The sequence below is a fragment of the Malaclemys terrapin genome, chromosome 1 (genome assembly GCF_027887155.1).
Source record: "Malaclemys terrapin pileata isolate rMalTer1 chromosome 1, rMalTer1.hap1, whole genome shotgun sequence".
Classification (NCBI taxonomy): domain Eukaryota; kingdom Metazoa; phylum Chordata; order Testudines; family Emydidae; genus Malaclemys; species Malaclemys terrapin.
Genome location: NC_071505.1, coordinates 347,465,951 through 347,537,529, shown reverse-complemented (window position 1 = coordinate 347,537,529; position 71,579 = coordinate 347,465,951). Strand labels below are relative to the sequence as shown.

Sequence of the window (71,579 nt, the reverse complement as noted above, 5' to 3'; positions counted from 1 at the left end):
GGATCAGAAGAGGCTAAAATAGGGAAAGAACAAGTTAAAACTTACTTGGACAAATTAGATGTCTTCAAATCACCAGGGCCTGATGAAATGCATCCTAGAATACTCAAAGAGCTGACTGAGGAGATATCTGAGCCATTAGCAATCCTCTCTGAAAAGTCATGGAAGACGGGAGAGATTCCAGAAGACTGGAAAAGGGCAAATCTAGTGCCAATCTATCAAAAGGAGAATAAGGACAACCCAGGAAATTACAGACCAGTCAGCTTAACTTCCGGAAAGATAATGGAGCAAATAAGCAAGCAATCAATTTGCAAACACCTAGAAGATAATAAGGTGATAAATAACAGTCAGCATGGATTTGTCAAGAACAAATTGTGTCAAACCAGCCTGATAGCTTTCTTTGACAGGGTAACAAGCCTTGTGGATGGGGGGAAGCGGTAGATGTGGTATATCTTGATTTTAGTAAAGGTTTTGATACTGTCTTGCATGACCTTCTCATAAACAAACTAGGGAAATGCAACCTAGATGGAGCTACTATAAGGTGGGTGTAAAACTGGTTGGAAAACCATTCCCAAAGAGTAGTTATCAGTGGTTCATAATCATGCTGGTAGGGTATAATGAGAGGGGTCCCACAGGGATCAGTTCTGCGTACGGTTCTTTTCAATATCTTCATCAATGACTTAGATAATGGCATAGAGAGTACACTTATAAGTTTGCGGATGATACCAAGCTGGGAGAGGTTGCAAGTACTTTGGAGGATAGGATTACATTTCAAAATGATCTGGACAAACTGAAGAAATGCTCTGAAATAAATAGGATGAAGTTCAATAAGGACAAATACAAAGTACTTCACTCAGAAAGTAACAATCAGTTGCACAGATACAAAATGGGAAATGACTGCCTAGGAAGGAGTACTGTGGAAAGGGATTTGGTCATGGACCACAAACTAAATATGAGTCAACAGTGTAAGGCTGTTGCAAAAAACCAAAACAAACATCATTCTGGGATGTATTAGCAGGAGTGTTGTAAGCAGGACACAAGAAGAAATTCTTCCACTCTACTCTGCACTGATTAGGCCTCAACTGGAGTATTGTGTCCAGTTCTGAGGGACACATTCCAGGAAGGATGTGTCGCCAAATTGGAGAGAGTCCAGAGAAGAGTGACAAAAATGATTACGTATCAGAGGGGTAGCCGTGTTAGTGCGTCTGACAAAGTGGGTATTCACCCACGAAAGCTCATGCTCCAATACACCTGTTAGTCTATAAGGTGCCACAGGACTCTTTGTTGCTTTTTAAAAATGATTAAAGGTCTAGAAAACATGACCTATGAGGGAAAATTGAAAAAAATGGGTTTGTTTTGTCTGTCAGGGTGGTTAAGCACTGGAATAAATTGCCTAGGGAGGTTATGGAAACTGCTTCATTGGATATTTTTAAGAGCAGGTTAGAAAAACAACTATCAGGAATGGGATAGATAATACTTAGTCCTGCGGGCAGCAGCCAGAGCCCAGCATCTAAAAGTTGCACCTACAGCCTCCAGTTCGACTGGCTGCACTCCCTCCGCCACCAGACGCGTCATATCTTCCAGTCCGTCAGGCTGCTCCCCCCAGACTGAGCCTCCGTCAGCTCCGAGGCTCGCACAGACACTGGCTTCTCCAGTCCAGAGCACCAGCTAGGTCGGGGGGGATGGAGCTGTAGAAGTGGGTGTCCTTGGTATATTGAACACAACAGCTCCTGTTTCCCCTCCCCCCCCCACCCACTCAGCAGCTTCATGTGCACTTTGTACAGGAGAGAGGGCAAACAACCCCCCTGTACTATCGCCCATGAGAGTTCCTCATCGTCCCCGTCATAAAAACAACAAGGAGTCTGGTGGCACCTTAAAGACTAACAGATTTATTTGGGCATAAGCTTCTCCCTTCTCTACATGGGCCAATATATATTTATGTCTGTAGCTGTAATTTTCACTCCATGCATCTGAAGAAGTGGGTTTTTTACCCACGAAAGCTTATGCCCAAATAAATGTTGGTCTTTAAGGTGCCCCTGGACTCCTCGTTGTTTTTGTGGATACAGACTAACACGGCTACCCCGATACTTGCTGTTATCATAAATGTCTCCTATAAACCTCAGGGCCGCCTGTGCTTAATATCCTGCCTGTTTAGTAGCTTTCACCCTATTTTTAAAGCGGCAGAGCAGCAGAAAGGCACCACAGGAGTGTACAGGAGGCTGGAATTAGTCCTACATGGCTTGGAACCTGTCTTTTCCCGAGTCCCATCCCCCCAGCAATCAACAGCTCGTGGGAAGGTTTTGCTTTTGCTTCCCAAGCTGACCCCAGAATGGACAGCCTGGCTTCCTGCTCTGGAAGCTGCTCCCACCTTCCATCTGCCCAAGCCCCAACCCGCTACTTCTTGGATGAAGCATATTTGTTTCGGTGAGGCTTCCTTACCCAGCGGGGGTTGGTTGGTTGCAGGTGGGAGATCATAGAAATGCAGGGTTGAAAGTGTCCTCAAGACGTCATCTGGTTCTGTCCTCTTGTAGACTGAGGCAGGGCCAGGTATACCTAGAGCAGCCCTGACAGGTGATTGTCCTGCCTGGTCTTAAAAACCTCCAGTGACGGGATTCCACAACCTCCCTTGGGAGCCGTTCCAGAGCTTGACCCCCCTGAGAGTTAGAGAGTTTTTCCTACTATCTAACCGAAATCTCTCCCTTGCTGCAGATTAAGCCAATTACTTCTTGTCCTACCATCAGTGGACATGGAGAACAACTGATCCCCATCCTGTTGTGATGAACTTGGAGTATTTCGTAATATGTCTGAGTCCTGTGTGTGTCTCAGTTTCCCCTGTGTGCTGTATTGTTACCCAGTGGGGGTGGGAAAGGACTGTTTGCGCCCAGGGCAGGCTAAGGGCAGGTCTACACTTAAAATGAGGCATCAGCGGAGCTGCACCGATGCAGCTGCCCCACCATAGCGCTTTAATGAAGACGCTCTTAAGCCGATGGGAGAGAGCTCTCCCATCGGTGTAGTTAATCCATCTCCCCGAGAGGCGAGGGCTATGTCAGTGGGCGAAGCTCTCCCACCAACATAGCGCTGTCTTCATGGGGGGTTAGGTCGGTGTAACTGCATCGCTTAAGGCCGTGGATTTTTCATATCCTTGAGTGACATAGTTATATGGAGATAGGTCTGTAGTGTAGACAGGACCTTAGGGACATAGGTATAGGAGTCTCCTAGCTGTCTGGGCCTTAGTCTCCATATCAATGGAGCATTTGAGAAAACAACAGCAAGTCAATCACCAAGCTATTGGTACCAAGCACCCAATGCCTCAGAGGGAGATGGACTTCCCTGCTGAACAACAATCGCCCACCTGTGATCAAAGGACTGGACAGGTGTGAGGTGCGGGGGATAAGAGCTGGCTGCTGGAAGAGGCTGAGGATCTCACCTGGACTCTGACAAGGGCAGTCAGACTGGGAGACCAACAGAGCTTGAACCAAAGGGTTACTACAGCTTGGCTGGGCTCTGAGCTAACCAGAATGAACTGTGCTTTAACCTTCAGTTCTCTCTGCTGCCATAAAGACTACCTATGCCGTGTTCCAGTCAATGAATAAACCCTACTGGTTTGTGAATGCCGCTGCAAACGCTGGGCGAGGAGCACGGATCCCTGACGTGTGGACGAGCCGCCATCAGGGGTCTGCCTCAGTCGGACTCACTGAACAGAGCTCGTGGGGTGAGGCAGGAGAGCTGAAAACCCAGCGGTTCAGTTTAAGGAGATGGTGAAGCCGTGTGGCTCACGCTGGAGGAAGAGGAAGACCCCGAGGGGATCCGGTCACCGACGGGATTCTTCCTAGAGACTGTTCCAAAACCGGGGGAACTGCAGCACTAATCCTGTGGATCCGGGACACCTGTTATAGCCCATGATTTCTGACATTGATGTCTGAGACAAACACTGAACATTCTGAGTAAAGAAATGAGATAAAAATATTGACACGAGTGTGAAAATGTAAATGTAATTTCTCCTGTAAACATGGCCCTTTCAGACGCAGGGGAATAAGAGTGTCTGGGCCAGTTCCTCAGTATCAGCGGAGTTACGCCAGTTTACACAAGCTCCGGCTTGGTGTTTTAGGGGCATCGGAGCATTTTCACCTCTACTCTATAGAATGGCTTGAAAAAAGTACAGCGTCAAGTTTCTCCACCAAAATGTGAACCGTGGGGCAGATAGAACAACTAGGATGTACAAACATGCCCCCGGGAAAGTAGTTCCAGGAGCAAACAGGAGTGCTTAAGTATGCTAATGAGTAACGTACAGGTGTCCTTAATTTGCATGCGTTTGGAAAAAACTGAACATGACCATAAGGTGCTTGAGAGTATATGTCCTTTTCCGGATCTTTGGATGTCCTATTCCTATCTGAGGATTTGCAGAATTCATCTGTCTCGCATAATTTTGTATTTTCCCAGATAAAAAACATTTTGCCTCAGAAGTCCTGCAGTTCTGCTTTTGCCGGCCAGAGGGCGCTGTGGCGCCAGACGAGCAAGCTGCGTTCATGCCGGCTGGTCTAGCGCCACAGCGGCCTCTGGTGGAAAAAGACGGAACTGCAGCACTTCTTAGGCAAATTTTTTTTTCTGTGGGAAAATACAAAATTCTATGCCCGGTGCTGTAGAATTCCCCCAGAGCAGAGTTCATCACAGCACCCAGCCTATAGAGCCAGGTTAGGACAGAGTGGGGCACACAGGGCTGCTGGGGGGTTCCGAATGGCTAGTGGGGTGGAGGACAGACTGGAGCATGGACTCAGGAGCTAGTGGGGTGACTTGAGCCTGGGGATGGGGGCGGGGGGCTGCAGGGACAGGGGCAGACATGCCTGACTGAATGGGAGAGGCTTGGGGGTCAGCCAGGGTCTGCACGGGGGAGGCTCCCCAACTCCCTAACATTCCAGTCCCTCCCCACTTCCCCCCCGCAAAAAAACCCTGTTCCATACTTCCCCCAGCCACACCCAACACCCCTCCAGGTTCATGGCAGGCTCCTTCCCTCTCCCTCAGCTCCTCCATTATCCCCGACTCCCCCAAGCCTTTGCACTGCTTCTGACAGGTGCAGGAAATACAGTTCTGTATCAGAGGGGTAGCCGTGTTAGTCTGTAGCCACAAAAACAATGAGGAGTCTGGTGGCACCTTAAAGACTAACAGATTTATTTGGGCATAAACTTTCATGGGTAAAAAACCCACTTCTTCAGAGTGAAAATTGGAGTGAAAGATGGAGTGAAAATTACAGACACAGGCATAAATATACTGGCACACAAAAGAAGGGAGTTACCTCACAAGTGGAGAACCAGTCCAGTGTTGACGGGGCCAATTCAGTCAGGGTGGATGTGGCCCACTCCCAATAATTGATGAGGAGGCCTTAATACCAAGAGAGGGAAAATTGCTTTTGTAGCGATCCAGCCACTCCCAGTCCCTATTCAAGCCCAAATCGATGGTGTTAAGTTTCCAAATGAATTGTAGCTCAGCAGTTTCTCTTTGAAGTCTGTTTATGAAGTTTTTTTGTTGAAGGATGGCTACTTTTAAATCTGTTATCCAGTGTCCAAGAAGATTGAAGTGTTCTCCCACCGGCTTTTGTATGTTACCATTCCTGATGTCCGATTTGTGTTCTTTATTCTTTTATGTAGAGCCTGTCTGGTTTGGCCAATGTACGTGGCAGAGGGGCATTGCTGGCACATGATGGCATATATCACATTAGTAGATATGCAGGTGAATGAGCCCCTGAGGGTGTGGCTCCTGTGGTTGGGTCCTATGATGGTGTTGTTAGAGTAGATATGGGGACAGAGTAGGCAACGGGGTTTGTTACAGGGATTGGTTCCTGGGTTAGTGTTTCTGTGGTGTGGTGTGTATTTGCTGGTGAGTATTTGCTTCAGGTTGGGGGACTGTCTGTAAGTGAGGACTGGCCTTTCTCCCAAGGTCTGTGAGAGTGAGGGATCGTTTTCCAGGATAGGTTGTAGATCGTTGATGATGTGCTGGAGAGATTTTAGCTGGGGGCTGTATGTGATGGCCAGTGGTGTTCTGTTATTTTCCTTGTTGGGCCTGTCTTGTAGTAGGTGACTTCTGGGTACCCGTCTCGCTCTGTCAATTTGTTTCCTCACTTCCCCAGGTGGCTATTGTAATTTTAAGAATTCTTGATAAAGATCTTGTAGATGTTTGTTTCTGTCTGAGGGATTGGAGCAAATGTGGTTGTATCTTAGGGCTTGGCTGTAGACAATGGATCATGTGATGTGTCCTGTATGGAAGCTGGAGGCATTTAGGTAAGTACAGCGGTCAGTAGGGAAGCGCTGGTCTAAGTCAACATAAAAATGTTGGCATATTATGCAGCCATGCAGGTGCCAATAGCAGATCTGTATTGTAATTTAAATGAATTACACAGTGTTCTCTATTAACAGGCCTCGTAAGGAATCTATTTGTAAAAAAAAAAGTACCAGAATCTTTTTTTTTTTTTTGGTCTGTATTGTTACAGACATACTCGCTGACAGATATGTAGAAATAAATTACCAAAATAATCGTAATTGGCATGATTCTATGGTGTTATTTTGGCAAATAAAATATGCAGACATTTGCAGAATTTTCAAATATTGTGTGCAGAATTTTTAATGTTTTGGTGTAGAATTTTAATGTTTTGGCACAGAATTCCCCCAGAAGTACCAGATGTAAGATCATGTGTCATTTATTCCTTTTTTGGCAGCTATTATTTATTCTCCGCTATTAAGAGACTGGTGTCGTGTATTCCACTCTGACATGGTGTATCAGTGTCATCCATGGAACTGAAGTTAGGAGGTCATATGCTGTGTTCAGTGCTAGATGGAAATCTGTTGATTTCAATTCCAGTTCCAGGGACTGGTGGCTCTCTTAGGCCACCCTGAAGTTCCTCAGGCTTCTGGCAGGAAGCGAGGCTGCTGGAATCTGCTGCGTTTGGGTGGCTGCCGCAGGATCTGATGAGGAGGGCAGGGGAGAGGGCTGGCTTACCCAGACTCCTCTCTTGTTCCCCTGTTGGTGCCACTCTAGCTGTGGCTGTTGGACGAAAGGGAAACTCCAGGGACTGGCTATGTGCCACTGTGATCTACACTGGGTTTGCTTTGAGTACAAGGATGCGTGGGGAATTGTCCTGCTTGTGGAGTGATGTTCTGGATTGGCCATATGGGTTATTAATTATTGCTTCTGTTTGGAATGACTATGCAGCTGGCTAGATGAAAGGTCCTATCAGTGTGTAGTTCTTTGGAACAGCCTTGTGATCCTTTGACGGATTTGCTTGGTTTTCACCCCATACACTATTGGGTTGAGTACCGGGGGCACCAGCAAGTGGACGTTGGCCATTACGACATGGATGTTGGAACCGTGTATCTTCCCAAACCTGTGTACCATGGACAGGCCAATGAATGGCACGTAGAACAGGAAGACGGCACAGACGTGGGAGATGCAGGTGCCCAGCGCTTTGAGCCGGGCCTCTTGGCTCAGACTCAAGGCGGCTGTGAGAATGAAGACGTACGACAGGGAGATCAGCAGGGAGTCCAACCCAATGACAGAGGTAATAACAATCAAACCGTAGATGATATTGACCTTTATATCGGCACAGGCCAGCTTCATCACGTCCTGGTGCAAGCAGTAGGAATGGGAGAGGACTCTGGAGCTGCAGAAGGGCAGCCTTTTAATAAAAATGGGCAAGGGGGCCATCACGGTAGCTCCTCTGATTACGGATAGACTATGCCATATCCCTGACAGGAGGGATTAGACTTTGGGGGTATGGTTGGACATGGTGGCTGGGGCGCAGAGAGACTACTGATCATCCCCCCGCCCCCAGAAGGGGGTGTGGATGGACTATATATTTTTCCTTTTATGAATAAATCTTTAGATTTTAGATTCTAAAGGATTGGCAACAGCGTGATTTGTGGGTAAGATCTGACTTGTATATTGACCTGGGTCTGGGGCTTGGTCCTCTGGGATCGGGAGAACCTTTTTTCTTTTACTGGGGTATTGGTTTTCATAACCATTTGTCCCCATAACGAGTGGCACTGGTGGTGATACTGGGAAACTGGAGTGTCTGAGGGAATTGCTTGTGTGACTTGTGGTTAGCCAGTGGGGTAAAACCAATGTCCTCTCTGTCTGGCTGGATGGTTTGCCGGAGAGGTGGAAAAACCCCAGCCTTGGGCTGTAACTGCCCTGCTGTGAGCAATTTGTCCTGAATTGGCACTCTCCGTTGGGTCCTGCCAGAACCAGCATCGTTACACTCCATCTTAAAATCAGCTGGGTTGTTTGCTCCCCACTGCTCCTGTTGGGCGGCTGTTCCAGAACCTCCCTCCTTGGATGGTCAGAAATCTCCTTCTCCTTTCCAGCCTCAGTTTACCCAGTTTCTCCCTGTTTGTTCTTTTCCCAACACTGGCCTTTCGCTTCAGGAGCTCGTCTCCCTCCCTGGTGTTTACCCCCCACCACCTCCGTATTTATAAAGCAATCAAATCCCTGCTCGGGCATGTGTTGTTTTAGGCTAAACGAGCCCAGTTCTTTAGTCTCCTTGTAAGCCAGGCTCTCCATTGCCCTGACCATCCTAGGAGCCTTTCTTCACACCTGTTCCATTCTGAATTCTTCTTTCTGGAACAGGAGTGATCAGAATTTTACACAGGATGCCAGAGGAGGTCTCACCAGTGTCGGGTATAAGGATATTAACACTTCCCTATCTCGCCTGACACATTCTAGGATCTCATTTGCCTTGTTCACAGCCGCATCACAACGTGGCTCACAGTCATCCTGGGACTGACTAATACACCCAGATCTTTCTCCTCCTCTGTTGTTTCCAACATACCCATGGCTTTATAAAGAGGGGTGAAGTGAGTAGAAGCAGGGTGGTGACCTTACTTCTGTATTTGGCATTGGTGAGACCAATGCTGGAATACTGCATCCAGGTCTGGTGCTCAGATTGAAAAATTGGAGAGGGTGCAGAAAAGAGCCACAAAAATGATTGAAGGGTTGGAGAAAATGCTAGACAGAAACTTCAAGAGCTGAACCTGCTTAGCTTATCCAAAGGGAGACAGAGCTGACTTGATGACAGTGGAGAAGCACCTTCACATGGCAAAATACCAGCTACAAACGGGCTCTTTAATCTAGCAGGGAAAAGTATAACAAGAACAAGTGGCTGGAAACTGAAGCCAGACAAATTAAATTTGGAAATGAGGCACACATTATTAACAGCGAAGGTGCTTAACCAGTGGAACAAACTCCCAAGGGAGGTGGTGGATTCTCCTGCTATCTCCAAACCAAGACTGGATGCCTTCCTGGAAGATATGCTTTAGAGGAACACATGTTTTGCGTTAGTCAAACACAAGTCATTGGGCTCAATACGGGGGTAACTGGGAGAAATTCTGCAGCCTGTGATATACAAGAGGTCAGACTAGATCAGTGGTTTTCAAACTTTTTTTCTGTCAACCGAGTTGAAGAAAATTGTTGATGCCCACGACCCAATGGGGTATGAGGGGTTTGGGGTGTGGGAGGGGCTCAGGGCTGGGGCAGAGGGTTGGGGTGCTGGGGTGAGAGCAGTGGGGGTGAGGGCTGTGGGATGGGATCGGGAATGAGGGGTTAAGAGTGTGGGAGGGAGCTCAGGATGGGGCATGGGATTGAGGTGAGGGAGCGGGTCAGGGCTCTGGGCTGGGGATGCTGGCTCTGGGGTGGGGCCGGGGATGTGGAGTTTGGGGTGCATGAGGGGGCTCTGGGTTTGGGGGTGGCTCAGGGCTGGGGCAGGGGACTGGGGCTCGGAGTTGGGGCAATGGAAGTGTGGAGCTGGTGCTCATGGCGAGGGCAGAGTGCAGAGCTCTATTGCCCCCCCGCCTAGTAGCCGGACCCGCTGCTGGCCACTTCTGGGGCGCAGCGCGGTGTCAGAACAGGAAGGGACTAGCCTGCCTTAGCCGGGAAGCACTGCCGACGGGACTTTTATCAGCCCCATCGTTGGTGCTGACCAGAGACGCTGTGACGCAGTGCCTTACATTCCCTGACCCAGTACTGGTTGCAACCCACAGCTTGAAAACGACTGGACTAGATGACCTAATGGCCCTTCTGGCCTTAAACTCTATAAATCTGTGAATCGTTGTCTTGAGTGGATCGTTATCTTGGATGCAACTGGAAGAAGTTGCTCCTCTGATTGCTTATGTGCAGTCAACAAGAATATACGTTGGCCAAGCACACATTACTAAATGGCAAAATAAATAAATGAATGACTAGTCCTTAAATACACCTACCAATACTAACAGGCACTCACCACATCTCAGTTCCCTTATGAAGACAGGCTCTGAGTATCTTCTTCCGGCACTTTGAGAAGTCTCCTGTGCTCAGCCCTGTAAACCCTGTCTATGCTAAGAGATCAATTCTGCCAGCAGCTGTCAAACCCCATCTCCTACTGAAGTCAAGGGGAGCTAAGGGTGTTCAGCATGTCCGAGGACACCCATCATCTTGCGGGAGACGGGTAGTTTTCTAAACTCAACACGAGTAGAGCTGGCAGAATATGTGTCTCAAAACAATCAAGCTCAGTTTAAGGACATTTCAGCCAGCATTGTCCAAACTCACCAGGGTCTGCCAGTAACGGACGCCGAGAATTCTCCTTGCTTCATCAGATAGGAAAACTCAGTGGGTGCTGCGTACTGCCTGGGTTTGCCTTCTGTCAGGCTTACTGCGTTGGGTTATTTATCAGCTTTCCGAACCGCCCACCAGGGCATGGCTCAATCCGCTGGGAATTTCATTCTGATCCAGTGCATGTTGCAGATAAACATGCTTTGCCTCTCTGCCTCTCCCTCGCTTCCTGAGACCCAGGACACGGGAATTATTGTGGTTACCACTTATATGGCACCTGTCATCCGGAAGGATCCCGAAGTCCATTACAAACCGATTAAAGACGTGTGTAGACTTATGTCTCTGGTCACCAAAATATGGCCTCCTCTCAGGATAGGACCTCAGTTTTTTAATAGCAAATTTCAACGCAATAGTTCTGGACAAGACGTAAAGAGATATTGTGTCTTTCTCCTTTTGCTTCAACGTTTTTATTGAACAAAGAGGTAAAAGAGAAATGAAATACGTAAAACATATAAAGCTGAGTACATTATACAGCTGTATTCATTGGATCATAACATTCTATTCCATTCTAAGCTCTTGTGCCATGTCTATCCTGCAGCATCTGAGCACCTCCCAGCAGTGCATAAGGCGATGTGACTGGCATCTGTCCCTTATTGTGCCTTTTCCATTCCTCGCCCCAGCGGGACATTCTGAGATATATTTTTTTAATGAAACACATAGGCTGGGATTTCCAAAAGTGCTCAAGCGACTTAGGAACAAAAATCCCATTGAAAGGCACTTAGAGCTCAGTCAGACAAATTGGAGAAATGGTCTGATGTAAACAGGATAAAGTTTAACAAAGACAAATGCAAAGTGCTCCATTTAGGAAGGAAAAATCAGTTTCACACATACAGAATGGGAAGAGACTGTCTAGGAAGGAGTACGGCAGAAAGGGATCTAGGGGTTATAGTGGACCACAAGCTAAATATGAGTCAAAAGTGTGATGCTGTTGCAAAAAAAGCAAACACGATTCTGGGATGCATTAACAGGTGTGTTGTGAGCAAGACACGAGAAGTCATTCTTCCGCTCTACTCTGCGCTGGTTAGGCCTCAACTGGAGTATTGTGTCCAGTTCTGGACACCGCATTTCAAGAAATATGTGGAGAAATTGGAGAGGGTCCAGAGAAGAGCAACAAGAATGATTAAAGGTCTTGAGAACATGACCTATGAAGGAAGGCTGAAAGAATTGGGTTTGTTTAGTTTGGAAAAGAGAAGACTGAGAGGGGACATGATAGCAGTTTTCAGGTATCTAAAAGGGTGTCATAAGGAGGAGGGAGAAAACGTGTTCACCTTAGCCTCTAAGGCTAGAACAAGAAGCAATGGGTTTAAACTGCAGCAAGGGAGGTCTAGGTTGGACATTAGGAAAAAGTTCCTAACTGTCAGGGTGGTTAAACACTGGAATAAATTGCCTAGGGAGGTTGTGGAATCTCCATCTCTGGAGATATTTAAGAGTAGGTTAGATAAATGTCTATCGGGATGGTCTAGACAGTATTTGGTCCTGCCATGAGGGCAGGGGACTGGACTCGATGACCTCTCGAGGTCCCTTCCAGTCCTAGAATCTATGAATCTATGAACCTAGGTGCTTTTGAAAATCTTGGTGGATGCGTTAGCCTATCTTCGCCTATGCATTAGTGATAGATGGCCCCTGAAAGAACTGTCTCTCCTGCCTAAATAAGCTGTACTCTTGCAGTATCTGTAGATACATGTATGTGTAGACAGACAGTACTGTACTTGTGTTAGTATATAGGCCTGTTTGTTAGCCTGGGATAGGGTTTGTTAGTATAATGGGAACAGGGGAGGGTCTACAGCTACTTAACAAGTGTCTGAGCCATCCAGATCTCCCCATAGGGCAATCTCTTGTAACCGTGCCTCTGTGGACCACAACCGAGAATGCCAAATTCAGGACAAACTGCTGAGAAGTAGGGCAGATACACCCCAAGACTGATGGCTAATCCCCCATAGGATATACCAAACCAGCAACAAAAATAAACTTCCGTTTCACCACACTGGCTAACAAGAAGTCATAAAAGCAGTTTCCTTAGGCATTCCAGTCCTTGAATTACCACCAAAAACACTAGACTTAGAGATGAGTGGTTCTTTAAAACCAATCTCTTTAAATAAAAGATTCTTCTGTTCTCAAATGACCAGCCACATACCCAGGTCAATATATAACTTAGATCTTTCCCAAAAATCACGCTGATGCCAATTCTTTAGTATCTAAAATCTAAAGGTTTATTCATAAAAAGAAAGAAAGGTGAGAATTAAAATTCGTTAAAGGAATCAAATACACACAGTAATTGCAAAGTTCTTGGTTCAGGCTTGTAGCAGTGATGGAATAAACTGCTGGCTGGATATATCTCTGGTTGCTTCCAAATCATTGGAAGGACCTCAGTCCCTTGGTTAGAAGGCTTCCATTAGTGTAAGTCCATAGTCCAGAGGCTTGAACAGGAAAGAGGGAAAATGGAGGTGTTTCCAGGTCCTTTTATAGCTTCTGCCATGTGCCGGAAAACCCACTGTTTCAAACAAAGCCCCCAGCACAGCTAGTGGAAAATCACAGGTGACAAGATGGGGTTTGGAATCACACCGGCAAGTCACATGTCCATGCATAGTTTTGCTTAGTCACAGCAGGAAAGTCCATTATCTGTAGATAGGCATCTCCCATGGTCCATTGTGAGTTAAGTGTCCTTTTGATGGGATTCTCCATTTGAATAGTCCCTCCAAGATGTGCTGGTTAACTACCTTGTGGGTGTTACCCCAGGAGCAAACATTTGAAATCCAGGTACAGAGCCAATACTCATACCTTCAAACACAAAATATATACATGCACACAGATAGCATAATCATAACCAGCAATTCATAACCGTTTCATAGACATCTTACATGCCACAGTTTGTACAAGAGTTGTTGCAAATATATAACAGTGGTTGCAACAATGATCTACATGGTCATATTTTAATCAGATAACGTCACACCTCTCTATCCAGGTCCCTGTGTTGGTTCCCATCACCACAGTTTTTCAGAATGAATGTGTGCTCTCAGGTTAGGTTCATTCTTTGTGTTATTTGTGTTGTAGCAGTGCCTGGGGGCCCCAGTCACGGACCAGCTGTTGTGCTAGGCGCTGTACAAACACAGAACAAAACGACAGTCCCCATTCCAGAGAGCTTCCAATCTCAGTGTAAGACAAGAGAAGACAGGTGGATACAGAAGACAAAGTGGAGGCAAGTCTCTGAGTGGCTCCTTCGTTATCAATCTTAAGTTATAGATTCATGGATTCTAAGGCCAGAAGGGACCATTGTGATCATCTAGTCTGACCTCCTGTGTAGCACAGGCCAGGGAACTGCCCCAGAATTATTCCCAGAGCAGGTCTTTTAGAAAAACATCGCATCTTGATTTAAAAATGGTCAGTGATGGAGAATCCACCTCAGGATCCGTCTGCGTATCTGTTTGGTCCTCGCCCCGTAGACAATGGGATTCAGCAGGGGCGGCACCAGGAGGTAGACGTCCCCCATGACAACCTGAACCAGCGGAGCGAGGCCTTTCCCAAACCTGTGCACCACGGACAGTCCAATCAGTGGCATGTAGAAGGCCAGGACCACACAGAGGTGGGCCACGCAGGTGCTGAAAGCCTTGACACGCTCCTTCCTCGAGGATAGCTGCAAGACAGCCTTGATGATCATGAAGTAGGACAAGGCAATCAGTAGCGCGTCGAGCCCCATCACCAAGAGGATAGCAGTCAAGCCATAGACGACATTGACTGTGGTGCTGGTGCAGGCCAGGTTCATAACGTCCTGGTGCAAACAATAGGAGTGCGACAGGATGTTGGAGCCGCAGAACGATAGGCGAAGAATGAGCAAGGGCAAAGGGAGGAAGAACATCACACCCCTAGCCACAGCAGCCAGGCCTATCTTCACCATCACCGGACTGGTGAGGATGGTCGCGTGCTGCAGAGGGTGGCATATGGCCATGTACCGATCCCAGGCCATGGCCAGCAGGACGGTGGACTCGACAGCAGACAGGGAGTGGATGAGGAACATCTGGAGCAGGCAGGCGCCGAAGCTGATTTCCCTCCAGTCAAACCACAGGAGGGAGAGCATTCTGGGCACGGTGCAGGTGGACAGCGCCAGGTCGATGGAGGCCAGCATACACAGGAAGATGTACATGGGGGCTATGGAGGCTCAGCTCCATCTTTACAATGAACACCACCGCGCCGTTGCCTACAATGGCCACGAGGTACATGGAGCACAGAGGGAACGCCAGCCAGAAACGGGCAGCTTCCAGCCCGGGCGTGCCGGCCAAGACGAAGGAGGAAGGGCTGAGGTCGGTGTTGTTGGGAGAGGGCATGGTGCGCCGGCTGTGATGCTATTCCATGTTGTCTCCCCCCCCCTGCCAGGGACAGAGAAACAGTATTGTAATGAAGCACGTCTAGTGATACTGCGTCTGAAGGGATTACGGCAAGTAGGTGCCACTAACCCTGGGTGGTGGGTGAACCCCTCCTTCGGGGAGGCTGGCCCGCCAGCCTCGCCCCGTCCGCCCCAGGACCCACCCCCTGCACAGCCAGAGGATCCCCGAAGACCCCCCCACCCATGCGGCTGGAGGAGCCCCGAGGACTCTCCCCTGCGCCCTCCCCAGCTATGCCGGCCGCACCCTCCAATGCTGGCCCCAGTGCCGGGCTGAGCTACCGCCCCCCCCCCATGCCATCCAGGCCACTGGCCCCTGGGCTGGCCTGAGCCCCGGGCTGCCTCTGGCCACGTGTGGGCCTGAGTTCCAGAGTGAGCCCCTGCTGTCTTCAGGGTAGGGGGGAGTGCGGGCGGGGCCTCGGGGTGGAAATGGGTGGGGCTATGGCCTGGGTCGGGGGAGGCTTAGCCTGCCCTGGCCTTTGACACCCGCCGCCCAGTCCTCTAACAATAAATTAGCTTCCCAGTTCTGGTCAGCACGGCTTCCACCCTGAGCCCCGAGCCCCTCCCATCAGGGACCCACCACAGGCGTTACCTCCACTCCACTGTGGCTTCCCTTCCCCAGACACTGCCTGTGCCAATCACCCTCTCTCCCCTCTTGCAGCCCTATAGGCCCAGGTGTAGCCCAGCCCCTTTCAATTGGCTGGATTGGGCTCTGACACAGGGGAACTGGGCCCAGGTCTGATAACAGGGATCAGCTCCCCTGTGACAGGGACAGGCCTGACTCTTGGGTCCTTTGCTCCCTGAGTGAAAAGGAGCAGGGAGGTTGCAGCCCCACCTAATGTAATGGACACCCTAAAGGGGTCGTAGGATGACCAGATGTCCCGATTTTATAGAGACAGTCCTGATTTTTGGTCTTTTTCTTATATAGGCTCCTATTACCCCCCACCCCCTGTCCCAATTGTTCACATTTGCTGTCTGGTCACCCTAAGGGTAGGTAGCCCCATGGAGAGGGCTGCAGGGGAAAAAACACATGCGTTGCCCATTGCAGAATGTTTCAGTTGCTTCTCTGGCTTGGATGCCCTGGGGGACATTCCATTTGCCTCTGTCCTGCACCTCCAGGCACTACAGTCCATGCTGAGATTTTAAGGTGCCAATGTGTAATCTGTAGCACCTGCTCCGAGCAAGACCATTAGGAATGCTGCTTGGCTGCAGGGTAATATTACTTTTACTCCCTGTACCAGTGTGATGAAATGGGAATTTTCTGCAATACTTTTCTGACCCCTATGTGTGCCTCAGTTTGCCCTACATGTTGCATTGTTACCCAGTTGGGGAGGAAAGGGGTAAACAGTGAGGTGACAACATTTGCAAACAAGACAAAATTATTCAAGATAGTTAAATCCAAAGCAGACTGCAAAGAGCTACAAAGGGGAAACTCATAAAACTTGGTGACTGGGCAACAAACTGGCAGATGAAGTTTAATGTTGTTAAGTGCAAAGTAATGCACATTGGAAAACATAATCCCAACTATGCATATAAAATGATGGGGTCTAAATTAACTGCTATCACGCAAGAAAGAGACTGTGGACTCGTGGAGAGTTCTCTGAAAACATCTGCTCAATGTGCAGTGGCAGTCAAAAAAACTAACAGAATGTGAGCAATCATTAGGAAAGGGATAGACAATAAGACAGAAAATATCATATTGCCTCTGTATAAATCCATGTGTGACGGGGCGCGCTCACCACTCCAGCGCCTCCTCGTGGCCAATATGGGAATTAGCTCTGGTAGCCAGTGTGCCCTGCTCCGCCCATCACCTCTTCTGCTCCTGAACCCACATCCCTCCAAGGACCGCGATGTCCTCTTCAGTGACAGCCCTCCGGCCGTGCCACACTAGGTGCTCCCCCCCTCCCGGGGGAACGTCTCTGTAGTCCCTGTCCAGCCACTTCTCTCAGCGGTGACCACAGTCTACTGTTTGGCCCCTTCCCCAGTGGTGAGTGGGGGGACCCAGGCCCGCCCACTATGCCGGGTCCCAGCCTGTAGAAGGCGGCTGCTTGCGGCGACCCCTACGATTCTTCAGCAGGTTTTCCTGGGCCACTTCCCCACGTCCCCAGCACCCTCTTTGCCCTTGCCTCAGGGCCTCGGCCTGCAGAACCTTGCATCCCACCAGGAGCTGCCTTTAGCCTCCCGGGTCTCTGCCTGCCGCACTGCTCTGTCCAGGGTGTTTGCTACCTTTAGCCTGCAAAGCAGCCAGTCCTCCTCCCTCCTCAAGCTTCAGGGAGTCACTGAAGCTGCTCTGCTCTGCAGCTCTTCTTATATGGGCCAGCCCAGCCCTGATTGGCTGCTCCTCGCAGCCCCTCTCTGATTAGCTGCCTCCTATGCAGCCTCCCTAGGGCTCTATTAACCCCTTAGAGCCCAGTGTGGGGCAGGAGCCCCATCACACCATGGAATGCCCACACCTTGAATGGGGTCTAAATTAGCTATTAATACTCAAGGACGAGATCTTGGAGTCATTGTGGATAGTTCTCTGAAAACAGAGGAAAGGGATAGCTAATAAGAGAATATATCATAATGCTACTACAGGGGTCAGCAACCTTTCAGAAGTGCTGTGCCGAGTCATAACTTATTCACTCTAATTTAAGGTTTCACGTGCCAGTCATACATTTTAACCTTTTTAGAGGGTCTTTTTCTATAAGTCTATAATATATAACTAAACTATTGTGGTATGTAAAATAAATAATGTTTTTTAAATGTTTAAGAAGCTTCATTTAAAATTAAATTAAAATGCAGAGCCCTCTGGACCGGTGGCTAGGACCCCTGCAGTGTAAGTGCCACTGAAAATCAGCTCGTGTGCTGCGTTTGGCACGCGTGCCATAGGTTGCCTACCCCTGTGCTACTATATAAATCCATGGTACGCTCACACCTTAAATACTGAATGCAGTTCTGGTCACCCCATCTCAAAAAAGATATATTGGTATTGGAAAAGGTAGAAAAGTGCAACAAAAATGATTAGGGGTATTGAACAGCTTCCATATTAGGAGAGATTAAAAAGGTTTATAAAATCTTGACTGGTGTGGAGAAAGTTAATAAGGGAGTGTTATTTACCCCTTCACATAACACAAGAAACAGGGGTCACTCAATGAAGTTAATAGGCAGCAGGTTTAAAAGAAACATAAGGAAGTGCTTCCTCACAAAATGCACAGTCAACCTGTGGAACTCATTGCCAGAGGCTGTTGTGAAGGCCAAAAGTATAACAGAGTTCAAAAAAGAATTAGATAAGTTCCTGGAGGATAGGTCCATCAGTGGCTATTAGCCAAGAGGATCAGGGATGGAACTCTATGCTTTGCGTGTCCATCCTCTCTATTTGCCAGAAGCTGGGACTGGATGGCAGGGGATGGATCACTTGTTGATTGCCCTCTTCTGTTCATTCCCACTGAAGCATCTGGCTCCAGCCACTGCTGGAAGACAGGATATTGGGCTAGATGGACCATTGATTTGACCCAGTCTGGTCATTTTTATGTTCTTACTAAGGAGGACTGGCTGAAGCCGACCGCACATCAGTGGAGAATCTGAGACGACCCTGGCAAAGCCAGTCACCAGGGCATCTACACCTAGCAACCAACGACCCAGAGGGAGATGGATTTCCCCAGCTCTCAGCAGGGAGGCTGAGCGACAACCCGCAGCTCCAGAACAAAGGGTTGGAGAGGTCTGAAGTGGGGGGATAAGAGGTGGCTGCTGGATGGAACAACGAGATGGAGCTCTTCCCTGGGAATTGACGAACGAGCTCAGATTGAGAGAGAGACAGAACCTGAACATGGAGTTCACTACAGCTCGGTGGGGCTCTGGGGAACCAGAATGGAACTGAACTATACTTTACCCTCTGTGCTAGCTTAAGGACTTCCTAGGCTGTGTTCAGTTGACAAACCCGACTGCTTTAACAACGCTGCTTGCGTGTCACTGCGAATGCGTGGCCATGTGCATTAGTTCCTGAAGAGTGGACAAGTCTCTACCGGGAGCCTAGCTCAGCTGGACTCGCTGAACAGAGCTCACGGTGTGAAGCAGGAGGGCTGGAGCCCCAGAGGTTCAGTCGCGGGAGGTGGTGAGGCCGCGTGGAACCTACCCTGGAGGAAGAGTGAGACCCCTACGGGGTCTGGTGCACCAAGGGGTTCCTCCAAGAGACCATCCCAAAGCTGGGGGCGCAGCACTGATCCTGTGGGGCTGTGACAACCAGTAAGAGGGGTTGCAGAATATTAATACAATATTGTTTAGTAAATCAACAAATGTAATTAGAGAAAACTTGTGCTGAAATTTGTAGCAGAGAGAGAGCGAGAGAGAGAAAGATTATTTTTGGCTCACTCTCCCTTCTGTCGTATTGCTGGGGTTTTATTTCCTGGATCTGTAGTTTCTTGCCTGGGCTTAACGGGCTGCAGCTGTGTGATTGGCAGGTTTCCTCACTACATGCGCTGGGTGAATTACTGTACAAGTCCGTCTCCGCAGGGCCAGGCACAAAAGAGGGACGGACCACTGGCTGAGGTGCTACATGAGCCCTGATATCTCAGCACAGCTGAGACGGCCCTGAGCTGCATCTGGACCCTGGTCTCCCCCAGATTCGGTGGCGTTCCCGTCTGCAGTTTCTGTTCAGGCCCATCTCTAATGAAAGCGGATTGAGCACCGGTGGCTCTCCGGAGCCGATCCCTGGCTGGCTGCCGTCAATTGGAGGCATTCCATTGTCCTCAATGGGCTTTCTTGTGAATGCCAGAGAGGCCTCAGCTCACTTCCAAGCTCCATTGGACATAGGCCTTGAGACAGACACACACCAGTTCCATCTTCTCTCTTAGATATTTTTTAAACACTCTGAAGTTCTGAGCATGCCACGTCCCCGGCTCAGCCTTTCACTTGCCACCATCTTTAGCAACAGGGTCCCACTTTGTATTAATGCTCCTTTTGCAAATACATTACACAGGGTTAATGAATGATTAATGGATGTTTTGATAAATGATTAGCCAATTGTTATAGAGTCTGACGGGTCAATTTGTTGCTTATAACTATGGCTTAAAGCCTTTTATGATACCGTCTACCGATGTGCTTATAATAACCTATAACTCATACTACTTGTGTGTGTAACATGGCAATAGCTATTAATCATTTACTAACCCTTTATAAATGGGAGCTTAATATACGGCTGGCTAAAGATCTTCCTACTTCCTGCTGAACATTTCAATAACCCACTTGCATTAATGATTAGGTAAAAGGAACAAGCCGCCTGAATTATTAATAGCAACTAACAGAATCAGTTTCGCCTTCTAATCATTTTGAAATACAAGTAGCGCATGATCACATTGTGAGACTCCTATTGGACAAGTAGCCCCGGGCTTTTAAAACTTTGGAAGACAGGGTGACCGGTAGAGAAACAGGCGAAATGAGCAGGGGATCTTTCCAGTTCTTTGGACCTAGGGTGACCGATAGAAAGTGTGAAAAATTGAGACAGGGTGTGTGTGTGGGTGGGGGGGTTGTTGTTGGTGGTGGTAATAGGCGCCTATATAAAACAAAGCCCCGAATATTGGGACTGCCCCTATAAAACTGGGACATCTGGTCACCCTATTTGGACCACGTATATGCAGGGCAAGATTTTCAACCGTGACAAGTAATTTTGGGGACCCAAATTGAGACAGGTTAAAAGGGCTTAATTTTCTGATAGTGGGTGCTGAGAACGTTTTAAAAATCAGGTCCCGCTAAGGAATAGCAGATTCAGAATGGGTCCCTGTCTTTCAAAGCAATCAGTTTTATGTTTCTAACTTGAGTCTTCCAGCCAAAAGCCTCAGTAATCAACGACCTCAAGGGGAAAGCACACGCAAGCAGCACAACACCCCGACTTTGGCAAAGCGAGGTTTGATCCATGCAGCCGGATGATCACTGCAAGCAGCACCCCGAATTCTCTTGCAAACAGTGACCCTGACTTTCTAATTATGGAACCAGGCTCACTCTACGCCTCTGACTCACCAGAATGAACCGAGCAAGGAGGATTTCTGCACCGTCCAAGAGAAGTCATGCACAGCTCTCGCTGGCCTGCCTGCAGCACCTAGGACTTGTCAGGGAGGGCGGCGTATCTTATGCCTTCTGGAAAGCCCACTGGGGTCACAGCGTTAGCATTGAGACGTCTCAGATGAGTTCTAAACAGAAACGGGTGCTCGAGGCAACTGCCGGCTAGTCACTTTATATTAACCCTTCTTTGTCCTGACTCCTGGGTCAGCTCTTCGGCTAATATAAACGAGCACAGCTGACCACTGGTCTGGTATCTATATCTCCTGGTCAATTTGTGACTGGGCTGCAGAAACGTCTGCTCTGTCCAGCAGGGAAAGAGTTAATTCCTTGCTCACCCTCCCTCCCTCCCATCCAGAAGCAGGTGGTGGAAGGCTGGTAGATCCCTTAGGGGCTCTTGATTCAGCACCAGGAGGCTAAGGAATTAGGTGCTATTAGCGTTTATAAAGCTGCCTGTTGGTGAGAGAGAGACTGAGAGCCTTGCTAGCAGGACTGGTAACTGAGGAACCTGAGAGCTGGCACCCATATTTAGTAGGGGCCTGCCCGGGCCTGGTTCTGGCCTGCAAGTATCCTTGCTTACCCCTAGTGCCCTCTGCACAAGGGCCAGGCTGCTCCTACACCAAAGGGACTGCTTCCTCCTAGCATCCCCTTGCCAGGAGGTGGGCATCCCACGATGTGAGCCTGAGAGATGCTGGGCAAACCTATCTCCCAGTAAAGTCTGTCTGGGTGTCCTTGACTTTCTTGTAGTATTTAGTTAGTTCCCAGATAAATCAGATTGGCATTGTGAGACCTAAAACGGACTTCATTCCAGGGCCAGGTTCAGAGACCCTTTTACACACTGACTCCCATATTACTCTGTGAGTAGCCCGGTTGATGTCAGTGGGACCATTCATGGAGGAAGGTGCTACCAAGTTTTCTCTTTCACCTTTTCAGGTTCATGGAGGATTTCTCCACACCATTCTTTTCCTGGTTTATTCCAGCCAGAGTGGGCAATGGAGCATGATCTAAGAGCGGCCAGACTCTGAATTGGTCTGATCTCCCCAGTGGGATCGGCAAGTGCTCGGTATCAGGCAGGAGAAGGCCCATTACAAGCAAAACTGCTTCTGACTCACTTTTGGCTTCATCCTGGTTCCATAGAAGTCCATGGCAACTTTCCCACTGACTTGCACAGAACAGGATCAAGTGCTTAATTCCATGACATCCTGTTTACTGGCGTGGCGATGGAGAAGATTGTTCTTCACATTGCAAGGAACGCAAACCCCGTTCTAGTCTCTCCGTGGGGATCACTAAAGGCTGGCTTGGCAGCGTCAGGGAATATTTATACTGCACACTGACACTGTCCAGTTGGATGAGTTTGCTCTTAAAAACGAAGCATTCTCTAGGAAAGCAGCCCACGATGGACGGGGAACGCTGGCTTTCAGAGACGCTGAGCTGTTAGGGTTAATTTAGAACCCAGACGTTTGCAGCCGTTCACGTGATCCCTTCCAGTGTTACTTTACTTTGCAAGGGCCAACCCTGAGTTTCAACTGCCATTGGGCTGCCTTTTCTTTGCCCTTTCTTGGGTTCTTCTGCAGCTCCTCACGCTTCACCAATTTAATGTTGTGCCATCTGCAAAGGTTACCACCTCAGTTCCCGCCCGCCCTTTGCCAGACCATCAATAACGATATGGAACATCAGCCCAGGTACTGAATCTTGGCCCACCCCCGGCTGTCAGCCTGGTGCGATGTTGAAAATTGACCGTTTCTTCCCATTCCTACGTTAGATTCACTGCAACTGAGTCCTTCCTCTTCTCAGCCACTAGGGGCACTACCGGCACCCAGAATCCAAATCAAGAGCCAAGTGGTGAATGCATGATGTACACTGGATTCATAGCTCCCAAGGCCAGAAGGGAGCCTGGTGATCATCTAGTCTGACTGCCTGTCTAGCACAGGCCAGAGACCTGCCCCACAATAACTCCTAATTCCTCATTTCTAGAAAATCATCCTGCCTTGATTTACCAATTGCCTGTGATGGAGAATCCTCTCCGAGCTTTGGTAAATTGTCCCAATGGTTAATTACGCTGACTGTTAAAAACGTACCCCTTTTCTCCAGTCTGAATATTAATACTAATACACCTCTACCCCGATAGAACGCGACCAGATATAACATGAATTCGGATATAATGTGGTAAAGCAGCGGGGAGCCCTGGGGCCTTTAAAGCGCCGCCCGAGCCCCACTGCTTTACCGCGGTATATCCGAATTCGTGTGGAGCCCTGGGCCCTTTAAATCCCTGCCCGGGCAGAGGCTCTGGCCGCTGCGGGGAGTGCCAGACCCCTTAAAGTGCTGCCCGAGCCCGGCTGCCAGAGCTCCGGTGGTGATTTAAAGGACCCAGGGCTCCCCGCAGCGGCCGGAGCTCTGGGCCCTTTAAATCACCATCGGGGAAGCCGGTCCAGTCCGACCCGGTGTACCGGCTTTTGCCGGTTCGCCGTACCAGACTGTACCCAATATAATGCGGTCTCACCTATAAGACGGTGAGATTTTTTGGCTCCCGAGGACCGTGTTCTATCGGGGTAGAGGTGTACTTGCTCTGACCTGGAGGCCAGTACTACCCTAGCATAACCCCAGCTTTTACAAGCATACAGAAAAATGACGTCACCATCTCTCATAACACTTTAAATACGTAAATCTCCTTTAGTGTAGGTACGATGTTGTCAAACACATATCGATTATGTGCAGTGCAGAACAGAACAACATGCGAAACAAGCCAGTGAGGCACATTGAAAGCGACAACAGAGGCAGCAGCACTGCTATGTATAGCACCATAGAGGTGCATGGGGCTTTACAGACACAATTAAAGATCGGGGCCGAACTTTTTGAAGACGCCTAGTGACCTTTGGGTGCTTGACTTGAGACACTTTGAAGGGGCAGATTTTCAGAAAGTGCTTAGCAACCCCTCTCTGAAAATCAGCCCCCTTTGAGTGCCACCAGTTGAGCCCCCAGTAATTGGAGCACCCAGAATCACCAGGCGCTTTTGGAAAGCTTGTTCACAGCCCCTGCTCTAGAGATTGTGGTGCCCTACGCAGCCCCCCAGGTGTCCCAGGCCTATGCAGGGGGTGGGGCGTGTCCCAGGCTTCCGCGGGGGTGGGGGGATGCACCCAAGGGCTTTGGGAGACAGGAGCAGCCAGTGCAGGAAGGCAGCAGGGGTCACACACCCCACACCTCCGCACTCACGGGGTGGCGGAAAGTGGAGCAACCCAGCCCCAGCCTGTTCCGCTCTGCTCAAAGAAGGGTTAATATAAAGTGACTAGCCGGCAGTTGCCTCGAGCACCCGTTTCTGTTTAGAACTCATCTGAGACGTCTCAATGCTAACGCTGTGACCCCAGTGGGCTTTCCAGAAGGCATAAGATACGCCGCCCTCCCTGACAAGTCCTAGGTGCTGCAGGCAGGCCAGCGAGAGCTGTGCATGACTTCTCTTGGACGGTGCAGAAATCCTCCTTGCTCGGTTCATTCTGGTGAGTCAGAGGCGTAGAGTGAGCCTGGTTCCATAATTAGAAAGTCAGGGTCACTGTTTGCAAGAGAATTCGGGGTGCTGCTTGCAGTGATCATCCGGCTGCATGGATCAAACCTCGCTTTGCCAAAGTCGGGGTGTTGTGCTGCTTGCGTGTGCTTTCCCCTTGAGGTCGTTGATTACTGAGGCTTTTGGCTGGAAGACTCAAGTTAGAAACATAAAACTGATTGCTTTGAAAGACAGGGACCCATTCTGAATCTGCTATTCCTTAGCGGGACCTGATTTTTAAAACGTTCTCAGCACCCACTATCAGAAAATTAAGCCCTTTTAACCTGTCTCAATTTGGGTCCCCAAAATTACTTGTCACGGTTGAAAATCTTGCCCTGCATATACGTGGTCCAAATAGGGTGACCAGATGTCCCAGTTTTATAGGGGCAGTCCCAATATTCGGGGCTTTGTTTTATATAGGCGCCTATTACCACCACCAACAACAACCCCCCCACCCACACACACACCCTGTCTCAATTTTTCACACTTTCTATCGGTCACCCTAGGTCCAAAGAACTGGAAAGATCCCCTGCTCATTTCGCCTGTTTCTCTACCGGTCACCCTGTCTTCCAAAGTTTTAAAAGCCCGGGGCTACTTGTCCAATAGGAGTCTCACAATGTGATCATGCGCTACTTGTATTTCAAAATGATTAGAAGGCGAAACTGATTCTGTTAGTTGCTATTAATAATTCAGGCGGCTTGTTCCTTTTACCTAATCATTAATGCAAGTGGGTTATTGAAATGTTCAGCAGGAAGTAGGAAGATCTTTAGCCAGCCGTATATTAAGCTCCCATTTATAAAGGGTTAGTAAATGATTAATAGCTATTGCCATGTTACACACACAAGTAGTATGAGTTATAGGTTATTATAAGCACATCGGTAGACGGTATCATAAAAGGCTTTAAGCCATAGTTATAAGCAACAAATTGACCCGTCAGACTCTATAACAATTGGCTAATCATTTATCAAAACATCCATTAATCATTCATTAACCCTGTGTAATGTATTTGCAAAAGGAGCATTAATACAAAGTGGGACCCTGTTGCTAAAGATGGTGGCAAGTGAAAGGCTGAGCCGGGGACGTGGCATGCTCAGAACTTCAGAGTGTTTAAAAAATATCTAAGAGAGAAGATGGAACTGGTGTGTGTCTGTCTCAAGGCCTATGTCCAATGGAGCTTGGAAGTGAGCTGAGGCCTCTCTGGCATTCACAAGAAAGCCCATTGAGGACAATGGAATGCCTCCAATTGACGGCAGCCAGCCAGGGATCGGCTCCGGAGAGCCACCGGTGCTCAATCCGCTTTCATTAGAGATGGGCCTGAACAGAAACTGCAGACGGGAACGCCACCGAATCTGGGGGAGACCAGGGTCCAGATGCAGCTCAGGGCCGTCTCAGCTGTGCTGAGATATCAGGGCTCATGTAGCACCTCAGCCAGTGGTCCGTCCCTCTTTTGTGCCTGGCCCTGCGGAGACGGACTTGTACAGTAATTCACCCAGCGCATGTAGTGAGGAAACCTGCCAATCACACAGCTGCAGCCCGTTAAGCCCAGGCAAGAAACTACAGATCCAGGAAATAAAACCCCAGCAATACGACAGAAGGGAGAGTGAGCCAAAAATAATCTTTCTCTCTCTCGCTCTCTCTCTGCTACAAATTTCAGCACAAGTTTTCTCTAATTACATTTGTTGATTTACTAAACAATATTGTATTAATATTCTGCAACCCCTCTTACTGGTTGTCACAGCCCCACAGGATCAGTGCTGCGCCCCCAGCTTTGGGATGGTCTCTTGGAGGAACCCCTTGGTGCACCAGACCCCGTAGGGGTCTCACTCTTCCTCCAGGGTAGGTTCCACGCGGCCTCACCACCTCCCGCGACTGAACCTCTGGGGCTCCAGCCCTCCTGCTTCACACCGTGAGCTCTGTTCAGCGAGTCCAGCTGAGCTAGGCTCCCGGTAGAGACTTGTCCACTCTTCAGGAACTAATGCACATGGCCACGCATTCGCAGTGACACGCAAGCAGCGTTGTTAAAGCAGTCGGGTTTGTCAACTGAACACAGCCTAGGAAGTCCTTAAGCTAGCACAGAGGGTAAAGTATAGTTCAGTTCCATTCTGGTTCCCCAGAGCCCCACCGAGCTGTAGTGAACTCCATGTTCAGGTTCTGTCTCTCTCTCAATCTGAGCTCGTTCGTCAATTCCCAGGGAAGAGCTCCATCTCGTTGTTCCATCCAGCAGCCACCTCTTATCCCCCCACTTCAGACCTCTCCAACCCTTTGTTCTGGAGCTGCGGGTTGTCGCTCAGCCTCCCTGCTGAGAGCTGGGGAAATCCATCTCCCTCTGGGTCGTTGGTTGCTAGGTGTAGATGCCCTGGTGACTGGCTTTGCCAGGGTCGTCTCAGATTCTCCACTGATGTGCGGTCGGCTTCAGCCAGTCCTCCTTAGTAAGAACATAAAAATGACCAGACTGGGTCAAATCAATGGTCCATCTAGCCCAATATCCTGTCTTCCAGCAGTGGCTGGAGCCAGATGCTTCAGTGGGAATGAACAGAAGAGGGCAATCAACAAGTGATCCATCCCCTGCCATCCAGTCCCAGCTTCTGGCAAATAGAGAGGATGGACACGCAAAGCATAGAGTTCCATCCCTGATCCTCTTGGCTAATAGCCACTGATGGACCTATCCTCCAGGAACTTATCTAATTCTTTTTTGAACTCTGTTATACTTTTGGCCTTCACAACAGCCTCTGGCAATGAGTTCCACAGGTTGACTGTGCATTTTGTGAGGAAGCACTTCCTTATGTTTCTTTTAAACCTGCTGCCTATTAACTTCATTGAGTGACCCCTGTTTCTTGTGTTATGTGAAGGGGTAAATAACACTCCCTTATTAACTTTCTCCACACCAGTCAAGATTTTATAAACCTTTTTAATCTCTCCTAATATGGAAGCTGTTCAATACCCCTAATCATTTTTGTTGCACTTTTCTACCTTTTCCAATACCAATATATCTTTTTTGAGATGGGGTGACCAGAACTGCATTCAGTATTTAAGGTGTGAGCGTACCATGGATTTATATAGTAGCACAGGGGTAGGCAACCTATGGCACGCGTGCCAAACGCAGCACACGAGCTGATTTTCAGTGGCACTTACACTGCAGGGGTCCTAGCCACCGGTCCAGAGGGCTCTGCATTTTAATTTAATTTTAAATGAAGCTTCTTAAACATTTAAAAAACATTATTTATTTTACATACCACAATAGTTTAGTTATATATTATAGACTTATAGAAAAAGACCCTCTAAAAAGGTTAAAATGTATGACTGGCACGTGAAACCTTAAATTAGAGTGAATAAGTTATGACTCGGCACAGCACTTCTGAAAGGTTGCTGACCCCTGTAGTAGCATTATGATATATTCTCTTATTAGCTATCCCTTTCCTCTGTTTTCAGAGAACTATCCACAATGACTCCAAGATCTCGTCCTTGAGTATTAATAGCTAATTTAGACCCCATTCAAGGTGTGGGCATTCCATGGTGTGATGGGGCTCCTGCCCCACACTGGGCTCTAAGGGGTTAATAGAGCCCTAGGGAGGCTGCATAGGAGGCAGCTAATCAGAGAGGGGCTGCGAGGAGCAGCCAATCAGGGCTGGGCTGGCCCATATAAGAAGAGCTGCAGAGCAGAGCAGCTTCAGTGACTCCCTGAAGCTTGAGGAGGGAGGAGGACTGGCTGCTTTGCAGGCTAAAGGTAGCAAACACCCTGGACAGAGCAGTGCGGCAGGCAGAGACCCGGGAGGCTAAAGGCAGCTCCTGGTGGGATGCAAGGTTCTGCAGGCCGAGGCCCTGAGGCAAGGGCAAAGAGGGTGCTGGGGACGTGGGGAAGTGGCCCAGGAAAACCTGCTGAAGAATCGTAGGGGTCGCCGCAAGCAGCCGCCTTCTACAGGCTGGGACCCGGCATAGTGGGCGGGCCTGGGTCCCCCCACTCACCACTGGGGAAGGGGCCAAACAGTAGACTGTGGTCACCGCTGAGAGAAGTGGCTGGACAGGGACTACAGAGACGTTCCCCCGGGAGGGGGGGAGCACCTAGTGTGGCACGGCCGGAGGGCTGTCACTGAAGAGGACATCGCGGTCCTTGGAGGGATGTGGGTTCAGGAGCAGAAGAGGTGATGGGCGGAGCAGGGCACACTGGCTACCAGAGCTAATTCCCATATTGGCCACGAGGAGGCGCTGGAGTGGTGAGCGCGCCCCGTCACACATGGATTTATACAGAGGCAATATGATATTTTCTGTCTTATTGTCTATCCCTTTCCTAATGATTGCTCACATTCTGTTAGTTTTTTTGACTGCCACTGCACATTGAGCAGATGTTTTCAGAGAACTCTCCACGAGTCCACAGTCTCTTTCTTGCGTGATAGCAGTTAATTTAGACCCCATCATTTTATATGCATAGTTGGGATTATGTTTTCCAATGTGCATTACTTTGCACTTAACAACATTAAACTTCATCTGCCAGTTTGTTGCCCAGTCACCAAGTTTTATGAGTTTCCCCTTTGTAGCTCTTTGCAGTCTGCTTTGGATTTAACTATCTTGAATAATTTTGTCTTGTTTGCAAATGTTGTCACCTCACTGTTTACCCCTTTCCTCCCCAACTGGGTAACAATGCAACATGTAGGGCAAACTGAGGCACACATAGGGGTCAGAAAAGTATTGCAGAAAATTCCCATTTCATCACACTGGTACAGGGAGTAAAAGTAATATTACCCTGCAGCCAAGCAGCATTCCTAATGGTCTTGCTCGGAGCAGGTGCTACAGATTACACATTGGCACCTTAAAATCTCAGCATGGACTGTAGTGCCTGGAGGTGCAGGACAGAGGCAAATGGAATGTCCCCCAGGGCATCCAAGCCAGAGAAGCAACTGAAACATTCTGCAATGGGCAACGCATGTGTTTTTTCCCCTGCAGCCCTCTCCATGGGGCTACCTACCCTTAGGGTGACCAGACAGCAAATGTGAACAATTGGGACAGGGGGTGGGGGGTAATAGGAGCCTATATAAGAAAAAGACCAAAAATCAGGACTGTCTCTATAAAATCGGGACATCTGGTCATCCTACGACCCCTTTAGGGTGTCCATTACATTAGGTGGGGCTGCAACCTCCCTGCTCCTTTTCACTCAGGGAGCAAAGGACCCAAGAGTCAGGCCTGTCCCTGTCACAGGGGAGCTGATCCCTGTTATCAGACCTGGGCCCAGTTCCCCTGTGTCAGAGCCCAATCCAGCCAATTGAAAGGGGCTGGGCTACACCTGGGCCTATAGGGCTGCAAGAGGGGAGAGAGGGTGATTGGCACAGGCAGTGTCTGGGGAAGGGAAGCCACAGTGGAGTGGAGGTAACGCCTGTGGTGGGTCCCTGATGGGAGGGGCTCGGGGCTCAGGGTGGAAGCCGTGCTGACCAGAACTGGGAAGCTAATTTATTGTTAGAGGACTGGGCGGCGGGTGTCAAAGGCCAGGGCAGGCTAAGCCTCCCCCGACCCAGGCCATAGCCCCACCCATTTCCACCCCGAGGCCCCGCCCGCACTCCCCCCTACCCTGAAGACAGCAGGGGCTCACTCTGGAACTCAGGCCCACACGTGGCCAGAGGCAGCCCGGGGCTCAGGCCAGCCCAGGGGCCAGTGGCCTGGATGGCATGGGGGGGGGGCGGTAGCTCAGCCCGGCACTGGGGCCAGCATTGGAGGGTGCGGCCGGCATAGCTGGGGAGGGCGCAGGGGAGAGTCCTCGGGGCTCCTCCAGCCGCATGGGTGGGGGGGTCTTCGGGGATCCTCTGGCTGTGCAGGGGGTGGGTCCTGGGGCGGACGGGGCGAGGCTGGCGGGCCAGCCTCCCCGAAGGAGGGGTTCACCCACCACCCAGGGTTAGTGGCACCTACTTGCCGTAATCCCTTCAGACGCAGTATCACTAGACGTGCTTCATTACAATACTGTTTCTCTGTCCCTGGCAGGGGGGGGGAGACAACATGGAATAGCATCACAGCCGGCGCACCATGCCCTCTCCCAACAACACCGACCTCAGCCCTTCCTCCTTCGTCTTGGCCGGCACGCCCGGGCTGGAAGCTGCCCGTTTCTGGCTGGCGTTCCCTCTGTGCTCCATGTACCTCGTGGCCATTGTAGGCAACGGCGCGGTGGTGTTCATTGTAAAGATGGAGCTGAGCCTCCATAGCCCCCATGTACATCTTCCTGTGTATGCTGGCCTCCATCGACCTGGCGCTGTCCACCTGCACCGTGCCCAGAATGCTCTCCCTCCTGTGGTTTGACTGGAGGGAAATCAGCTTCGGCGCCTGCCTGCTCCAGATGTTCCTCATCCACTCCCTGTCTGCTGTCGAGTCCACCGTCCTGCTGGCCATGGCCTGGGATCGGTACATGGCCATATGCCACCCTCTGCAGCACGCGACCATCCTCACCAGTCCGGTGATGGTGAAGATAGGCCTGGCTGCTGTGGCTAGGGGTGTGATGTTCTTCCTCCCTTTGCCCTTGCTCATTCTTCGCCTATCGTTCTGCGGCTCCAACATCCTGTCGCACTCCTATTGTTTGCACCAGGACGTTATGAACCTGGCCTGCACCAGCACCACAGTCAATGTCGTCTATGGCTTGACTGCTATCCTCTTGGTGATGGGGCTCGACGCGCTACTGATTGCCTTGTCCTACTTCATGATCATCAAGGCTGTCTTGCAGCTATCCTCGAGGAAGGAGCGTGTCAAGGCTTTCAGCACCTGCGTGGCCCACCTCTGTGTGGTCCTGGCCTTCTACATGCCACTGATTGGACTGTCCGTGGTGCACAGGTTTGGGAAAGGCCTCGCTCCGCTGGTTCAGGTTGTCATGGGGGACGTCTACCTCCTGGTGCCGCCCCTGCTGAATCCCATTGTCTACGGGGCGAGGACCAAACAGATACGCAGACGGATCCTGAGGTGGATTCTCCATCACTGACCATTTTTAAATCAAGATGCGATGTTTTTCTAAAAGACCTGCTCTGGGAATAATTCTGGGGCAGTTCCCTGGCCTGTGCTACACAGGAGGTCAGACTAGATGATCACAATGGTCCCTTCTGGCCTTAGAATCCATGAATCTATAACTTAAGATTGATAACGAAGGAGCCACTCAGAGACTTGCCTCCACTTTGTCTTCTGTATCCACCTGTCTTCTCTTGTCTTACACTGAGATTGGAAGCTCTCTGGAATGGGGACTGTCGTTTTGTTCTGTGTTTGTACAGCGCCTAGCACAACAGCTGGTCCGTGACTGGGGCCCCCAGGCACTGCTACAACACAAATAACACAAAGAATGAACCTAACCTGAGAGCACACATTCATTCTGAAAAACTGTGGTGATGGGAACCAACACAGGGACCTGGATAGAGAGGTGTGACGTTATCTGATTAAAATATGACCATGTAGATCATTGTTGCAACCACTGTTATATATTTGCAACAACTCTTGTACAAACTGTGGCATGTAAGATGTCTATGAAACGGTTATGAATTGCTGGTTATGATTATGCTATCTGTGTGCATGTATATATTTTGTGTTTGAAGGTATGAGTATTGGCTCTGTACCTGGATTTCAAATGTTTGCTCCTGGGGTAACACCCACAAGGTAGTTAACCAGCACATCTTGGAGGGACTATTCAAATGGAGAATCCCATCAAAAGGACACTTAACTCACAATGGACCATGGGAGATGCCTATCTACAGATAATGGACTTTCCTGCTGTGACTAAGCAAAACTATGCATGGACATGTGACTTGCCGGTGTGATTCCAAACCCCATCTTGTCACCTGTGATTTTCCACTAGCTGTGCTGGGGGCTTTGTTTGAAACAGTGGGTTTTCCGGCACATGGCAGAAGCTATAAAAGGACCTGGAAACACCTCCATTTTCCCTCTTTCCTGTTCAAGCCTCTGGACTATGGACTTACACTAATGGAAGCCTTCTAACCAAGGGACTGAGGTCCTTCCAATGATTTGGAAGCAACCAGAGATATATCCAGCCAGCAGTTTATTCCATCACTGCTACAAGCCTGAACCAAGAACTTTGCAATTACTGTGTGTATTTGATTCCTTTAACGAATTTTAATTCTCACCTTTCTTTCTTTTTATGAATAAACCTTTAGATTTTAGATACTAAAGAATTGGCATCAGCGTGATTTTTGGGAAAGATCTAAGTTATATATTGACCTGGGTATGTGGCTGGTCATTTGAGAACAGAAGAATCTTTTATTTAAAGAGATTGGTTTTAAAGAACCACTCATCTCTAAGTCTAGTGTTTTTGGTGGTAATTCAAGGACTGGAATGCCTAAGGAAACTGCTTTTATGACTTCTTGTTAGCCAGTGTGGTGAAACGGAAGTTTATTTTTGTTGCTGGTTTGGTATATCCTATGGGGGATTAGCCATCAGTCTTGGGGTGTATCTGCCCTACTTCTCAGCAGTTTGTCCTGAATTTGGCATTCTCGGTTGTGGTCCACAGAGGCACGGTTACAAGAGATTGCCCTATGGGGAGATCTGGATGGCTCAGACACTTGTTAAGTAGCTGTAGACCCTCCCCTGTTCCCATTATACTAACAAACCCTATCCCAGGCTAACAAACAGGCCTATATACTAACACAAGTACAGTACTGTCTGTCTACACATACATGTATCTACAGATACTGCAAGAGTACAGCTTATTTAGGCAGGAGAGACAGTTCTTTCAGGGGCCATCTATCACTAATGCATAGGCGAAGATAGGCTAACGCATCCACCAAGATTTTCAAAAGCACCTAGGTTCATAGATTCATAGATTCTAGGACTGGAAGGGACCTCGAGAGGTCATCGAGTCCAGTCCCCTGCCCTCATGGCAGGACCAAATACTGTCTAGACCATCCCGATAGACATTTATCTAACCTACTCTTAAATATCTCCAGAGATGGAGATTCCACAACCTCCCTAGGCAATTTATTCCAGTGTTTAACCACCCTGACAGTTAGGAACTTTTTCCTAATGTCCAACCTAGACCTCCCTTGCTGCAGTTTAAACCCATTGCTTCTTGTTCTAGCCTTAGAGGCTAAGGTGAACACGTTTTCTCCCTCCTCCTTATGACACCCTTTTAGATACCTGAAAACTGCTATCATGTCCCCTCTCAGTCTTCTCTTTTCCAAACTAAACAAACCCAATTCTTTCAGCCTTCCTTCATAGGTCATGTTCTCAAGACCTTTAATCATTCTTGTTGCTCTTCTCTGGACCCTCTCCAATTTCTCCACATATTTCTTGAAATGCGGTGTCCAGAACTGGACACAATACTCCAGTTGAGGCCTAACCAGCGCAGAGTAGAGCGGAAGAATGACTTCTCGTGTCTTGCTCACAACACACCTGTTAATGCATCCCAGAATCGTGTTTGCTTTTTTTGCAACAGCATCACACTTTTGACTCATATTTAGCTTGTGGTCCACTATAACCCCTAGATCCCTTTCTGCCGTACTCCTTCCTAGACAGTCTCTTCCCATTCTGTATGTGTGAAACTGATTTTTCCTTCCTAAATGGAGCACTTTGCATTTGTCTTTGTTAAACTTTATCCTGTTTACATCAGACCATTTCTCCAATTTGTCTGACTGAGCTCTAAGTGCCTTTCAATGGGATTTTTGTTCCTAAGTCGCTTGAGCACTTTTGGAAATCCCAGCCTATGTGTTTCATTAAAAAAATATATCTCAGAATGTCCCGCTGGGGCGAGGAATGGAAAAGGCACAATAAGGGACAGATGCCAGTCACATCGCCTTATGCACTGCTGGGAGGTGCTCAGATGCTGCAGGATAGACATGGCACAAGAGCTTAGAATGGAATAGAATGTTATGATCCAATGAATACAGCTGTATAATGTACTCAGCTTTATATGTTTTACGTATTTCATTTCTCTTTTACCTCTTTGTTCAATAAAAACGTTGAAGCAAAAGGAGAAAGACACAATATCTCTTTACGTCTTGTCCAGAACTATTGCGTTGAAATTTGCTATTAAAAAACTGAGGTCCTATCCTGAGAGGAGGCCATATTTTGGTGACCAGAGACATAAGTCTACACACGTCTTTAATCGGTTTGTAATGGACTTCGGGATCCTTCCGGATGACAGGTGCCATATAAGTGGTAACCACAATAATTCCCGTGTCCTGGGTCTCAGGAAGCGAGGGAGAGGCAGAGAGGCAAAGCATGTTTATCTGCAACATGCACTGGATCAGAATGAAATTCCCAGCGGATTGAGCCATGCCCTGGTGGGCGGTTCGGAAAGCTGATAAATAACCCAACGCAGTAAGCCTGACAGATGGCAAACCCAGGCAGTACGCAGCACCCACTGAGTTTTCCTATCTGATGAAGCAAGGAGAATTCTCGGCGTCCGTTACTGGCAGACCCTGGTGAGTTTGGACAATGCTGGCTGAAATGTCCTTAAACTGAGCTTGATTGTTTTGAGACACATATTCTGCCAGCTCTACTCGTGTTGAGTTTAGAAAACTACCCGTCTCCCGCAAGATGATGGGTGTCCTCGGACATGCTGAACACCCTTAGCTCCCCTTGACTTCAGTAGGAGATGGGGTTTGACAGCTGCTGGCAGAATTGATCTCTTAGCATAGACAGGGTTTACAGGGCTGAGCACAGGAGACTTCTCAAAGTGCCGGAAGAAGATACTCAGAGCCTGTCTTCATAAGGGAACTGAGATGTGGTGAGTGCCTGTTAGTATTGGTAGGTGTATTTAAGGACTAGTCATTCATTTATTTATTTTGCCATTTAGTAATGTGTGCTTGGCCAACGTATATTCTTGTTGACTGCACATAAGCAATCAGAGGAGCAACTTCTTCCAGTTGCATCCAAGATAACGATCCACTCAAGACAACGATTCACAGATTTATAGAGTTTAAGGCCAGAAGGGCCATTAGGTCATCTAGTCCAGTCGTTTTCAAGCTGTGGGTTGCAACCAGTACTGGGTCAGGGAATGTAAGGCACTGCGTCACAGCGTCTCTGGTCAGCACCAACGATGGGGCTGATAAAAGTCCCGTCGGCAGTGCTTCCCGGCTAAGGCAGGCTAGTCCCTTCCTGTTCTGACACCGCGCTGCGCCCCAGAAGTGGCCAGCAGCGGGTCCGGCTACTAGGCGGGGGGGCAACAGAGCTCTGCACTCTGCCCTCGCCATGAGCACCAGCTCCACACTTCCATTGCCCCAACTCCGAGCCCCAGTCCCCTGCCCCAGCCCTGAGCCACCCCCAAACCCAGAGCCCCCTCATGCACCCCAAACTCCACATCCCCGGCCCCACCCCAGAGCCAGCATCCCCAGCCCAGAGCCCTGACCCGCTCCCTCACCTCAATCCCATGCCCCATCCTGAGCTCCCTCCCACACTCTTAACCCCTCATTCCCGATCCCATCCCACAGCCCTCACCCCCACTGCTCTCACCCCAGCACCCCAACCCTCTGCCCCAGCCCTGAGCCCCTCCCACACCCCAAACCCCTCATACCCCATTGGGTCGTGGGCATCAACAATTTTCTTCAACTCGGTTGACAGAAAAAAAGTTTGAAAACCACTGATCTAGTCTGACCTCTTGTATATCACAGGCTGCAGAATTTCTCCCAGTTACCCCCGTATTGAGCCCAATGACTTGTGTTTGACTAATGCAAAACATGTGTTCCTCTAAAGCATATCTTCCAGGAAGGCATCCAGTCTTGGTTTGGAGATAGCAGGAGAATCCACCACCTCCCTTGGGAGTTTGTTCCACTGGTTAAGCACCTTCGCTGTTAATAATGTGTGCCTCATTTCCAAATTTAATTTGTCTGGCTTCAGTTTCCAGCCACTTGTTCTTGTTATACTTTTCCCTGCTAGATTAAAGAGCCCGTTTGTAGCTGGTATTTTGCCATGTGAAGGTGCTTCTCCACTGTCATCAAGTCAGCTCTGTCTCCCTTTGGATAAGCTAAGCAGGTTCAGCTCTTGAAGTTTCTGTCTAGCATTTTCTCCAACCCTTCAATCATTTTTGTGGCTCTTTTCTGCACCCTCTCCAATTTTTCAATCTGAGCACCAGACCTGGATGCAGTATTCCAGCATTGGTCTCACCAATGCCAAATACAGAAGTAAGGTCACCACCCTGCTTCTACTCACTTCACCCCTCTTTATACAGCCATGGGTAAGTTGGAAACAACAGAGGAGGAGAAAGATCTGGGTGTATTAGTCAGTCCCAGGATGACTGTGAGCCACGTTGTGATGCGGCTGTGAACAAGGCAAATGAGATCCTAGAATGTGTCAGGCGAGATAGGGAAGTGTTAATATCCTTATACCCGACACTGGTGAGACCTCCTCTGGCATCCTGTGTAAAATTCTGATCACTCCTGTTCCAGAAAGAAGAATTCAGACTGGAACAGGTGTGAAGAAAGGCTCCTAGGATGGTCAGGGCAATGGAGAGCCTGGCTTACAAGGAGACTAAAGAACTGGGCTCGTTTAGCCTAAAACAACACATGCCCGAGCAGGGATTTGATTGCTTTATAAATACGGAGGTGGTGGGGGGTAAACACCAGGGAGGGAGACGAGCTCCTGAAGCGAAAGGCCAGTGTTGGGAAAAGAACAAACAGGGAGAAACTGGGTAAACTGAGGCTGGAAAGGAGAAGGAGATTTCTGACCATCCAAGGAGGGAGGTTCTGGAACAGCCGCCCAACAGGAGCAGTGGGGAGCAAACAACCCAGCTGATTTTAAGATGGAGTGTAACGATGCTGGTTCTGGCAGGACCCAACGGAGAGTGCCAATTCAGGACAAATTGCTCACAGCAGGGCAGTTACAGCCCAAGGCTGGGGTTTTTCCACCTCTCCGGCAAACCATCCAGCCAGACAGAGAGGACATTGGTTTTACCCCACTGGCTAACCACAAGTCACACAAGCAATTCCCTCAGACACTCCAGTTTCCCAGTATCACCACCAGTGCCACTCGTTATGGGGACAAATGGTTATGAAAACCAATACCCCAGTAAAAGAAAAAAGGTTCTCCCGATCCCAGAGGACCAAGCCCCAGACCCAGGTCAATATACAAGTCAGATCTTACCCACAAATCACGCTGTTGCCAATCCTTTAGAATCTAAAATCTAAAGATTTATTCATAAAAGGAAAAATATATAGATGAGAGCTAGAATTGGTTAAAGTAATCAATTACATACAGTAATGGCAAAGTTCTTGGTTTAGACTTGTAGCAATGATGGAATAAACTGTAGGTTCAAATTAAGTCTCTGGAATACATCCCCAGCTGGGATGGGTCATTCAGTCCTTTGTGTAGAGCTTCCGTTTGTAGCAAAGTCCCTCCAGAGTAAGAAGCAGGATGGAAGACAAAATGGAGATGAGGCATCAGCCTTTTATAGTCTTTTCCAGGTGTACGAACACCTCTTTGTTCTTACTGTGGAAAATTACAGCAAAATGGCATCTGGAGTCACATGGGCAAGTCCCTGCATACTTTGCTGAGTTACAAGGCGTATCTGCCGTCTCTCAATCGATCAGTAGTATAGCTGATGGTCCTTAATGCACCATCAAGTAGGCTAGGCAGAGCTGACACCAACTTATCTGGGGTGTCACCCAGAAGCATAGCCGAAGTTTGAAATACAGACAGTATAGAGCCAATATTCATAACTTCAACTACAAAAATGATCCACATATACAGATAGTATAACCATAACCAGCAAACCATAACCTTGTCTTAGACTCCTTATTTGACCTCCTTTATACCAGATCTGGTGCCACTACAGGACCTTGGTTGCAACAATGATCTATATGGTCCCAGTTCATGTCAATAACGTCACATGGACAGGTTTATGCACCAGATGATATGCCGGGGTCGCCTGCCATAGCAAGGACTGGGCTCATTGACCCAGAAGGTCCCTTCAGTCTTATGTCTCTATGGGTCACATTCGCCCATTTTGCATCTCACTGGGAGCTCCTGTGGATTTGTTTGTCCACTATAACTCTGTGCTGGGCCCTGGCCGATGGATTTGTCCCTCGGGATATTCAGGAGAAAGCACGACTGAGCGTTAGCGTCTGGAAAAGGAATTGTTCTTGGGTTCCTGTGTAGTGATGTCACAGGAGTTTAATTCCCTGAGTTTCTGGTAATCTCAGCATGCTGAGCTGCCAGCTGCCCCCTCCCCCACCACTAGCCCCAGAGAGGAAGGATGGTTCAGGGGCTGAAGTGGACGAAAAAGCATGGACTCCTGTGTTCAGTTCTGGTGTCTACAGTTCAAGAAGGACGTTGCCCTGCTGGGCTGCCCCTCGCTCTGATCCTGACCCCACTTTCTGCTTGAGCACTGAGAACCACTCTAGCACTGGAGATAGACCTCACACTCTGCATCCACATTTCCATCATCACCAAGCTTGGGGGTAGCAGGATCTAGGGAAGGAGGTTGTTTGGGTCCCATAGTGAACTAGCAGCAGACATTTGGAGCTGGGCTTGGGTCCCTCCCTTGTCTATTAAGAATGTGCATGGCCTTGCTTATCCATTGTTTGCATGTCTCATGCCTGAACAAGGTGAGAGACCCTCTGAGCTGTGCCACAGGAACCCAGTGGCTCTGCGAGCCAGTCACTGTTATGTCCGGCTGTCTACGGCATAACCCTGTTCCTTAAAACCGGCGGCTCTGTAGCCCAGTGCAGAGGGACACAGCGTTTTTAGTATATAGGTCTGTTTGTTAGCCTGGGATAGAATTTTGGGTTTGACCTTTTGATACTCTTATACTAAAACGTGTAAACAAGGGACAAAGACACTGTGACGTTGCTTCTGCCTAGTCAGCTGGATTTGTTAGTACAATGGAACAGATAAGAGCAGTTAAAGTGTTACTCCAGAGCACACTTTAAGATTGCCTCAACCCCTATCTCAAGGCAAAGTCAAGCAACCAGTCAGGAGGGGCAAAGGGGCTTTGGAGAGGAGGTATAAAACACTAAAAGACCAAAGAAATGCCCGTCCCTGGCCAGAGCACAACCTCACTCCTTACCCCTTCTGTGGGTTACAAAAGAGGTGGGACGAAGACCCCAGACCCAAAATGGAACATGACTCTAAGTTGTAAGGGGTGGGACTGTGGGCGTGCATTGGGCCTGCTAAGAAGGAGGAGATGGGGGAAGGGGAACTGAGAATGGGAATAGGGAATGGGGACACAAGCAAGGCTCTCCAGTGTCAGAGCTGGGAAGGGGGTGTGATGTTATTGACATAAACTGGGACCATATAGATCATTGTTGCAACCAAGGTCCTGTAGTGGCACCCAAATCTTGTATAAAGGGGGGGTCAAATGGGGTGTCTAAGACAGGTTATGGTTTACTGGTTATGATTATGCTGACTATATGTGTGTATCAGTTTTGTAAGTGAAGTTATGAATATTGGCTCTATACTGTCTGTATTTCAAACTTATGCTATGCTGCTGGGTGACATCCCAGACAAGCTGGGATTAGCTCTGCCTAGCCTGCTTGATGGCCCATTAAGAATCATCAGTTATACAGTGGACCCATTGAGAGAAGGCAAATATGCCTTCAGACTCAGCAAAGTATGCAGGGACTGGCCCATGTGACTCCAGGCTCCATTTTCCTGTAATTTTCCACAGTAAGAACAAAAAGGTGTTCTTACACCTGGAAAAGACTATATAAGGCTGATGCCTCATCTCCATTTTGTTTTCAATCCTGCTTCATACCTCTGGAGGAACTTTGCTACAAGCTGAAGCTTTGAACAAAGGACTGAATGACCCATCCCAGCGGGGGATGTATTCCAGAGACTTGATTTGAACCTGCAGTTTATTCCATCGCTGCTGCAAGCCTGAACCAAGAACTTTGCCATTACTGTATGTAATTGATTCCATTTAACCAATTCTATCTCTCATCTCTATCTTTTTCCTTTTATGAATAAACCTTTAGATTTTAGATTCTAAAGGATTGGCAACAGCGTGATTTGTGGGTAAGATCTGACTTGTATATTGACCTGGGTCTGGGGCTTGGTCCTTTGGGATCAGGAGAACCTTTTTCTTTTACTGGGGTATTGGTTTTCATAACCATTTGTCCCCATAACGAGTGGCACTGGTGGTAATACTGGGAAACTGGAGTGTCTAAGGAGATTGCTTGTGAGACTTGCGGTTAGCCAGTGGGGTGAGACCGAAGTCCTCTTAGTCTGGCTGTTTTGGTTTGCCTTAGAGGTGGAAAAAAACCCAGCCTTGGGCTGTAACTGCCCTGTTTGAGCAATTTGTCCTGAGTTGGCACTCTCAGTTGGGTTCCGCCAGAACCGCGTTGTCACAGGGGGACACAGGGCAAATGCTCTGCGGCATCCGAACTGGGAAGGGGAACACTGCGGAACAGACTCTGCCGGCATTTGGAGCTGTGGACAAGTTTGCTTGGAACTAACCCCAATAAACATCACATTGTCTGGACTTCGCAATTTGGGTCTTCTGCTTTCTGTCTGCGTGACAAGAACCAGGGGAGGGGGAGAAGGGAAAGCCCTCTAACAAGCGTCTCTATCACTGATGGACTATGTGACCAGAAAAGTCCACTAACTAACCCTCAATGCCTGTGTTTGTGGGTGCGCCGCTTGAGATACAGCCAGCAGTGCCAGCTCCTGGGATTTTATTGGGAGTCTCGCACTATTTTCTTAAAGCACCAACTTCTGGGATCAAGACACTGCGTGGGAATCTCAGCTTTCAGTTTGCCTAAGAAAGTTTTTTTTAAAAAGTGAGTTGCAGAAAAGCTCGAAACCCTGAATCAGGTGCACCCCAAAGGCTCAGACACCAAAGGCACATGAAAACAAACCCCACATTAGTGTATTTTTAAATCTTATTATTTTTAAACCAGTCTCATGATTTTTGGGGCTGTGACTCATACCTGTTGAATGGGGCTGGGCGATACTGCGTGAAATTCCCTGGCCTGTGTTTTGCAGAAGCTCAGTACAGATGATTGCAACGGATCTTCCTGACCCTAATACCTGTGAACGTGGGTATGCAAAGTCTGATGTGCCCCAGATTACTGGACAATGGAAAACGTTTGCCTTGACCCTTCCGGGTCTCAGATTTCTCCTCTATAATAATGCCGATGATTTTCTTGGCAGTGCACAAACCAAAAAGAAATGTGTCCTCTATCCCCAGACGAGCTCTTGCAAGCTATAAACCTATTACACGATGTTCCCATTTGAGTGCCAACAGCTGCCAGGACTGCGGCACTGTACTGGGAAATATTTGCAGACTGTGCAGCCCCTGGAGACACTGAGGGACTGATTCTGATCACACTCAAACCAGTGTAAACCCACTAACATTACTAGAGTCAGGCCAGCAGCAGTTAGATCAGAATGGCACTTGCTGTGTGTAGTGGGGTGGCTGCCCCACTCCCTGAGAGTATGGGCTGCAGCAGGCCAGTGCACCTGCGCAGACAGGCAGCCACTTAGAGAAGGGCTTATTGGGAGCCAATCGGGGCCCAGATTGGAGACAGCCAATCAGGACCTGGCTCACCCCTATAAAAAGGCTGCTCAGGGACAGGAGAGTCAGTCTGTCCCAGGCCTTTGAGAGGAGAAGGTATGTCTCCAGAGCTGGGACACTAGCACCTGGACAGCGCAATGCTGGCCAGCCTAGGGGGAGCAGAAGGGAGCTCTAGCTCGTAGCCTGCCAGGCTGCAGGCCCTGAAGAGAAGGGCCTAGCGGGTGCAAGGGGCCGTAGGGGAAGTGGCCCAGGAAAGTGGACAGAGGAGGGGAGAGAAGGAGGACAGCGAGGCTGCCGCCAGAGGGTCCCTGGGTCGGGCAGAGGGCGGGCCTTGGTCTTTCCCTTCCCCCCTTGCAGTACACCCAGCCATCGGCCGAAGAAAGCGGCCATTATAGACTATGCCATATCCCTGACAGGAGGGATTAGACTTTGGGGGTATGGTTGGACATGGTGGCTGGGGCGCAGAGAGACTACTGATCATCCCCCCGCCCCCAGAAGGGGGTGTGGATGGACTAAGGGGCACTGCCGGAGGGCAGTGGTCCTGAAGAGGACAACACGAGCTGGAGAGCAATGTGGGCTCAGACGCCAACCACGGGCAAGACAACGGGCGGGACACCACCGGGAGAGGGTGCTCCACTGGACTGAGCTAATTCCCGAGGACAACCAGCAGGAGGCACTAGGTGGTAAGTCCCAACCTTGCCACACTGATACTGATAACGATAATTGTTTTGATTCCAGGCTTCTGTAAAGGCAGCTGGACAATAGCAACACGTCCCACCCATGTCAGCTGCCAACAACAGCAGCTCCAGCGCTTCCACCTTCACCTTGATTGGAATCCCAGGGCTGGAGGCAGCGAATTTCTGGCTGGCTTTCCTTCTGTGCTCGCTGTACCTCTTGGCTGTGCTCGGGAACGGCACCATTATTTATATCATCAAAGCCGAGCAAAGCCTCCATGAGCCCATGTACCTTTTCCTCTGCATGCTTGCAGCCATCGACGTGCTGATCTCCACATCCACCATGCCCCGAATGATGGACCTCCTCTGGTTCAACTCCACCACCATTGGGTTCGATGCCTGCCTGCTCCAGATGTTCTGCATCCACTCTCTGTCGGCCATGGAGTCCACCATCTTGTTGGCCATGGCTTTTGATCGCTACGTGGCCATATGCTGTCCCCTGCGGCATGCAGCCATCCTCACCAGCCCCAGAATAGCCAAGATAGGGCTGGCATCCGTAATCAGAGGAGCTACCGTGATGGCCCCCTTGCCCATTTTTATTAAAAGGCTGCCCTTCTGCAGCTCCAGAGTCCTCTCCCATTCCTACTGCTTGCACCAGGACGTGATGAAGCTGGCCTGTGCCGATATAAAGGTCAATATCATCTACGGTTTGATTGTTATTACCTCTGTCATTGGGTTGGACTCCCTGCTGATCTCCCTGTCGTACGTCTTCATTCTCACAGCCGCCTTGAGTCTGAGCCAAGAGGCCCGGCTCAAAGCGCTGGGCACCTGCATCTCCCACGTCTGTGCCGTCTTCCTGTTCTACGTGCCATTCATTGGCCTGTCCATGGTACACAGGTTTGGGAAGATACACGGTTCCAACATCCATGTCGTAATGGCCAACGTCCACTTGCTGGTGCCCCCGGTACTCAACCCAATAGTGTATGGGGTGAAAACCAAGCAAATCCGTCAAAGGATCACAAGGCTGTTCCAAAGAACTACACACTGATAGGACCTTTCATCTAGCCAGCTGCATAGTCATTCCAAACAGAAGCAATAATTAATAACCCACATGGCCAATCCAGAACATCACTCCACAAGCAGGACAATTCCCCACGCATCCTTGTACTCAAAGCAAACCCAGTGTAGATCACAGTGGCACATAGCCAGTCCCTGGAGTTTCCCTTTCGTCCAACAGCCACAGCTAGAGTGGCACCAACAGGGGAACAAGAGAGGAGTCTGGGTAAGCCAGCCCTCTCCCCTGCCCTCCTCATCAGATCCTGCGGCAGCCACCCAAACGCAGCAGATTCCAGCAGCCTCGCTTCCTGCCAGAAGCCTGAGGAACTTCAGGGTGGCCTAAGAGAGCCACCAGTCCCTGGAACTGGAATTGAAATCAACAGATTTCCATCTAGCACTGAACACAGCATATGACCTCCTAACTTCAGTTCCATGGATGACACTGATACACCATGTCAGAGTGGAATACACGACACCAGTCTCTTAATAGCGGAGAATAAATAATAGCTGCCAAAAAAGGAATAAATGACACATGATCTTACATCTGGTACTTCTGGGGGAATTCTGTGCCAAAACATTAAAATTCTACACCAAAACATTAAAAATTCTGCACACAATATTTGAAAATTCTGCAAATGTCTGCATATTTTATTTGCCAAAATAACACCATAGAATCATGCCAATTACGATTATTTTGGTAATTTATTTCAACATATCTGTCAGCGAGTATGTCTGTAACAATACAGACCAAAAAAAAAAAAAAGATTCTGGTACTTTTTTTTTTACAAATAGATTCCTTACGAGGCCTGTTAATAGAGAACACTGTGTAATTCATTTAAATTACAATACAGATCTGCTATTGGCACCTGCATGGCTGCATAATATGCCAACATTTTTATGTTGACTTAGACCAGCGCTTCCCTACTGACCGCTGTACTTACCTAAATGCCTCCAGCTTCCATACAGGACACATCACATGATCCATTGTCTACAGCCAAGCCCTAAGATACAACCACATTTGCTCCAATCCCTCAGACAGAAACAAACATCTACAAGATCTTTATCAAGAATTCTTAAAATTACAATAGCCACCTGGGGAAGTGAGGAAACAAATTGACAGAGCGAGACGGGTACCCAGAAGTCACCTACTACAAGACAGGCCCAACAAGGAAAATAACAGAACACCACTGGCCATCACATACAGCCCCCAGCTAAAATCTCTCCAGCACATCATCAACGATCTACAACCTATCCTGGAAAACGATCCCTCACTCTCACAGACCTTGGGAGAAAGGCCAGTCCTCACTTACAGACAGTCCCCCAACCTGAAGCAAATACTCACCAGCAAATACACACCACACCACAGAAACACTAACCCAGGAACCAATCTCTGTAACAAACCCCGTTGCCTACTCTGTCCCCATATCTACTCTAACAACACCATCATAGGACCCAACCACAGGAGCCACACCCTCAGGGGCTCATTCACCTGCATATCTACTAATGTGATATATGCCATCATGTGCCAGCAATGCCCCTCTGCCACGTACATTGGCCAAAACAGACAGGCTCTACATAAAAGAATAAAGAACACAAATCGGACATCAGGAATGGTAACATACAAAAGCCGGTGGGAGAACACTTCAATCTTCTTGGACACTGGATAACAGATTTAAAAGTAGCCATCCTTCAACAAAAAAACTTCATAAACAGACTTCAAAGAGAAACTGCTGAGCTACAATTCATTTGGAAACTTAACACCATCGATTTGGGCTTGAATAGGGACTGGGAGTGGCTGGATCGCTACAAAAGCAATTTTCCCTCTCTTGGTATTAAGGCCTCCTCATCAATTATTGGGAGTGGGCCACATCCACCCTGACTGAATTGGCCCCGTCAACACTGGACTGGTTCTCCACTTGTGAGGTAACTCCCTTCTTTTGTGTGCCAGTATATTTATGCCTGTGTCTGTAATTTTCACTCCATCTTTCACTCCAATTTTCACTCTGAAGAAGTGGGTTTTTTACCCATGAAAGTTTATGCCCAAATAAATCTGTTAGTCTTTAAGGTGCCACCAGACTCCTCATTGTTTTTGTGGCTACAGACTAACACGGTTACCCCTCTGATACAGAACTGTATTTCCTGCACCTGTCAGAAGCAGTGCAAAGGCTTGGGGGAGTCGGGGATAATGGAGGAGCTGAGGGAGAGGGAAGGAGCCTGCCATGAACCTGGAGGGGTGTTGGGTGTGGCTGGGGGAAGTATGGAACAGGGTTTTTTTGCGGGGGGGAAGTGGGGAGGGACTGGAATGTTAGGGAGTTGGGGAGCCTCCCCCGTGCAGACCCTGGCTGACCCCCAAGCCTCTCCCATTCAGTCAGGCATGTCTGCCCCTGTCCCTGCAGCCCCCCGCCCCCATCCCCAGGCTCAAGTCACCCCACTAGCTCCTGAGTCCATGCTCCAGTCTGTCCTCCACCCCACTAGCCATTCGGAACCCCCCAGCAGCCCTGTGTGCCCCACTCTGTCCTAACCTGGCTCTATAGGCTGGGTGCTGTGATGAACTCTGCTCTGGGGGAATTCTACAGCACCGGGCATAGAATTTTGTATTTTCCCACAGAAAAAAAAATTTGCCTAAGAAGTGCTGCAGTTCCGTCTTTTTCCACCAGAGGCCGCTGTGGCGCTAGACCAGCCGGCATGAACGCAGCTTGCTCGTCTGGCGCCACAGCGCCCTCTGGCCGGCAAAAGCAGAACTGCAGGACTTCTGAGGCAAAATGTTTTTTATCTGGGAAAATACAAAATTATGCGAGACAGATGAATTCTGCAAATCCTCAGATAGGAATAGGACATCCAAAGATCCGGAAAAGGACATATACTCTCAAGCACCTTATGGTCATGTTCAGTTTTTTCCAAACGCATGCAAATTAAGGACACCTGTACGTTACTCATTAGCATACTTAAGCACTCCTGTTTGCTCCTGGAACTACTTTCCCGGGGGCATGTTTGTACATCCTAGTTGTTCTATCTGCCCCACGGTTCACATTTTGGTGGAGAAACTTGACGCTGTACTTTTTTCAAGCCATTCTATAGAGTAGAGGTGAAAATGCTCCGATGCCCCTAAAACACCAAGCCGGAGCTTGTGTAAACTGGCGTAACTCCGCTGATACTGAGGAACTGGCCCAGACACTCTTATTCCCCTGCGTCTGAAAGGGCCATGTTTACAGGAGAAATTACATTTACATTTTCACACTCGTGTCAATATTTTTATCTCATTTCTTTACTCAGAATGTTCAGTGTTTGTCTCAGACATCAATGTCAGAAATCATGGGCTATAACAGGTGTCCCGGATCCACAGGATTAGTGCTGCAGTTCCCCCGGTTTTGGAACAGTCTCTAGGAAGAATCCCGTCGGTGACCGGATCCCCTCGGGGTCTTCCTCTTCCTCCAGCGTGAGCCACACGGCTTCACCATCTCCTTAAACTGAACCGCTGGGTTTTCAGCTCTCCTGCCTCACCCCACGAGCTCTGTTCAGTGAGTCCGATTGAGGCAGACCCCTGATGGCGGCTCGTCCACACGTCAGGGATCCGTGCTCCTCGCCCAGCGTTTGCAGCGGCATTCACAAACCAGTAGGGTTTATTCATTGACTGGAACACGGCATAGGTAGTCTTTATGGCAGCAGAGAGAACTGAAGGTTAAAGCACAGTTCATTCTGGTTAGCTCAGAGCCCAGCCAAGCTGTAGTAACCCTTTGGTTCAAGCTCTGTTGGTCTCCCAGTCTGACTGCCCTTGTCAGAGTCCAGGTGAGATCCTCAGCCTCTTCCAGCAGCCAGCTCTTATCCCCCGCACCTCACACCTGTCCAGTCCTTTGATCACAGGTGGGCGATTGTTGTTCAGCAGGGAAGTCCATCTCCCTCTGAGGCATTGGGTGCTTGGTAGCAATAGCTTGGTGATTGACTTGCTGTTGTTTTCTCAAATGCTCCATTGATATGGAGACTAAGGCCCAGACAGCTAGGAGACTCCTATACCTATGTCCCTAAGGTCCTGTCTACACTACAGACCTATCTCCATATAACTATGTCACTCAAGGATATGAAAAATCCACGGCCTTAAGCGATGCAGTTACACCGACCTAACCCCCCATGTAGACAGCGCTATGTTGGTGGGAGAGCTTCGCCCACTGACATAGCCCTCGCCTCTCGGGGAGATGGATTAACTACACCGATGGGAGAGCTCTCTCCCATCGGCTTAAGAGCGTCTTCATTAAAGCGCTATGGTGGGGCAGCTGCATCGGTGCAGCTCCGCTGATGCCTCATTTTAAGTGTAGACCTGCCCTTAGCCTGCCCTGGGCGCAAACAGTCCTTTCCCACCCCCACTGGGTAACAATACAGCACACAGGGGAAACTGAGACACACACAGGACTCAGACATATTACGAAATACTCCAAGTTCATCACAACAGGATGGGGATCAGTTGTTCTCCATGTCCACTGATGGTAGGACAAGAAGTAATTGGCTTAATCTGCAGCAAGGGAGAGATTTCGGTTAGATAGTAGGAAAAACTCTCTAACTCTCAGGGGGGTCAAGCTCTGGAACGGCTCCCAAGGGAGGTTGTGGAATCCCGTCACTGGAGGTTTTTAAGACCAGGCAGGACAATCACCTGTCAGGGCTGCTCTAGGTATACCTGGCCCTGCCTCAGTCTACAAGAGGACAGAACCAGATGACGTCTTGAGGACACTTTCAACCCTGCATTTCTATGATCTCCCACCTGCAACCAACCAACCCCCACTGGGTAAGGAAGCCTCACCGAAACAAATATGCTTCATCCAAGAAGTAGCGGGTTGGGGCTTGGGCAGATGGAAGGTGGGAGCAGCTTCCAGAGCAGGAAGCCAGGCTGTCCATTCTGGGGTCAGCTTGGGAAGCAAAAGCAAAACCTTCCCACGAGCTGTTGATTGCTGGGGGGATGGGACTCGGGAAAAGACAGGTTCCAAGCCATGTAGGACTAATTCCAGCCTCCTGTACACTCCTGTGGTGCCTTTCTGCTGCTCTGCCGCTTTAAAAATAGGGTGAAAGCTACTAAACAGGCAGGATATTAAGCACAGGCGGCCCTGAGGTTTATAGGAGACATTTATGATAACAGCAAGTATCGGGGTAGCCGTGTTAGTCTGTATCCACAAAAACAACGAGGAGTCCAGGGGCACCTTAAAGACCAACATTTATTTGGGCATAAGCTTTCGTGGGTAAAAAACCCACTTCTTCAGATGCATGGAGTGAAAATTACAGCTACAGACATAAATATATATTGGCCCATGTAGAGAAGGGAGAAGCTTATGCCCAAATAAATCTGTTAGTCTTTAAGGTGCCACCAGACTCCTTGTTGTTTTTATGACGGGGACGATGAGGAACTCTCATGGGCGATAGTACAGGGGGGTTGTTTGCCCTCTCTCCTGTACAAAGTGCACATGAAGCTGCTGAGTGGGTGGGGGGGGAGGGGAAACAGGAGCTGTTGTGTTCAATATACCGAGGACACCCACTTCTACAGCTCCATCCCCCCCGACCTAGCTGGTGCTCTGGACTGGAGAAGCCAGTGTCTGTGCGAGCCTCGGAGCTGACGGAGGCTCAGTCTGGGGGGAGCAGCCTGACGGACTGGAAGATATGACGCGTCTGGTGGCGGAGGGAGTGCAGCCAGTCGAACTGGAGGCTGTAGGTGCAACTTTTAGATGCTGGGCTCTGGCTGCTGCCCGCAGGACTAAGTATTATCTATCCCATTCCTGATAGTTGTTTTTCTAACCTGCTCTTAAAAATATCCAATGAAGCAGTTTCCATAACCTCCCTAGGCAATTTATTCCAGTGCTTAACCACCCTGACAGACAAAACAAACCCATTTTTTTCAATTTTCCCTCATAGGTCATGTTTTCTAGACCTTTAATCATTTTTAAAAAGCAACAAAGAGTCCTGTGGCACCTTATAGACTAACAGGTGTATTGGAGCATGAGCTTTCGTGGGTGAATACCCACTTTGTCAGACGCACTAACACGGCTACCCCTCTGATACGTAATCATTTTTGTCACTCTTCTCTGGACTCTCTCCAATTTGGCGACACATCCTTCCTGGAATGTGTCCCTCAGAACTGGACACAATACTCCAGTTGAGGCCTAATCAGTGCAGAGTAGAGTGGAAGAATTTCTTCTTGTGTCCTGCTTACAACACTCCTGCTAATACATCCCAGAATGATGTTTGTTTTGTTTTTTTGCAACAGCCTTACACTGTTGACTCATATTTAGTTTGTGGTCCATGACCAAATCCCTTTCCACAGTACTCCTTCCTAGGCAGTCATTTCCCATTTTGTATCTGTGCAACTGATTGTTACTTTCTGAGTGAAGTACTTTGTATTTGTCCTTATTGAACTTCATCCTATTTATTTCAGAGCATTTCTTCAGTTTGTCCAGATCATTTTGAAATGTAATCCTATCCTCCAAAGTACTTGCAACCTCTCCCAGCTTGGTATCATCCGCAAACTTATAAGTGTACTCTCTATGCCATTATCTAAGTCATTGATGAAGATATTGAAAAGAACCGTACGCAGAACTGATCCCTGTGGGACCCCTCTCATTATACCCTACCAGCATGATTATGAACCACTGATAACTACTCTTTGGGAATGGTTTTCCAACCAGTTTTACACCCACCTTATAGTAGCTCCATCTAGGTTGCATTTCCCTAGTTTGTTTATGAGAAGGTCATGCAAGACAGTATCAAAACCTTTACTAAAATCAAGATATACCACATCTACCGCTTCCCCCCATCCACAAGGCTTGTTACCCTGTCAAAGAAAGCTATCAGGCTGGTTTGACACAATTTGTTCTTGACAAATCCATGCTGACTGTTATTTATCACCTTATTATCTTCTAGGTGTTTGCAAATTGATTGCTTGCTTATTTGCTCCATTATCTTTCCGGAAGTTAAGCTGACTGGTCTGTAATTTCCTGGGTTGTCCTTATTCTCCTTTTGATAGATTGGCACTAGATTTGCCCTTTTCCAGTCTTCTGGAATCTCTCCCGTCTTCCATGACTTTTCAGAGAGGATTGCTAATGGCTCAGATATCTCCTCAGTCAGCTCTTTGAGTATTCTAGGATGCATTTCATCAGGCCCTGGTGATTTGAAGACATCTAATTTGTCCAAGTAAGTTTTAACTTGTTCTTTCCCTATTTTAGCCTCTTCTGATCCTACCTCATTTTCACTGGCATTCACTATTTTAGACATCCAATCACTACCAACCTTCTCGGTGAAAACCAAAAAAAAGAAGTCATTGAGCATCTCTGCAATTTCCACATTTTCTGTTATTATTCTTCCCCCCTCATTGAGTAATGGGCCTACCCTGTCCTTGCTCTTCCTCTTGCTTCTAAGTATTTGTAGAATGTTTTCTTGTTACCCTTTATGTCTCTAGCTAGTTTGATCTCGTTTTGTGCCTTGGCCTTTCTAATTTTGTCCCTACATACTTGTGTTATTTGCTTATATTCATCCTTTATAATTTGACTGAGTTTCCACTTTTTGTAGGACTCTTTTTTGAGTTTTAGATCAATGAAGATCTTCTGGTTAAACCAGGGTGGTCTCTTGCCATACTTCCTATCTTTCCTATGCAGTAGGATAGTTTGCTCTTGTGCCCTTAATAGTGTCTCTTCGAAAAATTGCCAACTGTCTTCAATTGTTTTTCCCCTTAGACTTGCTTCCCATGGGATCTTACTTACTAACTCCCTGCGTTTGCTAAAATCTGCCTTCTTGAAATCCATTGTCTTTATTGTGCTGTTCTCCCTCCTACCATTCCTTGGAATCATGAACTCTATCATTTCATGACCACTTTCACCCAAGCTGCCTTCCATTTTCAAATTCTCAACCAGTTCCTCCCTAGTTGTCAAAATCAAATCTAGAACAGTCTCTCCCCAGTATCTGTCTCCACCTTCTGAAATAAAAAATTGGCTCCAATACATTCCAAGAACTCATTGGCTAATCTGTCCCCTGCTGTGTTATTTTCCCAACAAATGTCTGGGTAGTTGACGTCCCCCATCACCACCAAGTCCTGTGCTTTGGATGATTTTGTTAGTTGTTTAAAAAAAGCCTCAGCCACCTCTTCTTCTTCGTTAGCTGGTCTGTAGTAGACCCCCTACCATGATATCACGTTTTTGTAGCCCTTTTATCCTTACCCAGAGACTTTCAGCAAGTCTGTCTCCTATTTCCATCTCAACCTCAGTCCAAGTGTATACATTTTTAATATATAAGGCAACAACTCCTCCTTTTTTCCCTGCCTGTCCTTCCTGAGGAAGTTATACCCTTCTGTAACAATATTCCAGTCATGCATTTTATCCCACCAAGTCTCCGTGATGCCAACTCTGTCATAGTTGTGTGTATTTACTAGCATTTCAAGTTCTTCCTGCTTATTCTCCATACTTCTTGCATTAGCATACAGACATCTAAGATACTGATTTGCTTCCCCACCCCCCCTTCTGTCTTGTCTCTCCTTTTTCCTTGCTATAACAGCCTATGCTCCCCCAAATTCCAAACCTTCTTCCAGGTCTCCATGTTCTTGACTTATCTGTGGGCTTTGGCCACCTGCCCCCTTCAAACCTAGTTTAAAGTCCTCCTCACTGGGTGAGCCATCATCAAGTGATCCATCCCGTCGCCCATTCCCAGCTTCTGGCAAACAGAGGCTAGGGACACCATCCCTCCCCAACATAGCTAATAGCCATTGATGGACCTATCCTCCATGACTATATCTAGTTCTTATTTTAACTTATCTAGTTCTTTTGCTACGGAATTTGTGGTTAATGTTATTGGTAGTTAATGCGTACTACTAGTATAGATACGGTGCAGATAATACAGATTATGAATGTGATATAGATCTATATGCTATCCAGCATATATTAGACAACAGGAGCAAAGGTGATAGCAAAGTAGAGCAAGACTTTTTCACGAGGATTTTATTAACACACACACACACACACACACACACACACACACACAATACTCTGTTTCATTTATTTATTGACAGTATCAGAAAGTGAACTTTAAATACTTTGTGCCTGAGATCACTCTGGTAAGGATTTGGGGAGTTTCGAAGTGCTCTTTGAGGCAGATACACCTTTCCTCCCCCCCACCCCTCGACCTGATGCATTCTGCTGCTGTGTAGTAGGGTTAAACCACTGGGGACAAACTCTCAAATGTTCAAACACCACAACTAAGGCCAGGTTTAAAAAAAAAAAAGGTTGGCACCAGCAGTTTCCATGGTGGCACGTATGGGACAGAAGAGCCCAGCACTAAGCACTTATTCTGGTGCCTAAATGGCCCCTGGTGTGTTGCTACATCTCAGAAGTGACTGAACCTCTGGGGCAGATACAGCATTGGTTCCTGCAGCATGCACAACCGTGGCTGTAGCTGGGTGTATCAATAATAAAGGCCAGATGTTCCAGCGAAGCAAGAGAACGTGCAAGGAGCCTTCACACTCCTACACACTCCACACACAGGGTCGAGTGATGACAAGGTCATGGCCAAAATCACCTTCTGACCAGCAGCGCTAAGCTCGTACAGGAGACGGTGTATTTCTCCCTGTGAGTCGGAGGTGGAGTTCCCATCCCAACGTACACAAAGCCCCCCTAACATGCTGTCTAAGTTACTCAGAAAACCTCTCCTGCATCATCTGCTTCCTGATCACTCAGCAGCCCCCTCCTGGTCAGCCTAGAAGCTTTTCCCTCGGAACAGGAGAAGCACCCAGCCATGAATCTGTTTGGTTTTCACACCGCACACGATGAGGTTCATCATGGGAGGAAAGAGGAGGTAGAAATTGGCTAGCAGGATATGTACATGTGGGGGGACTGGGTGGCTGAACCTGGAATTATTGAGGAGAGAACCACTGGTGTGTAGACCACTAAGATGGCGCAAAGGTGGGAAACAGGTGCCGAAAGCCTTGAAATAAACACATCAACTGAGTACACACGGAGACTGCAGGGCGGATGCGGGGGGATAGCATGGGAAGGCCGCGGTGAGCACACTGTGGGTAGGTGACTGGAGGAAAAAGAGGCCATTTCTGCAGGGGATTATCCAGGTCGGCGCTGATCTCTTTGTTTCAGGTGATTTGCTCTGCCAGCCAGTAAAAATCAGAACACAGTAGAACCAGGAAACCCAGACCTCACTGAATTGGCAGTCACTTATGAATTCCCAGATATATTCGGAGACACAGGATTTTTGCCTGAACGTGGCGAAATACAAAGCACGTGTTGCATGCCTTGACTGAGGCCTGGTGATTTCCTTAGGGTTATTTTTGAAGAACATGCTTTGGAATTCAGAAATCCAGAGAAGAGCAGATGTGGGGAATGCACTAAATTAGCCAGGAGCCTCTCAGAAGAGAGTCTCAGTGCCGGGCGCTCAGAACAATTCAGAGCAGCGTTTTGTTGTTCTGATGTTATCGAATTCCATAAAAAACGCCTTGTCGGGTCTGAAATCCCTTCTTTTGTTTTCAAAAGAGAAGACGCCATTTTGTACATAATTGAACCGTGTACCACCAGACACTGCCCTCTAGAGTTAAGCTGGTGTCAGTGTTTAGTGGGCAAAGGGGGTGTTTTTAAGCTGTTGAAATACAAGTGATTTTATCCCAGGTCAGTATAGTTTAGAGCATAGAGAAGCAAAGCCTGGGAGGGTAACTCGTCATAACTGTTTTGGTACCAATTCAAGGAGGGGACGCCCCCACTGTTTTGAGTCACACGTTGTTCTTCTTGTACAAACACTTTTCTCATATTTGCTGTCTGACCAACTGGTTTGTACATTTATAACTCACAGTTTCTAATAATCACGTTTACAGTTAGAGCAGAGATCCCCAAACTGTGGGGCGCGCTCCCCTGGGGGGGCATGGAGGAACGTCCGGCGGGGCATAGCAGGACCCGGGCCCACCCCCACAGGGTGGGTGGGTAGGGAGCACGACCCAGCCTATTCCCACCCCCAGCTCTTCTCCGCTCCCGCCCACAGCCATGTCGCCGGCTCCCGGCCCTGCACCGGGCCCCGTCCTTAGCCTCGCAGGGCTCCGCACCCGGCTGAGGACCTAGCTGCCGGTCCCCACCAAGGCCTGGTGGCTGCTCTACTCCTGGCCCTGTGCCAGCCCCAAGCCTCGGCCGCTGGCCATGGCTCAATTCCCAGCCTGGTGGCGAGGCCAGGAGCGGAGCTGCAACTGTCCACATGCCAGCTGCTGGTCCCCATCACAGCCCAGCTGCAGCTCTGCTCCCACCCCCAGCCTTGTCCCCTGGCCATGGTCACACTCCCAGCCCCAAACCCACCCCCAGCTGCTGACCCAGCCTCATCCCCCATACACCCCTGTTCGCGTTACCCCCCTCACCCCCGAGCCACAGCCCCGTTCCCAGCCCAGCTCTGGAGGGGGCGTGAGGACAGGGATAAGGGGGAGTGCACGACCCTCAAAAGTTTGGGGGCCCCTGATTTAGCGACTTCTTTCAAATACTCTTCGTAATGCAGAAATCACCTGAATTCACATTTCGAGCTGTCTTTCACACGTAATATAAAGAAAACTAGTATACACGTTTAGAAGCAAAGTCGAAGCTGTAAAATTACATTCCAGGATCTGTGTAAGCAGATGGGGAGATCGTAGACGTTTTATAGTGAGAGAGGTGGCATCTTAGCCACACGCGTTGGATGGGTATTCAGTCACTGCTTGTAGTCAGAAGTTTCCTAAAGAGTTTATTGAACTAGCTTAAATCTTCATTTCATAAAGCAAGCAAATAAAAGTGCTCACGTGGGGTATAGCCCTGGAGAGGAGAGACAGTAGCATTTATATGAATCCTAGGCAGAGAGCCTGGAAGCAAGCGAACTTAGATTTCAAACGCTCTGATGCACAGAGATACTAGAAGGGTTCAGTTACGTGACTTGTTTAAATATTTTATGAGTCTTCTCTCTCCCGCTTCCTCTGGAAATTTTTTGATTGATTTTTCCCTCTAACATAAAATACAAATTATTTACGACCGCGTTTTACTTTTTATTTCTGGAAATAGAACACAGCTCAGATCTCATATTATTTTAGCACTGTACACCCGGCCCCCCTGAACAGGTCGAGCCCCCACCAAACGTACCTCTATAGAGACCCAAGTCTCTCACCTCCCACCTGGGGAGTAAAGTCAGCAGGGGGTCATTAGGAGGTATAAATACTCTCACCCAGTTGATCCCGGCTGAGTGCAGAGTCCTGCAGTTTGTGTGTGACTTCAGCATGTGCTGAGGGAAGGAGACGCAGCCAGGGTTCAGGTGAGCTGGGGCAGTTTAGATTAAAGCTAATCAAGGATCTTTCTAAATAGGAGATTTTTAAAGTAAATGTAAAGCTTGGGGCGAAATCTGCTGTCAATTACACTTGTGTAAACCTGGAATGATTCTGGATTTACACCCGTATTAGTGAGAGCAGAGTGAGGCTGGTCATTTAGAAGAGAACTATTTAATTCTATCAAAAGACAAAAAAATGATGTGAAGAAAGCACTGAGTATTCCAAAAATCAGGGATGTTTGGGTTACACACAGAGCCATAGTTCTCTCCCCTGGTGTAATTGCATTGTGAGAGATTCTCTATTGTGTAACTCTGTTATTGTGGGAGATTTCAGTCTGGGGGACATATGTTTTGGCAGAGAGGCAAGTAATGATTAGGACAGGGCAGTCCTATAAAACGATCTCAATCGCTTGCTAAACTGGGCTCACTTGAGCAACATGCAGTTGATTACAACTAAATGCAAGGTCCTACATCAAGGAACCAAGGCCATAGATCATACTTACAGGATGGGGGGCTCTGTTTTAGAAAGCACTGACTCAAAAGAGAACTCAAAGTGATGATGTGTAACCAGCTGTACATGAGGTCCCACTGCAGTGTGGTGATGGAGAAAACAAGTGACCTCCTTGAATATACAAGCAGGGGAATAGGGAGTGGAAATAGAGAGGTGTGAAGCTTGGAGAGAACATCATTGGGCACTGTTTCTAGGTCCGGTGTCCACACTTCAAAAAGGTTGTTAACAGATTGAAAAGGGTTCAGAGCAGGTGATCAGAATGGTCCCTTCTTGCCTTAAAATCTATGACTCCATAATTATTTGATCACAAATTTTTTCTCAGTTCATGAAATAATTAATATTTTTTTCTACAACCTTACGTCAATATGGCTTGTAGCAGCTTGTAATAATATTCCCTTTGTGAAAATAGTCTTTGCATCTCTGTTCATTTGGACTTTTTATATCATAACATTTCTTCTCTTCAAAGTCTGTTTTGAATACATGTTACTTTTCTTAAGAGGCTTTGGTGAGGGACCTTGTCAAAGGCTTTCTGAAAGCCCAAATACACTATTGCCACTGGATCACCCTTGTCCAGATGTCTGTTGACCTCCTCAATGAATTCTACTAGATTGGTGAGAGATGATTCTGTTCTTTATTATCATTTCAACCTATTCGCCTGGCTCCAAAGTTAGGCTCACTGGGCTGTAATTGCCAGGATCACCTCTGGAACCTTCTTTAAAAATCGGCATCACATTTGCTATTTGTCAGTCATCTGGTACAAAGGCTGATTTAAGTGATAGGTCACATACCCGAGTTAGTAGTTCTGCAATTAGATATTTGAGTTCCTTTAGAATTCCTGGGTGAATCCCATGTGGTCCTGGTGACTTATTACTGTTTAATTTATCAGTTTGTTCCAAAACCTCCTCTGCTGACACCTGGGACAGTTCCTCAGATTTGTCACCTAAAAAAAACAGCTCAGTTATCCCAGAAGTCGGTGGGGAGTTCTTCCCCTGACTTCAATGGGAGCGGGATCAGACTCATAGGTTCTTTGGCTATGTCTACGCAGCGAGCGGCAGTTAGTCTCACAGCTCGGGTTGACAGATGCAGGCTTGTGCTTCTCGAGGATAGCTGTGTAGATGTTGAGGCTCGGGCTCTGAAGCTGAGATCAAAATAGCACTACTCATGCATGTTCCCGATGTACTACGTACATCCAGGCTGAATACCCAGAATGTGCTGCTGAATGTACCAGGCACATCTTGCTACATGCAGCTTAACATGCCAGGTATTTCTAGGCTGAAAATATGTGCCGTGCGGCCAGATATACTAGGTACTTCACGGGAGAATGCACACTAAACAATGTGCATCTTCTAGTAGCAAGATACACCAGGTAGGATATTTGTAACCAAGTGGGGTTCGTAACTCATGACTTGTAATGACATTCTAAGAACTTTAAATGATTTTGCACAGAAAAATATAAGTGTTTGTATGATTAGTATTGCAACATGACTGATGAACTCAGAAAGAGGTCAATCCACTTCTTCCAGAGCTGAGACTGGCCCCTAGCATGTATTTAATTTACAGGGTCTGTTCATTTCATGTGTTATGTTTTATTGAAAGGAAAGACATTGATGTGAGACTTGCAAAAGATGCCACAACAAGACAACCTGTCAGATTCCAACAGCACAGGCTCTGATCCATCAGTGTTCTTCCTGACAGGCATCCCGGGGCTGGAATCTCTGCACCTCTGGATCTCCATCCCCTTCTCCTCAGTGTTCACCGTGGCCCTTCTAGGAAACTGCACCCTCTTGTATGTTATCAAGACAGAGCCCTCCCTACACAAGCCCATGTTCTATTTCCTCACCATGCTGGCCGTCATCAACCTGGTTTTATCCACAGCCACCGTGCCGAAAATACTGAGCATCTTCTGGTTTAATTCCAGGGAGATCAGCTTAAACGGCTGCCTGGTGCAGATGTTTTTCCTTCACTCGTTCTCCATCATGCAGACTGCTCTGCTGCTGGCCATGGCCTTTGACAGGTACGTGGCCATCTGCGACCCCCTGCGGTATGCCACCATCCTGACCAACTCAGTGATAGCAAAGATCGGGCTGGCGGCTTTGGCCCGGGCTGTTCTCCTAGTGCTCCCTCTGCCCTTCGTCCTCAGGAGGCTGCCCTACTGCAGGTCACACATCATCTCCCATTGCTACTGTGAGCACATGGCCGTGGTCAATCTGGCCTGTGCTGACACAAGGTTTAATAACATCTATGGGATCATTGTTGCTTTCTTCATTGTGGGGCTGGATCTGATGTTCATCTCCCTATCGTATGTCAAGATCCTAAGGGCTGTCTTAAGCCTGGCATCCAAGGAAGAGAAACTCAAGGCTTTTAGCACCTGTGTTGCCCACCTTTGGGCCATCTTAGTGGCCTACACACCAGTGGTTCTCTCCTCAATAATTTACAGGTTCGGCCACCCAGTCCCCCCACACGTACACATCCTGCTGGCCAATTTCTACCTCCTCTTTCCTCCCATGATGAACCCCATCGTGTACGGTGTGAAAACCAAACAGATTCGTGACCGGGTGCTTCTCCTGTTCCGATGGAAAAGCTTCTAGGGTGAGCAGGAGGGGGCTGCTGAGTGATCAGGAAGCAGAGGAGAAGTTTTCTGAGTAACTTAGACAGCATGTTTGTGGGGGCTTTGTGTACGCTGGGATGGGAACTCCACCTCCGACTCACAGGGAGGAATACACCGACCCCTACACGAGCTTAGCGCTGCTGGCCGGAAGGTGATCTTGGCCATCTCCTTGTCCTCACTCGGCCCTGTGTGTGGAGTGTGTAGGAGTGTGAAGGCAGTGGCGATGTCTGAACATTTGAGAGCCTATTCCAAGTTCTTTAACAATACCACTGTGATGCTCTGTACCTCGGGAGAACACCCTGCACCCCCATGTTCATCCTTATAGTATGATTGTGTGGTATCTAATGCAAAGTTTGTCATGTCGGGTCTCTTTGGAAGGCTCATGATGCACTGAGGATGGTTGTTATAGTGATGTTATAGGTTGTAATTTCATGTGTATAGTTATGAGACTGAAAATGTGTCCTTGTGGCTTAAAACAAGCCCAGGCAAAACTCTCCAGGAGCAGAGGGGAACATCACAGTGGCGCAGCGAGCAGGATGTATATACAGCTTGTTACTCCAAGTGGAGTTCAAAGTTCAGGCACTGATATTTGTGATTTTAAGTGAGTCTTAAGTGCAGTGACTAAGAACAGTCAGGAGGAGGTCACAGTTTTGTTATTTTCTGTTTGTTTATTTCGGGTGAGGAGAAATAAGCACAAGAAACAGAAGAATGACGACCAGTGAGGCAGTTACAAAACTAGAGCTGGCCAGACTGGAAGCAGCAGAGAAGGAAAAGGACCGCGAGTTTCAAATGTGGCAGGCAGAAATGAGGCTCAAGGAAGAGGAGGCTGCACACAGAAGGGCTATAGAAGAAAAAGAGAGAGAGAGAGAACCCCCCCCGCTGGACCTGCTAGAGAAGCAGAACCAGAGGCCCCCGACCCCAACCACTCCCATCACTCCAAAAATCCACAAATGGGAACACTTATGTCCTGCATCCAGTGAAGAGGACGATATTGCTGAATATCTGACTACCTTTGAAAGCTGTGTGCAATACATGAAATCCCTGATGGTAAGAGAGTTCCTACCCTGATTGCGAAATTAACTGGTAAAGCTTGAAATGGATTCAATGGAATGCCTAGTGAAGATGCTTTAGACTATTGTAAATTTTAAAATACTGTTGTGCGAAGTTTTCAGGTTACCCCTGAAACATATAGAATTCAATTTAGGACTCTTAAAAGGGCTATTGGGCTGAGTCACGGGGAATAGGTAAACAAAATGAAAGATTTGTTGGGAAAACGGGGGAGGGGTAAAGAGGTGGCAAGTTTTGAAGGAACGCTTGATCTTGTTGCGCAAGAGCATTTCTTAGCATATGTAAGGCCGAAGTAAAGCCGTGTCTATGGGATAACAATGTCAAATCAGGGGATGAGATGGCTTTTTGAGCTGATGCCTTTGAACAGACTCAGGCGTCTATTGAGGGCAGGTCACAGAATGGGGTTTAAAGCAGGTGGGAAGGGGAGATCCTATTTTCTCCCTAGCAAGAGGGAGGGTGGCTGGGAGGCTGGCTACTCACCTCCCCAGAACCATTCCTCTAACTCTCGTCCCAAATCTCCTGTAGAAGGAGAAGAGCCCAAAACATGCTATCAGGGTAATTCCACTGATCACCTGAGGAATAAAGGCCCTGTGCTAGGAGGAAGCTCATGTTAGTTCTGCTGTCCTCGCCACAGAAACCCCCCAAGCAATTGAAACCTCTCATATCGGTTCTGTGAGATTAGCCTCTGCAGAGCCAGATATGGAGCATGTTAAGGCTGTCCAAATTAATGGCAGGGAATTGGGGCAGAGGGATACAGGGGCCCAGATCTCTCTGGTTAAGCAGAGTGTGATCCCAAAGGCCTGTATGTTACCTGGCCAAATGGCAGAGCTTGTGGGGTGGGCGAAAGCAGATTCCTCGTACCACTAGCTAAAATCCATGTGGGGTGGGAAGGTTTGGAAAGTGTTGTGACTGTGGGGGGAATGGAACACCTCCTAGTCAACCTGCTCCTTGGGAATGATTTTTTCCGTGTAGCTCAGGTTAAAGTATTTGCCTGCAGCAGGAGGGAGTTTTATGCTTGGATGCCTGAGGGAAAGGGTCAGGTCTCAGGAACTGCTGAGAGAATGGGAGAGAGTCTCCTTCATTCTCCTGCAGCAGGGGGAAGCCACATGCTTCCAGGTGGGAGGGGGCTGAGACCAACTCCTGCACTGCAGCTGGAGGCAACGCCACCTCAGGAAGGGATGGGGGTGTAATGCCTGCCAGAGAGAGAACTGCCCAGGTTGTTAGCTGCCAGCAAGCTGCAGGTGAACCAGACACAGACCCCTCTCTAGGGAGCACAGAGAAATGTGTCTTAGGAGGGGGTCCAGAGGAAGAAACTGGGGGAGGAATAGTGGGGGTACAGGAATGTCTCCTCACTGGTCAGTTGGGAGAGGATGCCCAGGACAGAAGGGCTGAGTCAGCATCTGCGCTCCCAGGCACTCAACCCCTGAGCCAGGTTTTGAGAGGGAACTGTGTGACCGACTTCCTGGAGGGGGGCAGTCACACAGCTGACTTCTCAGGGACAGAGAAAGGGGTGGCGGAGGGTACCCCAATCCAGGTCCTAGTTTTTCAGGATGCTATTTCTGAAAAGTTTTTGGAAAGTAACTGTCTCTTTACATCAAGATGCAGCTCCAACGCCTGTGACGGCAGAGGAGTTGAGACCAAGAAATTGCCAGGTGGGAGTTTGTGAGAACACAAATGACCCAACTGGCAGAGAAGGGGTGTTTCCCCCACGCTGGTGAGACACAGGGAGCAGTTATGGGAAAGCTGCAGAGAAAAGGTGAATCTGATCGAAGGGTAAACACACCTACCCAGAGAGCACAGATCACAGCCCTCTAGGGGGCAGGGAAGGATTCAGTGCTGGGCGGGGGAAACACAAGGGAACCCCATAAAGGGAGCTGGATTTTTTGCATATGTACAGTCCTGGGGTTGGGAGACAGCTCCCCAAAGGGCCAGCCAATATGCAGGATCTCCCTAAACTCCTATCTTGCCCGACCCTGAGGTACCAAAATCCCAGACACATCATTAAAATAAGAACCCAGGCAGAGGGGAACACTGGAGGGAAAGAAAAGCCAGTGACTGTTTACATGGGAGAGAGTCAAAGGACACATGGGGAATGAACGAAACAACCTCAAACCAGACTGTCTGAACAGGGGGAGTGGTATCATAAAGATATTTGTAAACACCCGTCTGTGATAAAATTGTTGGCGTAAATGTTAAATCGTGGGATAAGAATTTTGATACTGATGTTAAAACTTATGGTAACGCTAGTTCTCAGTTAATACCTGGAAACAGATTTAAAGCTTATCACAGCAGAGAAACCATAAAAAAACCTAGTTTGCTGTGCGTGAATGGGGAAACTGAGGCACACCGCCTCATGGCCTTGATGGCTGGATGCCAAGAGAACCATAACACAAACTCCAAACTTCTGCACTGGAGCCTGATCCTGCAGGAGTTTGACATGGAAATTATACACATAAAGGGAAGGGAGAACCTGGTAGCAGATGCCCTGTCCAGGAAAGAGGACGCTGGGCACACTGCCTTCAAAGTAGTCAGTGACTAACTCTCTTGTAGTAAACTAACAGGGGAGGTGTGACACTCTGTACCTCGGGGGAACACCCTGCACCCTGATGTTCATCCTTATAATATGATTGTGTGGTATCCAATGCAAAGTTTGTCATGTTAGGTGTCTTCGGAAGGCCCATGATGCACTGAGCATGGTTGTTATAGTGATGTTATAGGTTGTAATTTCATGTATATAGTTATGAGGCTCAAAATGTGTCCTCATGGCTTAAAACAAGCCCAGGTAAAACTCTCCAGGAGCAGAGGGGCAGTTCACACCTCATCAGGACATGTATGGGACAAACCCAGCCCAGCCTCACAGGAACAAAGGACGCTGGCCTAGGCAGCAACAAATGATCTGCTGGACTCATGAGTGAGTCACCCCCATTCCTTTGGTGAGTTTGGGACTACGATGAGATAATGCTCACCAGACTCTGAAGGGGGGGGGGCAAAGCCAAGAGGGAAGAAAGAACATGATAAAAGGGAGAGACGTTTGCCATGCTCTTCCTCTCTCTTCCACCTCCATCTACAGACACCACCACTAAGTGACTGAAGCGCTGATCAAAGGGGAGAGCCTGGCTGAAGGGCAACCAGCCAGCCTGGGGTGAGAAGCATCTAAGTTTGTACAGGCACTGCAAGTGTTAAGATCAGCTTAGAATGCATTTTGCTTTTATTTCATTTGACCAAATTTGTCTTGTTATGTTTTGACTTATAATCACTTAAAATCTATCTTTTATAGTTAATAAATCTGTTTGTTTATTCTACCTGAAGCAGTGCGTTTGGTTTGAAGCGTGTCAGAGACTCCCCTTTGGGATAACAAGCCTGGTACATATCAATTTCTTTGTTAAATTGACGGAGTCATATAAGCTTGCAGTGTCCAGCGGGCATAACTGGACACTGCAAGACGGAGGTTCCAAGGGTCGTGTCTGGGACCGGAGATATTGGCTAGTGTCATTCGGTTGCACAATCCAAGCAGCGGCTGGCCAAAAGTGCTCACTCATATAGCTGGGAGCAGCTTACATGCCAGAGGCTGTGTGTGAACAGCCTGGGAGTGGGGGTTCTCACAGCAGAGCAGGGTAACGCCGGCTCCCAGAGTCGAGGAGTGGAGTGACCTAGCAGATCACTGGTCCAGATAACGTCATAACCACACAGCTGCACAATGCACCAGATCAAGAGAGAGGGACAATAAAGGGTGTTTTTGCCTCAAAGTGCACATCAAAACTCCCCAAATCCTCACCAAAGTGATCTCAGGCACAAAGTATTCAATGTTCACTTTCTGATACTGACCATAAATAAATGAAACAGAGTATTGTTTCTGTGTGTGTGTGTGTGTGTGTGTGTGTGTGTGTGTGTGTGTGTGTGTGTGTGTGTGAATAAAACACTCGGGAAAAAGTATGGCTCTACTTTGCTATCACCTTTGTTCCTGTTGCCTAATATATGCTGGATATCATATAGATATATATCACATTCGTAATATGTATTATCTGCACCATATATATATATATACTAGTGTGCATTAAGAACTGATAACATTAACCACAAATATTGTAACAAATGAAAGAAATACGTTTGAAAAAGAGCTAGATAAGTTCATGGAGGATAGGTTGACAAATGGCTATTAGCCAGGATGGGCAGGGATGGTGTCCCTAGCCTCTGTTTGCCAGAAGCTGGGATTGGGTGATAGGGGATGGATCACTTGATGATGACCTGTTCTGTTCATTCCCTCTGGGGCACCTGGCATTGGCCACTGTCGGAAGACAGGATACTGGGCTAGATGGACCTTTGGTCTGACCCAGTATGGCCGTTCTTATGTTCTTAACAGGGATATCGCTGAAACTGGCCTATACTGTAATCCTGTTCATTCACTTATGCTAAATATCCCATAACACCTTGCATTTGCTTAACAAATCATTTGGCACAAGCAGATAGAAAACTTGTCAAAATCAAGATACATTCGTTTCTCTGTCTTAGTACAAGCCAGGGAAAGACCTTCCCAGATCCGTACCTGGAATGCTAATATCTAAAACAAAGCTAAGGAAGGAACAGAACAACGAGGTAGGGAACTGGAAGAAATTGATGGGTTGGAATTTAGTGATGTGTAAAGAAATGTGTCACTTGTAAAATCATATAAAGAATAGCAGCTGAAATTTGTAACGGGGGGAGCGCACCGTCTGTGTAAGGTGAATGCAGTATCCCTGCGTGGGACGGCTCTGTGGAGACTGGTATCAGATCGAACCTTGTTCCTGTGCCATATTAATCAACCTGCCTGACACTGGTTAATTGGGATCTTGAGTATATTTCATAACAAAATAATGAACCAAAGTGTGGTCAAACGATACAATTTATCAACAATTCCAGGTAGTTAGAATCACCACCCATAGATATCACTGCAGAGATCCTATGGCCCATTTTCCCTGGAAAACTTCTGATTTCTGGCACTCTGTGGAGTAGCATAAAGAGAAATGGTCCCTCGGCATCCACGACATAGCTCCGCCTTGGCTCCCCACCCCTGGCTGACGCCCTTTCCCCATAGTGCCAGGGGGCATGGGTGGAGTTTGTAGGACTATGGGGGCATTTCCCCTCAAACTGCACATGTTGCTAGTGGGGGGGCACAATTCAGAGGTTCAGCCCCCCTCTCCCCCCAGCCGCAAGGCACCTGGCACCGTCATGTACACCTGGGAAGGGGACAGCGGTGAGGAGTCCTGTGCCAGGAGCCGGCCCCAGACCCCCTGCTGGTGGGGTGGTGTCCGGCAATGGCCGCCGCCCATGGACGGAGGAGCCCAACGACTCTGGCAGGTGGCAGAGTGCAAAGCAGAGCTGCCGGGGATGGGCGAGGAGAAGGGGCCGACCCCGAGAGGAGGTGGTTCCCAGGTGGCTGGAGGGGTCATGGCTGTTCATGCTCCGAGCCGCCGCACCCCATGATCCGTGGCTGTTAGGCCCCCTGGAGTATCAGCCCTGCTGCCCCCAGGGACTGGGGCTGGGCGGTGACACTCTGTTTCCACCTGGACAATGCCGTGATCCGGACCAACATAGGTAACAGCCAGGCCTGGCACAAGCCCCCCGGCACAACAGAGGAGAATCTACATACTAAAGGCCAGATTATGAGTGGGTCCAGCATGGCTGTGGGGGGGAGGCACAGCCGCCGAGCCCCCGAACAGTGGGATGGAAGCAGGCGCTGTGCAGCCATGACCCCCCTCGCGAGTGAGCAGGCAGAACGGGGGAAGGGGGAAGCGGAGCTGAGACGGGGTGAGTGGGGAAGTCAAGAGGATCCTATAACGCGCTACCGTCCGTCAGTGCCTGCCGGGGAGCAGGCAGGAATGGTGCCTGGATTCCTGTCTGGGGGCTGGGCAGTTCTACACCATTCAGGGCCGTGTCCTGCTGCTCAATCAGCCCTGAACAGCGACACACAGAGAGACACATGCTAAGAGGATAAACGGACGGGCGGTGCCTTAGAAGGTGACTGTAACGGACAGGATGGGGCTACACTAGCCCCCCAACGCACACCCCACCAAGAGCCCTTTCCCCTGTATCATCCAGCACAGCGGGACTCGGCCTTTCTGGTTTTTGAATGAGAGTAACCCAAGGCACTCAGAGCCTGTCTTCCGTGATATCATTATTGTCCCCACTGGTTTTCTACTGTCCATCCAACCTCATGTTTCATTTTTGATGGATGGTAACATGATGGGACGCTCCTGTCAATCCAGGTTGGGACAACTGATGTGCCTTGAGAATGGGGGCTCAGGAGAGCTGCCTACCATCGTTTCTATTGTCAGGCATGTTGGTAATACGGATGAAAGAGGAACCCCTCCAGGCTGGGGCAGCTAAGCACTTTGAGCTGAGGCTCTGGGCCGCTTCGGCTCCATTTCTCTCTGCAGAAAGGTTTCCAGAACAATTGATAATGTCCTGAGCTCCCCGTGAAGGGACCCATGGAAAACTACCGCGTCCCTCCGCTCCATGATACAATGCTGGAATTGTCTGACAATTGTAGAATCATAGACCCTCCGGGTGAGAAGGGACCGCACGGGTCAGCTGGTCTAGCCCCCTGCCAAGATGCAGGGTTCGTTGTGTCTAAACCGTCCAGGACAGATGGTTCCAGCCTCCTTTGGAAAACCTCCAGTGAAGGAGCTTCCACGACCTCCCGAGGCGTCTGCTCCATTGTCCTCCTGTTCTTACAGGGAGGACGTTTTTCCTGAGATTTAATCCAAATCTGCTCTGCTGTAGTTTGAACCCACTGTTTCCTGTCCTGCCCTCTGTGCCAAGAGAGAACAACTTTTCCCCATCTTTTTATGGCAGCCTGTCAAGTATCTGAAGAACCCTATCATGTCCTAAGTTCCCTCTAAGCTGCGTGGCCACAGCCCCACTCAGGGGCTCAGGGTTGTGGCAGGGAAAGGCCAAACACCTCATCCCCAGCCCCACCCTATAGCCTGCACCCCACATCCATCATCCCCAGCCCCACCCCAGAGCCCGCACCGCAACCCTCTGCCCCAGCTCTGAGCCCCCTCCCACACTCCAAACCCCTCATCCCCAGCCCCACCACATGTATTTTGTTATGTTCACCAATATGGAGGTGATGCGTCACACATAATAAAATTTATTCTGCACATGGACGTATAAAATTAGAGGGAACGCTGGTCCTGTCCCCCCTTAATCTCCTCTTTCCAAATGAAACGTACACAGTTCCTTCAGCTTTTGCTCATATGGCTTGTATTCCATCCCTTTGGTCATCTTTGTTGCTCACCTCTGGGGCGTGGAGAGAGAAGGACCATGTGGCTTATGGAGAACACATGTTGCTGTTGCTGCTGTTGTAATAAAGAGACCCTGACACAGCCTGAAGTTGGGGGTGCAGGTGCTAAGGGATTGGCCCCGAGAACTGGCCAGGGCACATTCACAGCCGGGCTGGGAGACCAGCCCAGATGTAGTGGAGGAGCCCGGACCAGCCCGGCGGCCAGAGCAACACAGCTAAAACTGGGGCTTGACACTCTGAGCTCCCACTGCAAGAGGCAGGAGGCACCTTGTTTTGGGACTCAGAGATCATGGGAGGGGCAGTTTGGACTTTAGGGTATGTCTACACTGCCCTGTAAGCCCAGGGTTGGTGTGACTTGAGTCAGTTGACCCGTGTTAGAGAACCCTGGGCTGGAGCATCTACAGGGCCGGCTCTAGGTTTTTTGCTGCCCCAAGAAAAAAAACATTTGGCTGCCCCCCACCCCAGCCCTGGGCTCCCCCCCCCTCCCCTGCACTCCCCTGCTGCCCCAGCCCTGGGTTCTCTCCCCACCCCCTGCCACCCCAGCGCAGGGCTCCCCGTTTTCCCCTCCACCAGTGCCCCCCACACCCCTGCTGCCCCAGCCCTGGGCTCTCCCCCCAACCTTCACCCTCCTGCTCTCCTAGCCCTGGGTCACCGGTAACTCGCTCCCAGGGCAGGTCATTCAGCAAGAATTTTGGATGTGCACAGAACACAGACAGGATTGGTTCCCATATGGTTACAGAACTGCAGTAAAGTGGAACAGTTTTCAGCTTGTGTGATTGGAGGATATCTGGATGCATATTATAAGTTGAGGTGCCTTTATTATTCTTTTGTTCCACTCTTTCTTTCTATGGGGAATTTGCCAATGCAATATCACTGTCTTCCTTTTAAACAAATAAAACGAAAGAAAAGAAAAAAAAGGCAATGGCTGTTGAAAATAGCAATTCCAGTCCTAAAAACTACTTCTTGCTCAATTTTATCCTACTTTTCCTACAGCAAGTTACAGTGGCTCAGTATATTTGATTTGGGAGAAATGAAGTAACAGCTGCCCGAATTGAGCTTGAGCACTCCTGAATTTTGAGGGTGTTCAAATCTGGAAGGCAGGTGCTAGATTCCCTTTCTGAATATTAGCTATATCGGGAAAGGAAAAGTCAATTTCTGCTTCCATGGCTCAGAAGTGGAAATCCTCCTAAGTGCCTGGTATTGTATCTAAAGCTGCCCAGGTCCAGAGCCTCCCCTCCCTTACTTTTCATTTTAAATTCTAGTGGGATCCACGTACCTCCCTTGCTAGGCTTCAGATAGAGAGGGGCACCATCCATTTAGTCCCCCCCAATTCCTTCTTTGGGGGCTGCAAGGGGAGGTCACACCAGTATCCCTAATCCAGTCTGGGGAAGTCTTCTGAAGGGGATATCTGGGGCAAAGCATTCTACTCCTTGGGCACACTTTTTCCCCATTCACAGTGCCTCCCCTTTCCACTCACAGCAAGCTGCAGCATGGCTCAGCTACCTCACTCCCTCCCCCTCCCTTTCCTGTTGATAGCTGCCAAGGGATTGCTGGGAAATGTACTTCTTTCCCTGCTCCAGGGCTGGCTCTCTAGGCAGGGAGCTGGCCAAGGAACTACAGCTCCCAGGGTCCCGTGGGTTCTCAGCTCCCATGCTGGATCCCCAGCTGCTCTGTGGCTCCGCTTCTGCAGGGATGTGAGATGGGAGGAATTGAGTAAAAAACAAAAAGGATGGCTGGAATGCCGCCCCCTGCAAATGTGCTGCCCCAAGCACCTGCTTGTTTTGCTGGTGCCTAGAGCCGGCCCTGAGCATCTACATGGTATTTAAACCCTACGTTAAGACTTTTCTAACCTGTGCTCAAACCTATGGCTCTGGTGTCCACACTATAGTGCGCAGACCCGAGTCAAAGTAACTATGTCCAGGTCTGGATTTAGGGACAGGTGACCCAGGAGACCACCAGGGGTGCCGGGCTTGAGGGAGCGTTGGGTTCGGGGTGCTGTTTTTGTTGTTAGCCACAAAAGGGAAAATAGAATGTTTGAAGTAAAATGTTTCAGGCGTTCTGTATGTGGGATCATTTTTCACTAACCTCCTAGAATGTTCTGGACCTTTGTAGAATCTCATGGAACCTTCCAGACTTTCTGAGAAATACATTTTCTTTGAACCTCCTAGAATGTTGTCAGCCAGGCCCTCGCGTGTAGATAAGGGGTGGGGCATCGCCAGTCAGTCAGCGAGATATACCAGTGGTCTCCAAACTTTTTTGATCACGCACCCTATCAGTAAAAAAATTTTGAGCACACACCCCCTGCCGCGCCGAAGCAAAAAAAATAAGCTTGGACTCCTGCCTGACGAAGCGCCAAAATAAAAAAAGCGCTCCTCCTGCCACGCACCCTGAAGGATCCTCTTGTGCACCCCACTTTGGAGACCACTGAGATATATAAACGAAATGAAGTGAGAGACCAGATGCAATACTGTGAACCTTGTTTTATTGTGTAATTGTGAAAGTGTACGTGTGTTTAAGACTTGAAGAGTGAGCATAAGGCTAGTGAGATACCAAGTGACTGAGTGTTACAATGCCTAGATGGAACTGGTGCAGTTGAGTAAACCTGAGGCAACAATCGGACACGAGGTGCAAAGCTTGGCAAATCAGATCACTGACTTCAAATTTTTGGTCTCAATTGTGGTTTGTCACGAAATTCTGTTCCAAGTAAACATTACAAGGCATTACAAACTCAGTCAGTGGACATTGCAACTGCTACTACTTTGATGAGACGCTGCCTTGATCTCGTTATGGCCTACAGAGACAACGAATTTGAAGATGACATCACTGCTGCCAAAGAAATGGTAGAAAACTTAGGAGTTGAGCCGGTCTTCAAGGAATCTCGTATTCATCGGAAGAAGAGACAGATTGGTTACGAGGGCAGAGATGAGGTAATGGGAAGCTCAGAAGAAAAATTCAAGAGGGAGTTTTTTTGCTCACTCATTGACAAGGCTGGAGTGTCCATCAAAGAAAGGTTTGGACAAATGAAGCACCACAAAAAGACCTGGAGGCATTTATATGACCTCAGTAAACTGACAGCAGATGGGAAAACGCTCTTGAACAATCCTACGGAACTTCAATGGACGCTGACACATGGGAAATGCTCGGACATCAGTGATAAAGACTTCTATGTCGAATTGGACAACATCCATCACATTTTGGCACATGGGAAGCACTCTCCACTCCAAGTTCTCCAGTTCATTCATGATGCAGAGCTGAAGGACACTTCTCCTAATGTGTGGAGAGCTTTGAGGATTCTGCTCACGCTGCCAGTCACAGTCATGAGCAGGGCCGTCCCTAATGGGCTGCGGGGCCCGGGGTGGAAGTGACGGATATAGTCTTCCGGGACCGACCACATCAGACAATCACACTGGCCTGTGGGGCCCACACAAAGTGACTGACCAGGAGGGGGCTGCTGAGTGATCAGGAAGCAGATGATGCAGGAGAGGTTTTCTGAGTAACTTAGACAGCATGTTTATGGGGGCTTTGTGTACGCTGGGATGGGAACTCCACCTCCGACTCACAGGGAGCAATACACCGTCTCCTACACGAACTTAGCGCTGCTGACCAGAAGGTTCATAGATTCATAGATTCATAGATTCTAGGACTGGAAGGGACCTCGAGAGGTCATCGAGTCCAGTCCCCTGCCCGCATGGCAGGACCAAATACTGTCTAGACCATCCCTGATAGACATTTATCTAACCTACTCTTAAATATCTCCAGAGACGGAGATTCCACAACCTCCCTAGGCAATTTGTTCCAGTGTTTAACCACCCTGACAGTTAGGAACTTTTTCCTAATGTCCAACCTAGACCTCCCTTGCTGCAGTTTAAACCCATTGTTTCTGGTTCTATCCTTAGAGGCTATTCATAGATTCATAGATTCATAGATTCTAGGACTGGAAGGGACCTCGAGAGGTCATCGAGTCCAGTCCCCTGCCCGCATGGCAGGACCAAATACTGTCTAGACCATCCCTGATAGACATTTATCTAACCTACTCTTAAATATCTCCAGAGATGGAGATTCCACAACCTCCCTAGGCAATTTGTTCCAGTGTTTAACCACCCTGACAGT

The 71,579-nt window shown here is 48.6% G+C and overlaps 4 protein-coding genes across 4 annotated transcripts; 3 read left to right on the top strand and 1 right to left on the bottom strand.

Annotated features, from left to right (window-relative positions):
• Positions 1 to 14,005: 14,005 nt before the first annotated feature.
• LOC128830196 (olfactory receptor 51E2-like) lies at positions 14,006 to 14,945 on the bottom strand. Its single transcript, XM_054015983.1, is given in 2 exon segments — positions 14,006 to 14,770; positions 14,772 to 14,945. Coding segments are annotated over 2 exon segments (939 nt in total).
• Positions 14,946 to 30,575: 15,630 nt separating this feature from the next.
• On the top strand, positions 30,576 to 31,515 carry LOC128830201 (olfactory receptor 51E2-like). Its single transcript, XM_054015987.1, is given in 2 exon segments — positions 30,576 to 30,749; positions 30,751 to 31,515. Coding segments are annotated over 2 exon segments (939 nt in total).
• Positions 31,516 to 42,765: 11,250 nt separating this feature from the next.
• On the top strand, positions 42,766 to 43,707 carry LOC128830195 (olfactory receptor 51E1-like). The gene has a single exon (XM_054015982.1). The coding sequence runs from the start codon at positions 42,766 to 42,768 to the stop codon at positions 43,705 to 43,707; it is 942 nt and encodes a 313-aa protein (XP_053871957.1).
• A 14,429-nt stretch (positions 43,708 to 58,136) lies between these two features.
• Positions 58,137 to 59,099, top strand: LOC128830193 (olfactory receptor 52K1-like). Its single transcript, XM_054015980.1, has one exon. The coding sequence runs from the start codon at positions 58,137 to 58,139 to the stop codon at positions 59,097 to 59,099; it is 963 nt and encodes a 320-aa protein (XP_053871955.1).
• The last annotated feature ends 12,480 nt before the right edge of the window (positions 59,100 to 71,579 follow it).

Bases quoted from the DNA above. Each gene is read 5' to 3' on its own strand.
- LOC128830193 (XM_054015980.1), top strand. From the start codon at position 58,137: ATGCCACAACAAGACAACCTGTCAGATTCCAACAGCACAGGCTCTGAT.
- LOC128830195 (XM_054015982.1), top strand. From the start codon at position 42,766: ATGTCAGCTGCCAACAACAGCAGCTCCAGCGCTTCCACCTTCACCTTG.